The 54,347-nt window shown below is 43.7% G+C and overlaps 1 protein-coding gene across 1 annotated transcript; it reads left to right on the top strand.

Moving 5' to 3' along the window:
* The first annotated feature begins 1,555 nt into the window (after nucleotides 1-1,555).
* Nucleotides 1,556-54,065, top strand: nfatc3a (nuclear factor of activated T cells 3a). The gene is made up of 10 exons (XM_076109882.1): nucleotides 1,556-2,073; nucleotides 17,133-18,315; nucleotides 21,561-21,723; nucleotides 33,165-33,364; nucleotides 33,827-33,999; nucleotides 34,351-34,491; nucleotides 38,003-38,058; nucleotides 38,233-38,359; nucleotides 40,288-41,382; nucleotides 51,016-54,065. The coding sequence occupies exons 1-10, from the start codon at nucleotides 1,983-1,985 to the stop codon at nucleotides 51,090-51,092; spliced, it is 3,306 nt and encodes a 1,101-aa protein (XP_075965997.1). The 5' UTR covers nucleotides 1,556-1,982; the 3' UTR covers nucleotides 51,093-54,065.
* The last annotated feature ends 282 nt before the right edge of the window (nucleotides 54,066-54,347 follow it).

The following is a 54,347-nucleotide window of genomic DNA, read 5'->3' as shown; positions in this document are numbered from 1 at the left end:
CCCCATACATGCTGCAAATAATGCAAGTATATTTTGTTATACATCAATAGATTAAAAAAAGAGCGTGCATATGTTATACTCTGGACTAATATCTCCAACAGGGTGAAAGCAGATAATAATTTATTAGGCTACTAAAACAAATGTTGTCAGGCAAGAATATCATCAAAGCAGCAACACATTAAAGCTTTAGAGTGCATCAACTTCAGTGTTGCTTACCCAATAAAGATTAACCTGAGTAGATTGATGCTTTGGTTAGGGCCACAGAGATTAAAGGGGGTGGAACAGCCCATATACAGATGGATTTACCACTGCTATATTCTAACCACAGTTTTACGCTTGCTGCCTTTACTCTGGTAATCAATTGTAATAAATTGCATTGTGATATGAATAAACCAATGGCAGAAAGGAATCCCTCAGAGCAGAAACATACAATGTGAGTGCAAGCATAGCTACTCAATAGTTTGTCAGAGTTACATTTAAAAAAAAAGTGACAATTGCAGGTCTAAGGATCAGCCTAAAAACATCTCTTTGACTGGCCATACAGATTTACTATAGACATTTTAGAAATGGTTGGATCACAACATGTTCATCTCCTCAACTTGTTGCACCTTTGGCCAATATTTTAGTGTAGTATCCTGGTGAGAAATACCCACTCAGTCCCACCAAGTCCAGAACCCTGTGCAAAATGAGCATTTGAGGAGGCAGTAAGTGTATGTTTCTAACTGAGTGTGAATCACCCCTCGAAAGCCTGTAGCATCAGGGATAAAAGTGGCAAATAACTACAGGATTTTAAACTCCGTGCTCTCAGAACACAAACAGCATTTTTTTAATTTTCTATGGCCATAATTTATGTGCTATTTAGGCTGCATCATAACCTAAATAATCCAAAAAGCTATGTTCAAAATGTCTGTTCTTCCCTACAGTACAGTAGTACAAGCCCAAATTGGCTGATTAGAAATGAATGGGCTGACGGGCTGGAGGGATCTAAAGGTAGAAAGTGCATCATGTCATTAGATTTACCAATCCTGGTTTGGATTGGAACCACACAGAGAGGCAACGGTGAGAGCCAGGCGCAGTCGGATGTAGCCTAATGAGTGGTTGGAAGAAAATGGAGGGCCAATTAAATAGAGCAAAGTGGCTGTAAGACCTAGTTGTTGCAAGATTAAAAGGTTCACTATACGCAATTTGAAATGTTAGTGCACTTTGTGTTGCCAAAACAGCTTATTAACACAGTGATAAGACATTATCAAAGGTATTACAATATATATATGTGTATTATTTAGCTTCACGCTGGACAACACCTTCAAAAAACCACAAAGGCTATTTCAGGCCTGTAAGTTGTCTTTCATACACTGATTATTAACTCCATAGCGGAGGAGCTGTGTGTGTGTGTGTGTGTGTGTGTGTGTGTGTTTGCATGTGTGTGCGTGCCCGTGTTGTGTCTGCTGACGTCACCACTGGAACAGCCTTGTCACGCGGGGTTAGTAAAAGTTGGGATAGAAGCTCCGGAGAGAGCGATAGAGAAACAGACCGGAGGAGAGATAGAGAGAAAGGGGGGGGGGGGGCGGGACAATTAAACGGATAATTCATCAGCTTTATAGCGGACATTAAACACGGGCAGAGAAAGCCACTTCTTTGTTGTTTACACGCTCGGCTGTCAGAGAGAAACAGAAGAAGAAGAAGAAGAAGAAGAGACGGAGGAGGCAGACGACTTTCTCTGAAGTTGAAGCCACAAATTTCGCCAGTGCACTAACTGCCAGAGGAAGAGGAGCTGACGACCTGTATTTTGGATTTGTCCAAACCGGGGGGGGGGGGGGGACACGGGAGCTCGTGCATGAACGCGTATGAGTTACAATAACTAAAAGTTTGAAGTTCGGCGTCGTGGCAGTCGGTAAATGTTGTGACATTTTAGGGGAGAGCATACATTGCTCCAGCGGTCGACGGTCCAGTAGCGGGGTGAAAAACCCGAGCTGTCAAACCCGATGACGACCGCGAACTGCCCCGGGAATGAGGAGCTGGACTTCCGACTGATCTTCGGAGAGGACGGGCAGCAGCAGCCGCTAGGCCCCGCAGGTCAGTGAGTTTCCCCCCGTTCATTGGTGGTAAACTTGCGGCACAGTAGCGTTGAAGTTCACCTAACCTAAGCTAATATTACTACTGGCTTAATTTAGCCCCGGCCGGCAGCCTCGGTACTGTGTGTGTGTGCTCTTCCTGTAAAAGAGGAACCGACCCTAATAAGAGTGTTTCTTTTCTTCTTTTTTTCTTTGGAGAATCGGAGATATTAAAATATCACGCTCTCTATCGCGGTCGCCCAGCTACTGTCCACAACACCAGCTGTCATTAGCTCGGCATGCTAGCACGTTAGCACAAGTGCAGTGTATTGTAATATTCTAATTAACAGTGAATAGCTTTGTCGACTGTAAACGTGGACGCCGTGTGGCGGGACTGCAACCGTTAGTTAGTTTGACTTGGTGGAAGGAAGAGTCTCTTTTCAATGTCACTGTGATAGTCAAAGTATCACATGATAATATTGTCAAAACCTTTATTCACAAATAAATAGGACCGATGCAACGTTTTAATAACCTTTTTAACTGTAATTTCACTGTAAACAGTCTTTCCAGTTGATATTTGTAGCTATGTGTAACGTTACTTTACACTAACATGGATTCATTTAGCAAAAAAAGTTGTTTATGTTGATATTTGTGAATTTAAAGACATGTCTAAGAGTTATGCACAACAAAAACAACACATTGTCCTATGCTGTGTTTATGTACAATTAATTACAGGTTGACAGCTTTTTCTTATTCAGCTTGTTTCTACAGGGTCCAGAAATCAATTAATCCAAAGAAAATATAAATATTCCAAGAATATAAGTGTAAATACACTTTTAAATATATATATTTATTACATTTGTGTATATTTATTATTATGGGTGCCATCATAAACACAACACAAGACCTTAAATAAACATTTTAAGAGGAGTGGGCCTTACAATGCAGGTGAGATGGCCCTGAATTGTACCCTGTTTCGTATTAGGAACAAATCTGATTCCCTAATTGGCGTGATATCTGGCGTGATATCTGGGAGTAAAACGTTTTGACATTGCTCTAGCTAGTTAAAGCAAACGTCTATTAAAGTTTGTCAACTTTGTCACTATTGAACAGTCAATCAAGTCTTTTAACTCTAAAAACTACAACAAACCTTGACATTTAAATAGTTGGCTTGTCATTCAAATTATGTGTTGTTCACTGTGACTGCTAGATGTCAAATGTTAGGGGACACAAACAAAAGAGGGATGTGTAAAATCATCAGGTAATTGTGCTTATGCATAACACCTTTAGTAGTGAGGAACTTTCACTCTAAAAAACTTTGAATTAGTCATTGAACCTGTTGTAAACCATCTTTTCTCACCCTCAGGATATGTTATCCTTGACGTGCCTCAAGTTCAAACAATAAGTCGTACATTGCTGTGATTCAAAGTACACCAAAACCTTAAAACGTTCTTCGTCCTGGTGGGTCAGTGATCTCAGGCCATGCTAAATGAGATGCCTTGGGTTTGAATCTATGAGGATCTTTGCCGCATGGCACTGCCCTCTCTCTCCTCCAAGCTAAACTATCCCACTGAGATGACAACGCCTAACAAAAAGGAGATTAATAACCAATGCCTGGGTTTAGTAAGTATTAATGACAGACAATCATAATTGTATTAGTTTATCCATAGAAATAAAGTAAGCAATCAGCAGAAGCTTGATTGTGAATAGGGCTGGGCAATCAAAATCAAAATTTCATATGTTGATAACGATATATATCACAATGTCTGTATGAAGGAACCACATGATTTTGTGTACTCTTGTGTGAATGAAATACTTAACAAATTGTGTTTATAATAATGAATAATAATTATACAAATTGAATTATAATTATATTATAATTATTAAATTAATTAAGAAATTTATTGCAAAGTATTAACATTTGAAGTACTTAAGTGCAAAATAATATGATTTTCTGAGAAATTTGCATTAGTATGTGTTTGTTATTATCAATTCAGACGACATAACTGTGTATCATGATATCTCAATATGATTCCATTGAAAGACGATAAATCATCTTATTGAATTATCGTCCAGCCACCCTTATTTGTGAAGAACTGGTTATGAAGTGAATTCACGTTTTTATTTGTTCGGACTGTTTCATAAACTGACTGATTATTAAGTTCTCAAGAACAAAAACATCCCAACCATAAAAAGGGTTGGCATGGATTTGAATAAATATTACTCATTATATAGATGCAGGGAAGTGATGGAACAAGCAGGTATAAATATGACAAGTTAAAGTTGTCAAAGAACATAACTTAACGGTAAAAAAGTTTTTTGCCTCAGAGAAACATTTCCAGTCAACAAAGAGAAAAGAAACGTATGTTTTTGTTTTGGAGATAATAAACTGCCAAGCTGCTTTTAGTTTCTGGCAGTATAGAACATCACCGTTATTGTTGGACATACAAACGGTCACATACCGTTAAAATAAGTTAATACGTGTAGGGATGCATTATATATGATATAAAACCAGCTTGAAATGGCTTCAGATATAGGTTATTGATCATATTTGGTATGTGGATAACTTGTTTTGTACAGGTTCATAAGTGTGTGTTGTCATTTAGGCCATACTTTTTAAGCATAATGTCTCTAATGAAATGCAAATGGTTTAAGTTGATATGCGTTATGATTGAGAGGGGCAGATTTTCCCTTTAGTCACTTGAGGCCACAGAATGACGAATGAATGGCTGATCATTTATGCTTGTTTCCTAAAGCATGACAGACACTTGTTTTGGGTTGTTCATTCAGTTAAATTGTGATAATAGGTGTGAAAGAGTCTTTTAGAGGCTGAGTGACATGTGATGTAACAAAGGTCATGAGCTGATTGAAACCCACTAATTAATTGATTCAGATCATCGGTGTTCGTATTTGCATATAAGCTGAATTCAGCTCCTTCACTGGTTTCGTCACTGGTCTGTGGGCCGTGACCGTCGGAACATTCTTCAGCTCAGTGTCCTTTTCATGGAGCTCTGGGAAAGTAGTGACTGCATCAAGGTTTGGCTTGTGCAATCTTAAATCAATTTTTCCTTCGACTAAAGAGAAGTTTGATTTGGAAATGGGACGAGGGGGAAAAAAGCTGCAGCTGGAAGAAGTGTCGGAATATAAGCAGCACCACTGTGCAAGTGGTTTTTAATCTGGTCCGGACTGTATAAATGGGCCTGTCCAAATTAATTACGGGAGTGTAATACAGGATCACACAGCCGGAGTAACAGGGAGTTACTCTCACTCTCCTGAGGTTGGTCTCCTTCTCTGGAGGCAGGGATCAAGTCGGGGCTTGTTTTTGTAACAACCTCCGCTGAGATTATTATTGTTGAATGCTGCTTGAACTGAGCTGTGAGGTTGTGAAAAAGTGGAGGGAAAGTCTCAAAATAAAAACAAAACATCGACGCCACATTTCTATAATAATATATCGCCATTGGGATTTAAACATTTTAAATATCTATATCGGTATTGGTCGCATAAATCGGTTCAGCTCTAGTTTGCCATTTGCTACATGGTGTGATGAGAACATCGGATGAAGTCCATTAGTTAGCCTGTAGCTAAAGGCATCAATAATTCATTATGTTAATGGTGGCAACTCTCCGCCATGTGGTTAGCTGAGTTGCTAACACTGAATGTTATTTTCCACATTTTGGCAGGTTTATGCTCCAGATAAAGGTAGTTCCTGTTACCCAATTATCTTTTTTTTAAGTTAGAGAATAGGTGGTGCTGTCTTCTTCTTCTTAGCAACTTCTCAGTGCTTTTGACCCATCTGCCATGTTGTAATCCTAGTAGCAACATAAGAAAAGGTTTGCTTCTTTGTCCTGGAAGTGTGAGGATTGCCCCGAAAAGATTCTGCAGCTTCTAACCAATTCACTTCTTAAAATGAATGCAGCAATAAGTGGTTTTAAAAAATGGTTAAACTGTTAGCTTTAAGCTAAGATCTAACCCTAGTCCAAGCCTAAATAACCCAAGCAAAGCTCTAGACAGTAACTATGAATCAAGACAAGAGGAGTAGCAAAATATCGTGGGGAGTGGAAAAATGAAACAAGTACAGTGAACTGATTCTCATCAGTTTTAATCACCGTGCAGTGCTTTTTTTTAGCCCTCGTCTTTTGGCCACAAACAGCCAAAGAACAAGTTCCCCGACTCATGTGTACTGTGACAACAAGTAGCAACTCAGGAAAACAGATACAGACTAACCAGGAAGTCCAGTTTCTCTGCAGTCCTTTTTATTAAGCTTCAGCTAAACTCTCTTCTCTACCCACAATGATTGTCTCACGAGCGGCCGACAGGTACTGTGCATGTGCAACTCGCAACAGAGACGAGAAGGAGCGAGAAGGCTCAGGTTTCAGATTGAGTTTATTTATAGAGAACATTTAAAAACAACAAAGTGCTGTGCAGTGGTTGGACAGCACTACAATATATTATAAGACTCGTCCAGTTGGGCGGTTGTGAGTTATGTCTTTGCATTGACTTAGTTTGTTTGTACCACGAAACAATCAATTTGAAAATGTCAGTCTGGGCCCTGAGAACTTGTTACAGTCACTTTTCACTATTTTCTGACATTTTGTTGATTCATTAAATTTGTGTCAACCCACCCAACTAACAAACTAACTAATTCATGAGCTAACTACGAAGGTACGCTTCTAGACAGACGACTACCACACGGCCATTTAATAATAATATCGATTCAAAATTCCCTGTGCGAAAAAATGTTCACCATTGAAGCAGCGACGTTTACTGTGTTCTGTCTCCATTTTGCTTTAATAACATGTCACTATTGCTCGGTCTCTTGTGTTTCTGCAGCAGTTCTGATCGTTGAGCTCAGTGCTGTTTTCTTCTTTTAATTAGTCATTTCAGGCAGTTGTAAAGAAAAAAACCGGCCTCCCAGAGATTAACATAGCCAGGGGAAACCACCTGTTAAGAGGTATGCAAGTCATGTATTTAATAACTTTATGGATAACGTCCATCGACCTTTTCCGGTTTGTAGCTTACAGCTAACTCTCATTGTGAAACAAACAGCAATGAAAGTGGTATTAGACACTCGTGTGTGATGGTTCTGCTCGCTGCAGACAGTGGCCTCCCACTTGCTGTCATATAGTATCGAACGGGCTCAGCTTGGTTGTACATACTAATTATAGAACATATATCCACTTCACTGTTTTAAACTCTAGTTTCCATCTTACAATATGTTGCAACGTGTATTTAAAGTACCACTTACTCCATTTGTGATCGAGTGTCTCATGTGAAGTGGTAGAAATGAGGCGTGAGGGGTGGGGGGGGGGGGGGGGGGGTTGTGCAGGTGGCCGAAGCCGTAGCCTCACTGGGCGTTAGAGGTGGTATGAGGCGGGGGGGTAGAAGTGCCCTTTATGGGTGGCAGAGTAGCAGATCCACAGTGGAGGTGTGTGGCTGTCTGCCCAGACATGCCATGTGGGGTTCAGATGGCCGGGTGGAACCAAAGGAGAGGGGGCACACCGCTCTCCAGCTGCTGGTGAGGGGGAAGATGAACAGCTCTGTTTGGCGAGACCTTTCTTTTTTCTCTTTGTATGTAATCCATATATATATTTACTTTGTAGTCCTTGCTTTTTGTTGTTTTCTTTTGTGGTTTTTCGGTTTCCACCGTACCAGCACAGACTCATTGTAGACCCACCACCAGGACGACGGAGGCTCCTCTCTCCTCTCAATGCTTTCTCAGGATGTGAAAGAGACCACCAGTGACATCAGAGAGACTGATCTAGGCTAATGAAATCTCCAGATGCCGACAGTCACCACAGCCACTTAGTGACTAGTCAGGTCTGATTGTGTTCCGTTGACAGGCATCGACAGTTCTTGTGCCTGTGGGATTGTCTTTGTCGTGTTTAGAAAGGAAGACATGTCAAGGCCCATTTCTTTTTCATGAGAGCAGCTAGCGGAGAAAGAAATGTTGCCCTTGTCTATGTTGTTGTCATTGCTCTGCTGCTCTGAACCAAGAGTCCTCTCAGTCCTTGTCGTGGGAAAGACTGAAATTACATCGCTCTCATGGTGGACTATTTTGAGCTCCCAGAGAGAGTGGCAGAGGGCAGGCGGCAGGTTCTAGTGACTTGTTTGTACTTAGCTCAGGAGAACCCCTCTTGTCCCAGCACGTCTGCAGCCTTCAACTTTTTACTGCTCGAGCACTTTGCGATCTCACCGGGGAGAGGAGTGGAAGAATGCTGTGCGCTACATCGCCAGGTGAGTGTGTGTCGGCGCTCCCGGACTCTAGCCAGGTGTGTTTGTGTGCGTGTGTGTGTTTGTTTGGGCTTTTTTATGCTGAGGAGTTGGAGCCGCTACTCATACAAGCAGCTGTCATTCAGAGTACAGGCTGTCCTGTTTTATTTTACATTACATCTGCCCTAAAATAACTACATACACACATATGGGCAATTTGGTAAGCGGTCTCCAGTCTAAAGTTTAAATTTCGTTTTTTTTTCATCTCAAATACTATTATTATTATTAAAATATAATTTCATGTTGTATTCACTGCACTTGACTCCCGATGTGCCAGTATTTTGTATCAGGAACAAGCGAGTGTATGGACCCACGGGTTCTAATACCTTCATGAAAAGGTAAAAGACAGAGAGGTGAAAGGTCAGACGGTCATGCACGAGGTCCACATGTGGGGCCGGATCCCCATGCGGGTGCCCCCTAACCCGGCTGACCCGAAGGGGTCACAGTACCCAGTGTGATGAATGAGACGTTTGTTTCCCGGGGCGAGGCATGAGTAACTATGTGTGGCATCTGTCTAGTTTAAATTTAGTGTAACTGAAGCTACCGCTGGCTGCGCTGTATCAACATGTCAGAGGCTGCATTACACCAGAGAGAAAGCTGTTCAACTCCTGCATCTGGTTTTCTTTCTTTTTTTCGTTCTTACTATAAGGCATGGCTTGCTACGCAGGGATTAGCTTGGTTTTGAATCCTATTTTAATTTCGGCTACCTCTCAATGCGGCTAATGCTTAGGATTGGCACCTCTACCCCATGCTGTTTTTTTCTTGTCCCGAATTATCAAGAAACAGCGACTGTTGCGATGCCCGGCGCGGGGGAAATTCAGAGGGGATACACAAAAAAAGATTGAAATTAAGTAACCCCAGTTGCGAGGCGTTGGTTAGATTTTCAAGGGGATGATGGGACACACTTCAGTCGGGGCCCCTGTGTTTGAGTGGACCCTACTACATGGGTCAACAGTGGAATGTGGACCATGTGGACTTTGACAGCTGGGCGGAAAGGGCACACTAATTGTGGATAGAGGTTGTAACAATATGAACTGCTGATCACTTCATGCACTACACAAGAGTGTAAAACATGAATTGGGCCTCGATGGTAAAGATAGTGAAGTCATCTTGTTGGAGTCAACATGTATGAACTTGCAGAGCTGTGAACAAGATGTAAAGGAAGGGTTTTCCTACTTCCATTTATGCTTTTGGAGGGGAAATTGCTGTCTTCCTGTTCTTTTTCCTTTATTGTTTCCTGTTAGTTTGTTTCTGTTGTGGTCGCCTGATTACAAGCATGATAAAGAGCAGCAGGACTGTTACAAGCGCAGCAGATGGACCCTTTTACTTGAGGACACTGCGTTTCCTTTTTCACCGCCTCACCACATCGTCACCATCCGTCCCCCCTGCTGCTCAAGCCACACAGAGGATGTGAAGTGGTTCTGCTGGTACAGTTGTTTAATCAATCTTTGTGAAGGTGGGTCAAGGCCAGGAGGTCCGGGGGTGGCCATTGTTGACATGCGGAGATTAGGAAAGGTGTACAGGTACATTTAAAACAATCTGTTCTATACACACTTATTTGTTGATGCTGGGATATTCCGGGGACATAGTATATACAGTATATAGTATAATAATCTGTATGATTTGTTATGGGCTCGGTTGGAGGATATTGGTTGACACACTTGTGCATTTATCAGCTGTGTGTATATACTGTAGTCTCACTACTAAGTCCTCTCTCTCTCTCTCGTCTCTCACCGCTCTGTCTCTCTGTTTCCCTGTATGTCCCTCTCCCTCGCTCCGTCTCTCCCTCCCCCAGTCCTGACTTTCTTTTCAGGCACATGCACAGTCAGCCCTGACAGATTGTTCAAATGTCACCCCTGCTAGCAGGAGCCTCTGATGTTATCTGCTCCGGGTTATTGCAGGCCATCAAGCAGCTCGTGTTCGTCGTCAAGCCAATATCATAATGCACTGTAGCTCTGAGACGTTGTTGTTTAAATGCACAGATGAAACCAGGTTATTAAGAGAAGCTTGGGGGGGGGGGGTTACAGCGTGCATTTAGACCTAGTTACTCCAAAATCTGTGTTTAAATGGCAACTGTGGCTCAGTGAAAGAGTGGGTCATCCTTTCGGTGCGGTTCTATTCCCGGCTCTGCTGGTCCATGTCGATGTAGAACTATGGCGATGGCGAACTAGAAGCATATCGGGTTCAAGTAAGAATCCTTGTCCCGGGCTTTATCATGTAAATGCATGCGCGAAAAAACGTACACGTTGAAAACCTCAGCAGAAATTGATCTGTGTTCACTGGGTTTCCCATATTGTTTTATCCCGGACCAGGTTTGTTGACGTTTAAGAAACGGGATTTAGTCAACTTAACACTCATACAATTCTGTCGACTAATCGATCAGTTAATTTAATCGACAGATCCTTACGACTGAGTTTCTCTACAAAGTATCACACAAAAGCACCGCTTTAAAACTTGTGTTTACCAGAGATGTGCTCCTAAGTTTCTTGGAAATAAGTCATTCTCCATGAAAAGCTTTAAAAAATGACTAATCGACTAAATAACTCTTAGTCGACTAAGAGGGGGCAGCCCTACTTCTGATCAAGCTTATGGAAAGCTTTGCTGCCGTCAGGGATGTGGCTCTAGTTTGGTTTTGGACATATCTGTCAAATACGTGTCGTGTGATCCTTACATATAATCTAAAGACACATTGAGTTTCATTTCTGTCGACATTTAGCTGTACGCCACGTTCTGCATTATCTCGTGTTTGTCTTATATTAAGTGCTGGATGTCTGAGAACTTTCTTTAGTCTAATGGTTCCAGTTTGAATTACTAGTCCTAGCTCTTAGCAATTATAGCTTTGTTACTTCAGACTTGCCCTGACAGGAAGTTTCCTAACCGCAATGTTCATTCATCTTTGGTGTTCAGACCCCCGGGCAGTGAACTCCTTGTGTGAGGATCAGGGTCCTCTTCTAAATCTGTGCTGAAATATATTAATATTAATTTCACTATTTGTAAAGTATAAATTCCATTTAAATATAGCTCATTTTTAGGATCAAAATATAAGTACTAATCTTTCCTGATATATTTTTAAGAGTACCACATTTGATGTACTCTAATGGCAATTAGTGAAGTGTTTGAAAGGGATCTTCGTGCGTTGGTGGGTATTTAGTTCAGGTGGCTACTTGGCACTCTATGTTTATCCCATAATGTTATCTCGGCATGAGATTGTTAATTAGGAGCTTAATTTAGCTGCCGGCATATGTTAACATTGGCTTAGGCTGCCATTGTTAAGCCTCTGCTGGCTGCTGAGTCTGCTGTGACGGCACAGGAAGGCTTTTTGATGTAACCCGAACATAACATTAGGATAAGACAGGCACAAAGCTGTGGAGATGTCGGGTTAGACCCAGACCCGTACCTCAGGATTCTCCTCTATATGTTCTATGTCCAGCCTGCCTCATTTGGATTTCTCTCTAGCTCACTCTCACTTTTTTGTGCACTGACCCAAACCACCTACACATAGTGTACAGGGATCATTAGGAGGTTTGGCACAGACCCAGTCAGCAAGGTTTACAGCCACAGGTGTAGTCCTTACGATACGGGTGTGCATGTGCGTCACAGGCTCTGTGTTTAGAAGCGTAGGCAACGAGCCAGCCGCGGTTCTTGGAAAACTCAAGGGGGAAGGAATTAAATTTGCTTTTGTGAGCTCTGCTGGGAATCACTGCAAATATCTATAACAACCGCAATAAAAAAGATTTAAAGAGGTTTTTAAAAGGGGTTATTGTTGAATTATAAATTATTGAATGTATCAAGGTATACACCCTTCATCAATGATTTCTCTTACAGTTTCATAAAGTCACAGCGGCCCACTGACTCAGCAATCCTTGCTGTGGTTTTAAGGTACATACAAATTAGCCCAAATGAGTTAAATCAAGATGGAAAAAAAAGATCTACATCTACAAGATGAATCTCCCCGTGGAGTCCAGGTGATGAGGCTCGTAGAATGATGAGTTGATGAAGGCGAGGTGGAGGGGCGCGCAGCAGCAACATGAACCTACTAGAGGTGGAGAGACAATCGTATTTAACAGGAGACGGCAGCAAGGTGAAAGGCTAACGATGTATTTGTATTGAATAGAAGAGACCAGCTGATCAGAACAGCTGATATCATGATTGACAGCCCCCCAAAACGAGGACAGCAAGGAAATAGTGAGTGAGCATGCGTGAGAGGAGTCAGAGATGTACGAGAAACAGGCGACGGGCCGAGGCATGCAACACGTGTAATCTTCCTCACTGAACTTACGGTAGAGCTTCATCTCCACACGGTGAAGAATGCGTGATTTAAATGTGAAAGAAAGAGTTGGATCGGTGCGTCCCGTTAGCTGATTATTTATCTGAGGTGTATACATTTTATCCCGTACTGTACATGACGTGTTGGCACACTTTGTGCTCTGGTCTGTTGGTCGGCAGCTGAAAGAGGAGACCGGGCTGAACAACAAAGCCCTCTGTGCCGGGGATGTAAGCAGAGCCGGCTCTAATCAACCTGCTCGCCCACCACAAAGGGAACCCTGACTAAGGTTACCCTCCAGCTCCAGCAACACATGCTGTTGGGGCTAGCGGGTAACCTAAAACAGTAATATGTGTTGGGGTGTGCGCACGTACATATGCACACAAACACTCACACACACAAGGGTACACTCACATATACCCAAACAGCAAAATGCGAAAAGACACAGGAAGGCACAGAGGCACAACCACAGGTACAGAGGAGCATACGCACATTCAAACACCACCCACACTTTTATACCCATACGCATGCACATGTTCACATGAAGAGAGGTAGACAGAATGAAGAGAGGTAGACAGAATGAAGAGAGGTAGACAGAAAGATCGTAACCGATGAGCTCGTCATCTTCTCTGGGAGAGATAAATCCTTCTCTCCCTCAGTGGTACTTTCTCAGAATGTGGGCCTTTGTGCCACCGCCGGTCACAGGACCCTGACACACTCTGTGTGCAGTAAGAGTAGGAGGAGGGAGGAAACAAAAGTCTCTGCGGATTATCCCCCGAAACGAGAATCCCCGGGGAGTGTGACGGTCACCCAGAGGCTTGTTGTGTCAAGGAGCCAACGTGGACGCCACCGTCACCAGTGGGTCCCGGCACGTTCCCGTGGCTAGCGCGAGAACACGGCGTTCTTTTGTGGAGCCTCACAAACATCCACAAAGATGCGGACTCCACTGAAACGTCTCCCAGTGAGGTGGAGCTATTATTATCTTCGCTACAGCAAAGCCTCTTACAGATCTTTATTTAACCAGATTGGCTGTCTGATGTATGGATACCTGAGGAGGCTTATAGGAACATTGTAGGGGCTTTAGATAAAAAGGCCGTTGATAAAAAACACACAATACCACTACTCCTCTCTGACCTTCTGTCCTAAGGTGACTGGTGTTTGGCTCTGACGGGGGGGGGAGGGGGAGGTTTCCCCACCACCCACCCCGTTCCTCTCACTGGAAGGTTTTAGGTAGCAGGCTAATCTTATCTCAGGGAAAGGAGAGGGCTGTGAGCCAGGTAACATGGTCGTCCCCCGTCTGGCCCGTATCTGTGCAACACTGCTACTTACCTCTCTTCATAGTGTGTATAGGATTCAAAAATAGAAAAGCAGATGGATCCTTTCTGCACTCAGTATGTTAAATGAACTCAGCAGAGGGATTTCTAATCTGTTATCTGAGGAGACAGAGAAGCAGACAGCCCAGAGACAAGTTACTGCTCTCATTACAATCACTGGGCCAACTCGGATAACTCCTACAAAGACCAAGACTCTCCCACCGTGATGTGTTTATTAACATGTATCATACATTTTATCCAAACATAGTTATCACATGATACTATATACTTGATGATTGCCATTGCTACTAGTAGTACACAACAGACACGGCAGCAACAACGGTGGCTTCTTCGCAGTAGTTTACTCTAAACAGGTTGTTTTCTGTGACCACAGGCTACAAAATACAAAGCACAGTGTCGGAACATGAACCATCAATGCCCAGGTGTGAGGTTAGTTTCTAGTGATTGCTGCTCTTTGTCGCACATTTCATAACTTACCTGATCCAGCAACTGTAGCTTCTCGTTTAGTTTCTTCTTCGTCCAGTAAGGAGTTCTAAATAGCTCGTTGGTCGGTTGGTTGGTGCAGCCCTAATGAAACGTGCATCAGTCGATGAAGCGCTTGTCAGCTTGGGTTGGCATCAGGAGGCTCTGCGTGAAGTTTAAATTGCCAAAGCTTATGAATTGAATATGTCATTACTTGTGCAGGGATTTGTAGATGAAGCAAATTGTGACTGTTTAGTCTTATCTTTTAAATGTGACAATATTTTAACATAATATTCAGTTGTAATGAACAAACTTACCCTCCGAGTAAGCTTCACTAACAAAACAATGCATAAATAAAAACACAGTTCCAGATTTATCAAGATAAAAGTTCAGGGGAAAAGCTGTTGCAACTTTAATGGTTTAATTGGCTTGTAATTAGTCTGTAATTAGTACCTAATCAACAGCACCTGGTGCTGACCTGCCCTGAATTATCTGTATTCAATTTCTTTTGAATGTGTTTCAATGTGATGTGAGCTAAAACAAGCGTGTTAAGTTGTGTTTTAGCTCAGCAGCAACCCAGAAAAGCCTATTCAGAATTCAGATTTTTTTTAGCAAATGACAATTCATGTCTTATCTCTCCTTTATTGCAGAGATATTCATGTCTTTGTAATCCAAAATGTTGTGATAATGTTTGTCTGAATAAGTTTCTAGGATAGAGGCTTTTAGAAGGGAGAATGAATACAATGTGTTTATTGTTGTCCTCTTTGACAAATTGTTTCAAAAATGCTTTTAATCGAGATTTATCTTTACTGCAATTCTATGTTTTTTATATGTTGTATAAAAAGAAGCAGGGACACTCTCCTCGTGTTATTTCCCATTTCAGGCTGTCACACTTCTTTCTCTTCCTATCGACTCGGTCGTCCTCCTCTTGCTGCTCGTCAGTCAGTCAGATGTTGTGGTCAGAGGATCCGTTGCCGGGTCTTGTGACAGGCAGGCAGCGCCAGTTCCAAACTGAGCAGCTATAAATAAAGCTCGCTGCCACTGCCTCTGTTGCTGCTGTTGGAAAGAGAGGAGAGGAGGACAGAAAGCAAAAACCTTTTTACAAGCGTCTTTGAGGCCACCTGTGATATCAGATTTAACAAAGCTTTCATATTACTGGTATGTGGTTATCATTTACAGTCGGAGGAAACAAATATGGGAACTTAAATGAACTTACTACCAAGCTATAGCCTGTTTATCTTACTCTATTTTAGTTTTCAAATGTAAAAAATGGTCTTTTGAGGCAGGTAGATACATTTAAGGAATAAAGGGAAGTGTGATGATTTCACAACCATCTCCTGTGCCGGCCACAGTGTGGTTTCAGCTTAGCTCATCGTTTAATGAATGCTCAATCTCATTGGCCTATATTTTTTAACTTCGTCATTTTGTAATTTTCTGAAGGATATTAATCATTTCTTCTTCTTTTTTTTTGTTAAGCAGAAGTTGTATTCATCATGGTTTAAAGGCCAAAGACGGGACATGACAGGAAGCCTGATGTTACATGATGCTTTTTATTTTCAAGCTTTGTTTCTATTCAAAATGGGTTACATGTTGTGGGTTATATATGTATGTTATATATGTTGTATATATAATTCCCGAAGCGTTTCTATTGTGCAAGTGCAATGAAGTTTCCCATGTCGAACATTGGGTTACTCCCAGTGAGAGCAGCAGAGCGTATCCAGTGTAGGTTTATCGATAACCTCTAACAGAGTAGTGCCAATGCGGACACTGGGCTCTTGTCTATTTGTTTGTGTGTGTGTTGACCTTTGGTATAAATAGCCTGCCGGCGCTAGCTGTGATGACAGCGGACAGCACGCACCGTTGTGTGAATTTGTTTCCTGAGTAGTGCTGTTCATTGGTTATCCCTCTTGGAACAATGCCTGTATGACTGCCTGCTACCCAGCAACACTCTGGCCTCTACTTTCCTGAAACTGGGCTCATTCGCAAACTCAGCGCGCAACCGTATATGGGTCTGCGATCATATAATTTGGACTCAAGCGCGGTCCCGGTGAAGATGAATACATTACTCGTAGGTGGAATGTAGTATCAGCAGGTTGGCTTTATAATAATGACCAATTACATCTTCTAGTCTTATCCCTTTTTAAGACAGAGTTTAACAGGCCTGGAGGAGATTTCAGACCACTGTGTTCATGCTTAAGGAGTCCCGAGGCACAAATATACAGCAACCCAAACAGTAATATACAAATATGCTCAAATACGCTTTCATTGTCTTGGCTGAAGTAGAAGCTCTAATTCTGGTTGAAAATGACCTCGTTATTATATGTTTTTACACTATTCCTCTCTGCCAGACTGATTTAAACTGTGATCAGGATGATTAAAGGGTTGGTTAGATGCAAATGTATCAACTCTATGCCTACTAGTGCTTTTGTGTGATAAACACAACCGTAGCTGTGCTCCTACAACCCGAGGTAGCTATCCCAACAATGTGGCTTTAGAAGCTGTGACACAACTAAGGTGTAGTCTTTGAACTCTAAACACTATTTTATTTTAATCCAAAGTATGTGTTACCAACATACGCTTTTGAACGTCTTGATGAGAGTTGCTCTGGATGTTGCTGCCTAGAGGAATTTGTATTCTTTTTCATTAACACAATGAAGTCAAACTAAGAACATTAAGGGAAAAGTAACAGCAATAAGAAAATAACCTCCAGATTGCTGTTTCTTAATCTCTCCTTTTGTTTTCTTCTCCTAGACCTGGAGCCCGATGACAACACGTCCTTTTACATCCTAAATGTGGGTCAGCCCCAGTCTATGGTCACCAACCACCAGTCTATCGGCCTGCCTCGCCATGGCATGCAGTCCCACTCCCAAATCATCAGCAACTCCCAACGCCTTTACTCGCACAAACCAGGACCCGAGCCTCCGAGCTATGGGGCGCAGGCCTCCAAGTACGGCGCCTCCCCTCTGCTGCCCTCTGCTCCCCTGGAGGCACCGAAGGCCTTTGAGTGCCCCAGTATCCAGATCACTTCCATCTCCCCCAGCTGCCAGCAGGAGATGGACGGCAATGAGGAGGATCTGAGGGCCAATTGTCCCGATGGGGACTACCACGGCGACAGGCCCCTGTCCAGAGACCACCTTTACTTGCCCCTGGACCACGCGTACCGGGACTCTTCGCTCAGCCCCAGTCCGTGCAGCAGCCTCTCCTCCAGGAGCTGGTTCTCTGACGCCTCCTCCTGTGAGTCCTTCTCACACGTCTACGACGACGTTGACTCCGAGCTGAATGAAGCGGCCGCGCGCTTCACATTGGGCTCCCCTCTCACCTCCCCGGGCTGTGTCTCCCCTCAAACCGGCGGTGGGGTTCTGGAGGAGCAGCCCCACTGGCAGCACCACCACCCCGCCTTTGTGCACCACTCTCACTCCGTCAGCCTGTCGCCCCGACAGTCCCCCTGTCACTCGCCACGCACCAGTGTCACCGACGAAAATTGGCTGAGCCCGCGGCCGCCTTCCAGGCCTTCCTCGCGTCCCACCTCGCCCTGCGGCAAGAGGCGCCACTCCAGCGCCGACATCTGCTACCCCGGCTCGCTGTCTCCCCATCACTCACCCACGCCCACACCGGGACCGTCACCCAGGGGCAGCGTGACAGAGGACACCTGGGTCGGCAGTCCTTCTGTGGGCATGTCACCCTTCCAGTGTTGCCCGTCCGAGGCAGACATCCCATCCAAGACGAGGAAGACCTCACAAGACAGAACGTCTATGCAAACGGGGAAAGGGGAGCTGGGGCTGGATGACCAAGGAAATATGTCTCCTAATCTGGACTCTCCTTCAGACGACGGCTTGCACAGCCTGAAGAAAGATGGGCCCGGGGAACAGTTCCTCTCGGTGCCCTCTCACTTCTCATGGAATAAACCCAAACCCGGTCATACACCTATATTCAGGTAAATTTGCTGATGTTGAGCAGAATAACAGTGGAAGATTTTGACTCTAATCTCGTAGATGCAGTCACCTAATCTAGTTTCAGCAAAAATATTCATGCAGATGTAGAGGAGTCGATGGAGAGGAAGTGACTGGAAAACGTTTGTATCTGTTCAAATGTCAGCGAGGACTTTCTCAACTGGTTAAAAAGAACTTTCTGTTGCAATCCATTTGTTCTTTTCTACTTCCTGTTTGTATCCGAGAAAGACTTGGCGACAGTAGTGACAGCAGTAGCAGTGTGGAATAGATTCTTGACGCATTACATCCTTAAACTCGAAAGCATTTTTAACTTAAAGTCAAAAACAGAAGGTGGTGTGGCGATAACTGCCTCTGTGTCCGTCATTTTTGTGAAATATTGATGCAATCACCGCTCGGCAAGACAGCAATTGTCGTCAATCTTAAAAGCAATTACTAGTGCAAGGCTAAACAATAGACCTCAGTGGTAAATGTTTTTATGGAGTGTTGTGAGGTGTCATAAAGATTGGAAAGCCTTTTTGATGTGGGAGAGAAGTGAAAACATTGCAGGGCAGTAAAGGAGCATTAAATAGCACGTTAGATGAATAAAAGGCTTGTTGATGGATCAATGTTCAATAACAAGGGAACTTTGAGCTTTGTATCAGCAGTATAAATCTGACTTAGAAACATTGTATAGTAATACAAGTTTATTAGTATATTATATCATATTGGAGTTTTTTTAGGACAGGAGTCTGCTGTCTGTTCTCCAATGTGTGCAGCAGATGAAGACATGGCCTTGTTTGTGTGCACTGGCCCCTAGCACTGTAAATCAGCACAGGGCACATATGGCAAGGGGGCCACGACACACACACACACACACACACACATACATACTTACACAAACACGTGCATAGACATAACAGAAATGCTTGCTCACATAGACCTAACACTCTCCAGACAATAACAGGCCAGGGTAACAGGGTCAGCTTTATGACGAGTCACTGTTTGATATTTGCATCCTTGTCCTTGTTAGTGACATTTCTAAGACAGCGACAGAATAACGTCATTGCATTATTATGCATGACATATTTATGGTTTTTATTTTTATTTATGGTATCTAATGCAAGATAATCTATTTAAATGGTGTCATTTTAATGACTTTATATGTGTAGACACAAGATTCCCTAATTCATCAGATGGAAAGGATGCTATTAGGATGCTATGAAGAAGACAGGATGAGTTGTGGGACTGTGATCAGGCCGGGAGCCCCGACACCACGCCGTAGTCATTTGAGAGAGGTTACGCTCTGTGTGAGGACATAAGGCCGCCGCTTCTGCTCCGCTCCGTCACAAAGCTCACATTTCCTCTGTCCTCCCTCTACTCCTGTTACCGTGGCAGCCATGCAAACCCGCACTTCCTGGGCGGTTATGTCGTGGCTGTCGGGAGGAAAACACGAGGGTTAGGATGCCTCTGTTACACCGTGTTAGATCTGAGATGGAGCCGCTGTCAGTAGGAAACAGACGATACATTCAGAATAGTTAACCATACGGCGGTTTTAAAGGAGATGATCATGTCGACAATCATGACAACTATTGGTGGTATGTTGTGTAGATATAATCTCATGTGATTTGCTCAACCTGGCCAGTTAGTCTTTATGCAACAAGTTACAACCTGAAGTGGTTTTAGCTGACATTTCCATGTCATTCGTGTGTCACATCTGTAGAATGGAGCTCAGTTACATTTTCAACCACAAGGCCGCATTTAGCTGCTCAAAAACCTCCACAAAATGTCTGACACATGCCCCTTTCATTCCAAAATGCAGTCTCTCCTTTGGATCCGGTGCCAGTCTGTAAGGCGGTTTATGAAGTGAAATGGCTCCACTGGAAGCCTGACTCACATGTCTTTAATTCACTCTGATCAGATCGGCCTGCATGTAGCCAGCTCTTGACGGACGTTTGGAAAGGGAAGAATTAAGGGAGAAACTTTACAATCTTTCCCCGAAGAATTATATGTACTGTCAGAAGATCTAACATGCAGTTTAGACTCGTTTGCATGCTAGGAACCTGTATCGTCCTGGGTAGAGCCGAATAACAGCTTATGCCACCGTGTGACCGTCTGAACAAAGAGCCTAAACTGAGGTAGAGATCAGTGTGTAGCGTAGCTGGTCTTCTTTTTAGCCCAGGAGACAGCACATACTCGCAGCTGCAGTCGATTCACTGACTCAGGCCTAACATACACAGCTATTGAAATGGAGACACACGCGCATGGACGCAGTTTGATTTATGATTGTGTGTACTGCTGTGCTAAAAGAAAACAGTGTGACTTTGTAACCGCTACCCGACAGAACACCTGGACGATACACATACAGTCTAGCTCGTGCTGCCTCTTGTATCATGAATAATTAATCGTGTACACAGTAAAGATGCGACAAATGTTGACTGCTTGGTTGTTGTTAATGGTTGTTTGTGTTTACAAAAAAGCTTTGGAGATAAACTCCTGCAATGCACACAGATGGAGAGACCCAGTTTCTCTGTGGAGGCCATTGAGTGTTTTGTTTGTGAGTGCAGCTGTTCAAATATGATTGTGACCTACACAGAGGCAGCACACAATACCAGCCCCTGTGATGCATTACACATACAATATACACTTGTACAGTATGCACACACACACACACACACACACACACACACACACACACACACACACAGAGTAATTTACTCACTATCTGACACACACTCTCTTCCTACCACCCGTTCACTGACCCACACAGAACACTCACAAAGAAAAACCCCCTTAGAAGATGATTCAACCTTAAAGTCTTAACCTGACCTATAACAAGTGTTATGTTTAAGAACAGGACTAATGCATGTGGGCATTCCAGTGATTCACCGTCTGGTGGGGCTAAGACAACTGCCTGTTATGCCCCCTATTTTACACCTATTATGCTGTCTCACACCATGAAAGGGAAATGCTTCTTTTTCAGCTTTTGGAGGTCTTCAGACAGCCTTTTAAGATCGTCTTCACCCATCACGTAGAAAGACTTTTTGGACAGAGAGGTTGTCTTGCTTGACCCTACTCTGTGATGTCACAGACATTACCATACGTACAGAACATTTTGAAATATGATAAATGTGAAGGAAAGCAGATTTTCTGAGGGGAATTCATCTTTTATACAACACTCTATGTTAGAATTATTTCATACCAAAGCTCTAATCTACTGTGTGTGTGTGTGTGTGTGGTTTTCTCTCATCAGGACCTCTTCACTGCCTCCACTCGATTGGCCACTGCCGAGCCAGTTTGGCCAGTACGACCTGAAGATAGAGGTCCAGCCCAAAGCCCACCACCGAGCGCACTATGAGACGGAGGGCAGCCGAGGAGCCATCAAAGCAGCGTCCGGAGGCCACCCGATAGTCAAGGTAAGACCAATTACCCAAATGCTAACAAGGTTAGCGGTGAGAAACATTTGTCCTGACATCTTACGCATTAAAAATGACTAAAAGCTGTTTTACTGGATATTAACTTTGGTTTTTCTGCTCCATTAAACAAAATACGACCACCGGTGTCTCTGCCATACTGAGGTCAGGACTGACTTACTGTTTGTGTTGACGTGATGCTGGCCATGCATTAGTCAAGGGAGACCCTGTGCACTGAGCGCTTATCATTCAGCAACCTACCTGTCATCTAGCGATAGCTGCTACTAAGCCTAATGCTACATCATTGGACTCTCGATAGATAGGCCTTATTACTGGTTGTTGTGATGTGCGTTGCATTCAGGGTCTCGTCTTACAGATTTGCATGTGTGGACGGTCACATGGATCCTCTCCCACAGCAAGACTGTCAGTCAAGCTGTTGAGGCAGATAGACAAGCAGGCAGCTAAAGAGAGCTGCCACTATAGCCGAGTCAGCTGCTTTGTAATTTGATAGCACCTGTGAGAGAGAGAGATTTCAGTCCCATTAATATTTCAAGAAGACCGTGACGAGCTTCCTTTGTGCGTATGATTAGGATGGGGCCTTAGAGCCGGACCGTGACCACATTGTGGAAGCCAACAATGGCTGACTTCAACCCGCCCAATAGGATTGCCACATATCGAAAATGCAATTCATTCTTACACAGTAAGACATGTACAACGCTTTGGAAACACAGCCCAATAATTTGTGTATAATTAATTATGATTAATAATTGTTTTGTTATTATTGGTTGTGGGGAACATGTGTTGTCATTGCTTGGGACTACAGATGGGAAGGTTTGTCCTTTAGGCTAACTCAGTCAACAGCACAATATACACAAGATTATATAACCATTTTTAAAAACCGCAACATTCGAACAGCTGTGGACACTTCCTGAAAGAACCACGGAGCCCAAATGACTGCCATTTGTTGCTTTAGGAACAGCCTATGTCCTCATGCATTTAGTCATGCAGGCTCCCTCCAGGCCAATCATTAACCATCTCAACCTCAGTTAGACCAACACTCCATCCTGCCATATGTGACGATGCATAATTTAGCCGTCAAATGTTTTCAACCGAGCGTTTGCCACGCTTGCCCTCATTCATCATCCCCAGAGGGGGTTGTTTGTTGTTATAGCAGTGCATTGTGTTTATACTGTAGTGTGAAGACAGCAGACTCTGGTTTGTTTACTCCAAACATTTTATTTTTTTTAAATTGTTTTATTTGATCAAGTTATTAGTTTTCGTTGGGATAAATCTTGACAAAGATTATAATCTATCGCAACTCCGAAGGCAAAGAGATGATAAGCCACAAGAGAAGATAAGTTTACTTCCGCTCATCTACTTGTTTTAATCATGTTGTTCTGTTAATAAATTGCCGTACAATGAATCCCACGTAAAATGTTTTATAGACTTTGACTGCTTAGACTTGCACAGTATAGTTGCAAAAAGTGAAAGAAGTCACTCAGTGTTTCTTCCTTAGACGTTCTGTAGCAGAGTGCTGCCACTACCAGTGCTGAAAGTGAAAATGTAATTTATTTCTGCTGAAACGCACTTTCATGAACCAACTGCAATCGTGTTGTCGCGGACAGAGCGGGAGAAGCACACAAACAGCTTTTGCTTGTCATGAGCGGCGGTTTGTGGAGCCCTGCGAGAGAAAATACGAGGCTCAATGAGTTCTGTGTGGGAGGGAAGAGAGAGAGCAAGAGAGCTTTATTACCTTTATTTTATATGACATAGAACAAAATAAATCGGTACACCATTCTGTGATCAGCTAATATACGTATCACTCCACTGTTTTCGGTAAAGTGGCAGTTAATCACTTTAATACCTCAATATTGATAAAGTAATGTCCAATTGTAAATTGTTAACCCAGATTTCCTCTGTATTGAACTCGCAACAGCACACAACCTGCTTTCAGGTCCTTTTATAGAGTAGACAATGTCACAAGATGATGCAAGTGGTCTGGTACACACACACACACACACACACACACACACACACACACACACCAGCTTGTTGTAGTATAACAATAAACATTTTAAACTAGATCTATGTGATTCTGACTTGAGCTCCACAGTTGTAGGATCTCCTCAGTGGCTCATTTGCCTCTTATTTTCTGCGGCTACACTTCTTAACAGCTCCTACATCCTGTGTCTGGGGCCCAGAACCACAAGTTAGAAATCACTGACCCCAAAACGGCTCCTCAACTCAGCCATTAAATTCTACACAGACACGCTGAAGAATTCCCAAGACACTAAAAAAAACTATCAACACCAAATGAGCAGCCGGTTTATGCTATGTGATAGTATCAGCACTTGTCCGGCAGGTCTAACAGTCAGTCTTTGTTTACTAAACACACAGTCCTCTATTGTTGGTCTTCTGAGCCTTTTTGTGATGCACTGTGCATAAAAACTACCACATCGAAAGGTCATTTCTTCACCCCTGTGATGTCATTATTGTTTTTACAGAAACACAAAAACCAACACACACATTGTGCTTTGGGTTATTGTTTGAGGATATCAGAATAACACAATTTAACATGCTGGATAGAAGATCACAGCTGTTGTTGACATTAAAGAAACACAAAACAACATGGAATATTATTGGAGGCAGCCACTGTCTTGACTCAGCATTTATTGGACGTAAGGGGGTCAGACCTCTTGAAGCCGTTGACAAGCTCGCACGTATCCTGTTTCCCAGGTGAGCTGAAGGTGTGATGCGAGCGATTCCCTGGAGGCCTGTGTGACTGCAGCTTCTCTGCTGCACAGTTTGAACTCATAGATTGTGACATATTCGACTATATTTTTCTTTGTTATGATGTTAAACACTGGTAGATAGTCAGATCAGGGGCCAATACCACAGCAACTGCCATTGTTATTATGACGTCTTCTCCATGTAGTGTTAATCCTAAATTCCTCTGGCCTGACAATATTTATTGTCAGACAGAATCAGGGCCGTGTGTGTTGTTGTTGTGGATACATTTGAATCCATCATCTGACCTTTTTGAAGTATGCAAAGTAGGATTTCTTGGCACAGACATTTGTGTTTTGGTACAGTAGCCTATAAGTACACATTGAGTGCAGGTGGAGCCCTCAGTAACAGTTTGCATACAGTTGTGTGTGCATCTTTACATCACACAGGTGGTTAGAAAGATCGAGGGCACTTCTATGACATGTGTCCGGGTTTCCTCCCGTGCTGACTTCCCCTCCTGAAAGGGCTCTGGTAGCGGCAATGCTCAAAGTTTTTTTTCACAAGTTGACTTTGTTTGGGAAAGTTCACCTGCTGGACAGACGCATCAACTCTGTGCTGTTACTGTTGCATTGTTTGTCAAAGAAGGCAGCTTCTTGGTTCCCTTGCTTCTGCCTGAGGAGTATTCATGGATTTGATTGATCTAAGTAGTTCTCTGTCAAGGTAACCTTCGGTTGCAGTTTTGAGAGGTCTGTAATGCTCTACTTTGAAGTTCACGCTAATCTCCTGTAGCAGATGGAGTACTGGCTTCAAGTACTATCTCACAGTAACACAGTACCCGGCAAGGCATCGACAAACTCTCGCAAACAAGCCCTGGCTTCGTTTACAAACTCAAGGATGTCTCTTTCCCGCCATGTTAGGCTCCAATGCCTGCTTCTCCGGTGTTCGGCCAACTGCTGACTCGCTCCATCCCCTTTAGGTGGGAGTCCCAACAGGTGTTCCTCTGATCAGATTGTGACTGTGAGGCTACTGGCTGTTTGTGGCCACGTTTTAAAATCTGATTTCTGGCCAAAGTTACTTTCAGAATGTTTAATTTTTGGGCTGTAAAGAGGAAAAACTAAATAGCTGGGCTGTAAGCATAAAAAAAGGATTTACTTTAACTTTAAACTCAGTATTTTTGACAGAATTGTAGATTTCTTTCTTTTTGAATTGACTCTTTCTGGGAGAAGGACGTATTGATGTTTGGGCTTCTACTACTAGCTCCAGTATCACAGCAGTGAGTTACTCATACCTCTCACCCAGTGGCTCTCATCCACATCTCTCAGAGAGAACGGTTTTGTGAATTCTTCAGCGTGTCTGTGTCGAATTTAATGGCTGAGTTGAGGAGCCGTTTTGGGGTCAGTGATTTCTAACTTGTGGTTCTGGGCCCCAGACACAGGATGTAGGAGCTGTTAATTAATGTAGCCGCAGAAAATAAGAGGCAAATGAGCCACTGAGGAGATCCTCTTGTGGAGGTCAAGTCAGAATCACATAGATCTAGTTTATAATGTTTATTGTTATACTTGTATCATTTTGTGCCTTTGAATTCTACGTCACTGTAACTTGTACTAAGCTGAGTCTGCATAGTGTCGAGAGTTTTATCTGCTAATACCAATAAGTGAGACGTGAGGGTGTTGAGCAGCGGTTGGTCGGCGGTCTGAAGAGAGACGTGTGTCATAGCAGCCAGCTCCTCTTCTGTCTGTATGTACAGTAGCCAGACAAACGAAGGCCAGAAAGCGTGACAGTGTTTACATTGAACTGTATCGACAGACGTGATTAATAACTCGGGGTTCTGTGAGGAATGCTGTGTATTCCTATGCATTCTTTCCATAATTTGTTGCAATATCGATGGACCACCGGACCCCTTTTGAAGTAATCGTACATTGTTCCGGCCACGTCTGAGCCCGGCTGACGAGTTGTTTCAGCCGTTCCTCCGGGGCTAGCTGCAGACCATAATCGGTACACCTGTTGCTAGGAGACATATAAGTCCAAAGCCTCTCTGGCTTGCTGAGGTAGTATCCTTGTGCGTATTTAAACAGCTTAATTGAGTGCTGCTGCACCCACACAAATATAAGGAGCCCCTCTGGTATTACCTGCTGCTGCACAGTGAGGCAGACACAACAGAAAAAAAGGTTGCGTACATGCAGAACACAACATTGCACAGGGCTGTGCTTTTCTTTTTAACACAAGTCTTCAAAAAACAGACGGTTGTATTATAATATGTCCATCTCCACCTCCGTCCTATCTGCTTTTGTCCTCTTGTCTTGTGTCAGAGTGAAGCTTTTTGCCTCGACATGTCTCTATTTCACTCCGGCTGACTCTCTCAGTAGACTGGCGGCCATAATGGGGGAGACACACAGACAACAATGCAGATTGCATGCGGTTTGCACTGTGTGAACTGGCTGCAGCTAGTGCTGCTTTGCCCTGGAGCTGTATTTCATATAAACATGTTGGAAGCTTGGCTCTCATTTGTTGTAATCAGGCTTAGCGCACAGCGAGGCGCACTGAGAGAGGGGAGGAGAGAGACAGAGGTGTGTGAGAGAGACAGAGAGAGAGAGACAGAGAGAGAGAGAGAGAGAGAGAGAGAGAAATTGGAATACGAGGAATTGAGTTTGGACCAGTCTAGCAAGGCCATATACAGCCCTCATGCAGTATACAGTAAACGCTCCTGTGTGTGTGTGTGTGTGTGTGTGTGTGTGTGTGTGTGTGTGTGTGTGTGTGTGTGTGTATGTATGTGTGTGTGTGTGTGTGTGTGTGCGCGCGCACACGCATATGCGTGCACATGTATTGACCTTGTTTAAACAAACAGTCAACCGGCCCCCCCTGGCTCTCTCTGCCCTCCCCAGTGTGCTGGGCAAACAGTGTGTGTGTGTGTGTGTGTGTGTGTGTGTGTGTGTGTGTGTGTGTGTGTGTGTGTGTGTGTGTGTGTGTGTGTGTGTGTGTGTGTGTGTGTGTGTGTGTGTGTGTGTCCATAGATCCCAGGTCGAGGTGCCACAGTGCTACAGAGGGAAACCACTGCCAGATAAAATGGGCCCACTGGTGACCTTGACCACCATTGCGCCTGTTTTTTCATCTGTTGCACACACATGCTACTCTCTCTCTCTCTCTCTCTCTCTCTCTCTCTCTCTCTGTCTCTCTCTCTCTCTGTCTCTCTCTCTCTGTCGCTCTCTGTCTCTGTCTCTCTCTCTCTCTCACACACACACACACACACATCAAAAACCTAAAGTTAGTGTCCTTAAATCCACACATTCTATCACACGAGCTTCAGGGCTGTAGTTTACCTCAATGTGATTGTACGTAGATGCTCGCTCATTACACACACACACACACACACACACACATGTACGCAGACTCCTGCATACGCACAGAGGGTCTCGCCATGGCAACAGTGGAGCAACACAGGGAAACAACTTGGCAGAGTCAGGCGCTCGCTGTGAGAAAGTGTCGAGTTACGGCAGAGAGCTGCAGCTGAGGTAGGTGAGAGGAGAGGACAGGGACGGAGAGGAGAGAGGGACAAAGGGGAGAAGCAGTGGGAGGAGAGGAAAAAAGGAAGGAAGGAAGGTCAGGATAGGAAGGGTAGGAGAAGGAGTGAAGAGGAAAGGAGCAGGGAGCAGGTGATGTGCTCCCTCGTGTAAATACCCCATTATCAAAAGTCGTAAAAAGCCCAGATCAGCTCTCAATACCGCTGTCATTTTTCTACTTTATTTGTCAAGTTAAGTTAAAACACTTGTGTGTGTGTGTGTGTGTGTGTGTGTGTGTGTGTGTGTGTGTGTGTGTGTGTGTGTGTGTGTGTGTGTATGTGCATGGTTGCCTGTTTATGTGTGTATGCAGTGATGGGAGATATCCCCCCCCCCCCCCCCCCCCCTCGCTTTGCTAGCCTTATTACTGGATCAGTGGAACAGATGGAGGCCAAAAATAGGTGGGAACTTTATTTAGCGGGAGCTGAGCATGTAACCGTATCCAGTGGTTTTATTTTAAGGGACGGAGTTCATCCTAAATTTCGATCCACAGTCCGAAGCGGCAACCGTAAGACAGTGACAGGCTTCAACGAGGCCCGGGGACATGTGACCGGCTTTAATGTCAGCGTGGTTTAATATAAGAACTGATCTCTTATCAGGCCTCAGTTACTTGCTGACTGACCAGCTGGGCTGAACTCTGGTCCGGCAGAAAGGTGAGGAGTTAAAAGTGCAGAGACCAGCCTCCTATGGTATTTCACACTCGAGCACAGATTTAGGGGGCGGCGGAGGGGGTGAGTCAGGAATGTGAAACGAGTCAAGGGTGTGTGTGTGCCGGGTGCATTTCACTGCCCGACATGCCTCCTCCGCCAGAACCAATGTACTATCCATGTGTGTTTGTTTACATGTGCTGCCGTTTGCAGGTGGTGCTTCACCCATTTTCTGGACTGACGGTGCAAATAGGCCCCTGCAGTGTGCTCGGACTGCCGCTTGAGGAGCGTGTGGCATCATTTGGGACACTGTTTTGATCTAGTCTCAGGGGTGTAAAGTGTAGTGTTCGGGCTAGAAAGCTAATGACATTGATTTTAAAAATCTGGGATGAATTGAGATCAATGAATGTCGTACTATGGTGTTGGAGAAACGGCTACTAGCAGCTTCCCACCTGCTGTGTCGTATTTCTTTTCCAGTTCAACTTCCACCCCTCATGCACCAGGACCATGTGTTGAGCCCTTGTTGCTAAAGTAAATGTTATTCTTTGAACCAGCCACGTGTTGTAAGGCTTACACGTGTTTAGTTATTGTTTTGTTACTTTTTACAGTTTACATTTGTAAGCTGCTTTATTTTTTTCCCCTCCAATTATCTAAATGAATCAAATTGAACTGAATGGAGGGAACACCAAATGGAAAACATTTGTGTTTTTAGTAACAGCAGTGAATGAATTAGACCGGCTGTGTGCTATGTTTCTATTGAGACTGTTGATTCACTGGGACTGCTAAAGTGAGCTCTTTCTTTCTGGTGCTCTAATCCGGTTTTCCTGGTTGATTATTTGATTTGGAAAGAGCTCCTGGCCTGCTAAGTGTGTGTTTGTCAACACTCTGGCTCCGCACTAAAATCCCTTATGTGCAGAGAGTCGAGAGAAACAGAGAGAACACAGGAGGGCACAGAAAGAGTCAGAGATGAAAGGGGAAAAAAGGCCTGGTTTAGACTCGCCGCAGTGAAGTCGGTGCGAGGGGTGCACACCAGAAAACAACGTCATCGTGCCGTGCGCGTCGTGTGTAAAGGCTCCGCAAGTGGTTGTGCACCTCTGACTTTTCGTAAAAAGGTGCTCGCTGGGCTTTTCAGATGTGACTGTCACAGATAGTTCTCTGAAAACACTAATAACATGTCCAATGATTTTAAAAAGATGGCCAATTTGTTTTCAAATGCTTTAGAAACCGGAGGTCTAAAAACACATGTACATTTGACTATATGATTTGCTATACAGGATATTCCACCTTGGTTTCATTCTGATGCATTTAATACTTGGATTTCTTTCTTTACAGGGCATGTATAAGTATAAGTAGCCCATGAATATGAGATGTATACGTTTACAGTTAATTACAATACATTATTTTGTGTCGTCACTGCTTTTTCACAGTACATTTAAAGGTTTTTTCTTATTATTTTCAGTCCCAGTTTTTCCGTGCTTTTCATCGTGTTCTAAGCTACACCCGTTAAGGCTTCTCCGTTTTTTTACGTCCGTACTTTCCTCTCTTACGGATACATTCCTCCAGACACTGTTAACTCATTTTATGCTGTCTGGAACACACATGGTGCTGTGAATAAACATGCCCTGATTTATTGACACACACACACATACAGGCATGCAATGCACACAGCCACATGCGCACACATGCATACGCGCACTCTGCGTGATGACTTCCACAGTGTGCAGACATGATCATAAAACAAGCAACACAAACCACAAGAGCGTTGATTCCTGTGACTCCATGTTTCTTTGAATCCAGAATGATGAATAATGTAATTTACAGCCATGGATCCATTCAGACTATAATAATCACCTGTTACTAGCAAGATTTGTACTTTCATGTGGCTCTTAAGATCTAATGCGGTTGTCAAAGATGAACCCATTACTGCTTGTTATACTCATGCTGTTCCTTGGTGCAACTTCCTTACGAAATACATTTCATGTGCCACATACAGCAGTTTTGACAAAGTCGGGAATTATCTCACTATGCCGTAGCTGTCAGTTCAAGTTAAGAAGTTACATTTCAGAAACATACGCTGTCTACGTAGGTTCGTGTGTACTTTTGTGGGAAGAGGAAGCGTCCTTCTTTGCTCATGATCTTTGGGGTTAGTGTCAGAGATTTCATTCTGCCTCCTCACAGCAACCTCTGCACCACAAGAACTAACAGCAGTGTACAAAGACACACACACACACACACCCAAAAACATAGTGGATTACCGATCTGTTTAGTCATTCATTCTAATTCAGACATGTCTCCATCACTGATCAGGTAAAATAGAATAGAATAGAAGAATAGAATAGTACTTTATTCATCCCCAAGGGGAAATTTGTCTGTGGCAGCAGCAAACAGGGTTACACAATAAAATAAAAATATTAAGTGTGGAAAATGCACAATATATACAATATAATAAAATAAAATAACCGAGCAGGACCTATTAGATTTAAGAAGATAAAGTAATAAAAATGTACAGTATAAACACTAAATAGAATCGTATTAAATTAACTAAGTGGGAAAAAATAAACAAAACAGTAGTGCACAAGATCACCAACAGCAGCAACAACAGCGTAGCATTGTTATAGTCTTGTGTTTGACTTGGCCAGAGGTGATTTATTATACAGTGATATTGCAGAGGGCAGGAATGTTTTCCTGTATCGGTCCTTGTGACAGCGGAGCTGAATCAGTCTATTGGAGAAAATACATGGAGGATGTCCTGGAAGAGTATCAACATATCATGTGGGGAGGGGAGTTTTTGCATCAAAACAAAGCCTGGGGGTTGGAAATAAAATTAAAAAAATAAAAACTCAACTGTTGGCACAGTAATTGATTTATAGGTACAGATAAACAAACCTTTCCCAATGTAATTACACATGATTATAAATGCCACTTCCTTATGGAAACATAACAATGCTTTCCACAGAGATTTGGTGAAGCAGAAGTTGGAGAGATGTTTTAAAACTCAACACTTTTAAAACCCTAGAAAACCACAGTGGAGAGGAACATGTCCTCTCTGTCCATAACCATTCGTCTTCAATCTGGCAAAAGTCATCGGCTCCATGATAAATGAGTTATGTTCAGATAACCACTTAACTAACTTGGTGTTAAGTGGTAACAACAAAGTGTGAGTTTGTTTACTTGCCAGTCATTTTATTTTCAAGGAAGTAGCAAGTAAAGAGAGAAAGACAGTGAGATACGATCATGACCACAGGCTGCCAATAAATCCAATGACAGATGTTCCCGTGAACACCAACTCCACCGTTGATTCCAGTACACCTTTTACCAAATGCTGGAAATAAGTTTCATTCAATAATCCCGCTGCAAACCAGGAGAGTTTAGACACTGGCTTCCGAGAAAGTCAGTGTTTTGAAACCAAGCACACATTTATTCGGTAGTACTGGCTCACTGTTTTTCTCAGGTGCACATGTTTCCAGGGCCCGATTCTGACCAATTTAATCCTTCTTTTTTTTAAAAATTTTAGCTGGTTTTGGAACGGCACATGACAAAGCTACACCCACTTTCTCACCCACCACAGTTTCGTACCAAACATTGACACAGCGGCGTGTGACGCAAACCTGCTGGGAGGAAAGGCTCAGCAGGCAGCTGTGGTGGGGCTGAGGCTTGAAGCAGCAATGAATGGCCTTGTTCTCTCCTGTTAAACTCAACGGGCTGCCCTCCATTTGAGCCGGAGGTGTGGGCTGCGAGGGCAATATGGAGGGAGCGGGGGGAGGGCGAAAGGGAGGGGGGGTGGGGGGGGCAGTCTGCCAACTACAACATTACAACAGTGGTGGGATTGTGAGGCCTGTGTTTTCTGTCCCTCTGAGGAGGAAAAGGTTCTGCTCTCCTTTCCATCGTTCTCTTGTCTCTGACTGACACGGAGCACTTTTCCTCCGTCCAACATCTCACCTGTCTGAGGGGGAAGCCGGGGTGCCGGCACTCAGGGGCCAGTGGAGAGAGCAGCTGCTCGTCCAGGTGTCGTCCGCACGAACCGCTGGATTTCAAAAGACTGTTGACATTTTTACATCTTTGTGTTACTGACCTCACAGAATTCGTTGAAGATCGTGTGAATTATACTTTTGTACTGTAGATGAAGTACAACTTTTATTTGGCCTCGGACCGGTTGACCAGAACAGGTTTAAGGCTATGGTGAGGTTTATTGGGGGGGTAACAGTGTCCTGCAAAGAATCCTGTTAAGGGGCAGGCGTGCAATGGGAAAACAGGATAAATCTATTAGTTGAAAACATCAGTGGCGAACTGGTCGGAGGCCAAAGCTCTAGATGAATCTCCAGTGGTCCTGCCAGAAATATCACAACACCCTCAACCTGACATTTAGATTCCCTCCAAAAAAAAGGTGGCCTTCTGAAGGCAGTGGAAACGAAGAGAGTAGTCCTTTGTTCACACCTCTCATCTGGACCCCGAGAACTCACATCTGTTTTTTGTTTTTGTTTTTTTCCATCTCTCTCTCTCCTCTGTCGTGTCTCAGCTCATTGGCTACAGTGAGAAGCCCATCAACCTGCAGATGTTCATCGGAACAGCAGACGACCGTTACTTGAGGCCGCACGCCTTCTACCAGGTGCACCGGATCACCGGGAAAACCGTAGCCACAGCCAGCCAAGAAATTGTAGTCTCCAGCACCAAAGTTCTCGAAATTCCTCTCCTGCCTGAAAACAACATGTCAGCCGGGTAAGTTATGAGCTTACCACCATGAAGGAAGCCCTGGCTAATGAAAAATAAGCACGTTTATGATCATAAAGGGTTGTTACATCCTCCAAAGGAGATGTAATAGATTTAAACAAACAGGAAAAGCTTACTAATGGAGCAGAGAAGCAACCTTTATTCAAATATTTAAGATTACAAATCATCTGGATGATTATATTTCAGTAAGATCTGGTTACATTTATCTCTTTATTCATAGGAAGGGATCCGGTAGGGATTTTCTCATTTATAGCTGTAATAAATCATATTCACAGGCATCTTTATTTTGTGAATTCAACACTTAATTTGCCCCTCATTGCCAATCCCCTGCTGGGCTTGTGGTTGGTTTCTATCACTCCAAGGTCCTTCACGACCTTGTCCATGTCTTAGCGATTGCCCTCCCAGTGGTGCCGTATGGGGGCCAACTATTTTTTCCCTCTTACCTTGCAGTATCGACTGTGCTGGCATCCTCAAGCTGCGGAATTCGGACATCGAGCTGCGGAAGGGGGAGACGGATATCGGGAGGAAGAACACACGAGTCCGCGTGGTGTTCAGAGTGCACATCCCTCAGCCCAACGGGAAGGTGCTGTCGCTGCAGGCAGCCTCTATTCCTGTGGAGTGCTGTGAGTGTCAAGTCTCGCACGCACGCAATCACAACAAAACACATTCATTCAGAAAACCACTCACTCAAAACACACACACACATAAGCAAACCTTACCACACACGTCTTTACTAGCAAGCTTTCAGTCTGGCGATTTGATACGTTGTTTTAATCTACCATTTGCGCTCATTGAAAGTCACTTCAGATATTTTGTTGACAACTTTGTATCATAAAGTGCTCCTGTTAACGTGCCTGCTTATATTATAGTACATCCGTAGTCCAGCCTAAAAGATACACTGCCGTGTGAATGAACACAGCTCGGCAAATGATCATCCTCCTTTTCTCCCGAACCCCCCGCTGCGTCTCTCCCAGCCCAGCGCTCGGCTCAAGAGCTGCCCCAAGTTGACAAAACCAGCCTGACCAGCTGTCTGGTCAGCGGGGGAGAAGACATGGTCATCAGCGGCTCCAACTTCTTCCCAGAGTCCAAGGTCATCTTCCTGGAGAAAGGCCCTGGTAAGTGTTGTGTCTGCACAGTAGCTTACCCTCCGACCACCTCTGCAGAAACAGCTTGGGCCAATTAAGCGTGTAAAATGTGTAAAAAAAATCAGGTTTCGTGTTTGTTTTTTCACATGACACGTGACGTTAATGTGGTTCATTGGGATAGTCGTGTTCTTTTGTGGCAAATATAAAAATAAAAACTTTGGGTTGATGCGGATTTACACGCACTTGAGGTTGGAATCAGATCTGGAATCAGATCTTGCAAAATGTTGCCGAGATCTGCAGAAGGTTATGAAGATTTTTATAGTCGTCATGGCGGATGCATGTCTGCAGGGATATAAAAGAGACATGAATCATTATCTTAGCCTCAACAAGTCTCCTTGTCCCACAGGGCATTTATTTAAATGCAGAACAGATTCATGTCTGCTAGTAATACTGTCTAACAAGCAGGCTTTAGGCAGCAACAGGCACGTATTGTATAGTGAGGACAAAAATAAAAGAAAGTTCACATTTTCACATCATCATCCACACTTAGTTTACTAACTCAAATAATGTCATTAAGAAAATTAAAATGTTTTTGTTTGAATTAGTTTATGGGACAAAAGAACGTAATAATTTACAGATACATATGTATGTAGAGAATCCAATACAAGAAGGCAATGCTTTTTTAATGTCATTGATATCCAAAAAAACAAAATCACAGACACAAAAATACACAAAACAGACGCATCCTCTAAACTAAATTGAGTATTTGTGACTTTAAAAGACGCTGAAGCGATTACTTAGTTAAACTCCCCGTGCTAGTCGTCGCTTGTCTTTCTCTGCCTTATCTTTTTTTTCTCTTTTGTACATCACTCCGTAATCAAAACACAGAGATTCCCAGAGATGGAAATTTTAAATGAAACATTCATAGAGCCAGTCTCTGCCTGCCTGAGGTACCTTTGTGACGTAGAGCAACAGAATCAAGTTGACACACGGCAGAACGTTGAGTGGAGTAGTTTTTGTGAGTGAGAGCCATTCTCTGGGACTCTGTCAGGAATGTCTTCAGCTCATTCATGTGAAGCGCGGCATAGAAAAGTAGCAACGGGTGAAACAAACTCACTGATGGTCTTTACAGCACAGCGGCAAGTGGAAAGCTTAGAGAGGTGCATCTTGGGTAGGGAGGAAAGCTGGGCCTCTGTGGGAGGAGACAGCAGGAATATTACAGGAGAGGGGAAGAGGATGGGCTTGTGTAAATGATCCCCCTCATCAGGACTAATCCGCCGGCTTTAGTGCAATGAAGCACTGATTGGAGTAAGTGCAGGAACGGAAGAAAAGGAAGAAAGAGAGGCAGTGACAGACATTTTTCCACCATCTCTCATAATTGAAAGACAACAGTAGACTCACAAAGGGACCGGAGAGACTGGCCGATTGTTGCTAGTACACAGAGATTATTGGATGGCTCTATAAATGACGTTACTATATACAGAAACAGAGGTCCTGGCGTTTGTTTGTGCGAGGTCCTATTTTAAAGCACATCAATGTCAAACTGTGATGCAGTAGTTTAGCTTTGCTATCTCTTGGTGTGCAGAGCATTGGTGTGATTTCTGTTTTTTGTTACCTTAATGTAACCTTTACTTGGGTCTTCAGGATCAAGTGGACAATATTCTGAAAGCTTACTAACTGAAAGGCCTTTAAACTAAATAAATACTGTTTTAACATCAGTGATAGATGTCTGTTTGTCTCACAGAACATAGTCTCTATTTACAACCAGGATTAGGGTTTCACAGTTACTAGACTGCATCAAACATTAAAATGTACAATAGGTCCATAATTGGTATAAGTATTTCAACTTTACAAGGATGATTGTTGATATAAAAGCAATAACACCGACTGCCCTGAATCGTGACTAACGCAGCACGTGTACTCTGTACTGCCGTTGGTTTTTACAAAGACGTCTCAACATAAACAGTGATCACCGTTCTGTTACCCTCTGACGGGGCGCGCAGGGCATCTCGATGATCCGAGTCATTGTCCTCTCTGAGGTATGAGGTTCCTGTCGGTGCTTGTTGTCTGACGGAGCATGTGGGGCCCTTGTGCCTGCCTGTTGAATGTCAACACGCACTGCACTGCAATAATGCGCCGCTGTCAGCTGCAAAGACGTTCAAGGTCCTTCTCCGTCATCTTCCCAGTAGAGAGTGTCTCTGTATGGTTAATGTGCCGGTGGATTACTACGACTAAGGATAATGTTCGGGTGAGATTAGCGCAGGTACATCACCTACTTAAAGCGACAGTAGAGTGTGGATTTTGGTAGAACGCTTAATAGCCTAAATGTTACAAGGCTTACAGTTGAGTGCTTGTTAGAATCTACTCATATAGGCTGGTCCCTCTCTGCAGACATGTTGAACGTGCCTGACGTGACGGTGGTATTTGGGGGAATCCTTTTGGCTTTTGAGGAAGAGGCCGTGCAGGTGAAGAGAGTATACTTGCACCGTGTGCACACCATGATACAGGCAACTGCAAATGAATTCGACTCCACTGAGAGACTATACAGCACTAAGATGCTGAGAGGATTTCTTCCAACCACACGGCAGTCCTGTCAGTGTTTTCAGCCCGACGTCTTCCCTCCAAGCAGCTGCCCCTAAGATGTCTGGCCAAATAATTTGATCCCTCATAGGAAAACTGGAAGGGATGTTTATAGCCAGAAACCTGGTAGTGTGTAGAGGCATTTTAAAATAAATACAATTATTCCATTGCTCTCTCCATAATTTTAACCAGGCAAGACAAACAGCAGGATATTTGGACATTTGATTACTATTTAATAGCTGCAAGGATTTTCTAGTCCTTTAAAAACGACATCATTTGGACGTCTGAAGCTTTGTGTGGTTCTTGAGCCCTGTCTGTTAAAGCTGAGAAAGCACTGCACACTGACGTCATCTTTAGGAAAATAGGGAAAGAGAGCTACTCCAGATGAGGAAAGTTACTTTGAAAAAATAGCACACTATAATTCAAAAGGGGTCTAAATTATGAAACCGTATTCATCAGTGATCCTGTGTGGCCTGGGTTCATAACTGCCTCTGTGTTAGTCATTCATTTCAATTTTCACTCCATTTTGTGGTTTTATTGCCTATTTTAACGGTGTTTTTTGAAGTTGCTAGTATGAGTGATGACAGCAGGTTTTGTATTTGTCCAAAAACTGGCTAGTACATTATGTGAGGATGTGGTACAATGGTCCTGTATTCTGCTTCATCACCCACTGAGCCCTCGGTTCATTCTTCCTTCTTCAGCCAGACCCGCACTCAAGATTTGTGAAGTCTTTTCTGATATCCTCGTCTGTCAAATGTGGCGCTTTTCTCATGATTTTAATGTTTAATGTTGAATGTAAAGAAACAGAGTTGAGAGTGACTGGAAAGTATTTCCTGAAGTATGACCAGTAAACATTTCAACTTGTAATATGTTGTGCAATATATGTTCCTGCTTGTTTATGGCAGTAGGATTATCATTGGCTTATGCATTTAGCTTTTTTATTCTTTACCATTCCCTCTAGATGGACGACCACAATGGGAGGTTGAGGCAAAAATAATGCACGAGAAAACTCAAGGAGTAAGTTGTCAGTTATTCTACATCATTGTGTCTGTATTACAGGTATTTGCGCCTTAATAAACATGTCTATTGTACATTTCTTTGTGCTAGTACTTGCATTTTATTCTATTGCAAATGGTGTTGTATGTTGTTGGCAATAAGTGTATGTTAATAACGTTCTATGTGTCTTTGTAGTCGTGCATCGTGGTGGAGGTCCCTCCCTACCACAGTAAGTCTGTGGGCTCAGCTGTGCAGGTGCAGTTCTATGTCTGCAATGGCAAGCGGAAAAGGAGCCAATCCCAGCGCTTCACTTACCTTTCAGGTGAGATGAGAGGGTGTCATGAGGAGGCGGGGTGTTAGACTTACAACTGCTATATTACAAAAGGGTACAAAACAGGTAAGGCAAGGGAGCACAGTGTTGCTAATCGTACGCTGTTTTTAAGGTGCTAGTATTATGATCCTAAGTCATTTTCCTGCAACTCATTTTTACAGATATCTTACACAAAGAGATCCTCTCGAGCTTTACTCTGCATTCCTCTGAGTGTACTGCTTCCTGCTGTAGTTAATCCCCCCCAAGGGACAGGAGTTTGAGTGACACCAGAGGCGGTTGTAACGCGTTCTTCATGTCGCACACTTCTCCACAGGGGTTTCACTAACCCCGTTTCTCTCTTTCTCTCTCCAGAGAGAGCATCGCTGTGGTTTAGAGGGGGCTCTTCCACTAACAATAACTCTAACACCTGCAAACTGTTTATTTTGTGAAGCCTACACCTTTTCTCTCTCACATGTACTGTGCTTGCATGGGGTTTTATGATGCAAATCTTTTGCTATCCAAGAAACGTTTGCTGTACATAGACCTCGAGTTGTGGTTTGATATGATTATTTTAGCAGTCGTGATATTTTGAAAGTTTCCTTAATGTTTTTCATTAAAGTCACATTCCTGCTATTTGATATTGTTTCTCTTGAAGCCAGTCAAACTGAAAAACGCCGTTGGCAGAATATAATGAAACGTGAGCATTTTGTGCGACATATCCAAACCCCTGAGTCTCACCACAACAGTTTGTGTGTGTGTGTTTATGTGTGTGTGTTTATGTGTGTGTGTATGCACATAAGCGACCTCGCCCCTCCACCCACCCAGCCGTTCTGTTTGCAAGCACGCCCACTCGGCACTGACAGTTCCTGTTTTCGGCGTTGACAGATTGGGGCAGCCAATCGGAGCAGAGCAGAGTAACACGGCTCTGTCAGTCAGGCTGGGTTGCTGACACCGCTAGTGTCACCACGGACACCGCCTGCTTTATTGTGGCAAACTAAAAAAAAAGGTTTCACCGTGGGCTGGGCTGCAGAGGCCCTGGCCCCATTTAAGGATGAGTTCTGAGAAAATTGGGTGACGAAACGTCTTTTTCAAACATTGAAGGCATATGTAGGTTAATGTTGGGTCAATAAAATGAAAACACCCATTCTTTAATTATGATCTATGTTTTAATATTCATTACAATACCCTTCTCTTACCCTTGATATCCCTCTGGCTCCATTTTTACCAGAATGGACTTGACTTAAACGCTGTTTGACCTCTTCGTGCCCCCTTCCCTCTCACTCCCAGAGGCATGATGGGGTGAGGAGAGGGCATGAGCAGTGAACTCGTTTGCTTTCCATCTGATCTGGGCTGCGGGGCATTCGGCTCCTCTTCCCATACAACATTTCACATGATGGCACCCGGACCGACAACATATGCTCTCCCTCTAATTCAGAGCTGGATAAAAATAAAACTCACTGTCACAAGGCACCAGATTGGGAAATAGGTTACCGATCGGCATAGCAGTGCTGTGAGCCTTCACAGTAAAAGGGAATGGCCCCATTTACCATTACAATGTCACTAGTTGTTTGTTTGTGTTCTGGAAGGAGACCCATTTCACAATACATAGGCTTCAGGCACTATTTTTACTGCTTTGAGATTCTCATGGTCTAGCTTTTCAGGTTTTACTGAAACATATTTCAACTTCAAAGCCACAGATTCATTCAGGGACTTACTGGGGGTTGAGAATGAGGAAAAACTGATGCCTTTTATTTAGCTGGTTGAAGTCACTGGACTTCTGTACCTGAAGCAAAAATAGTTTCTTTTTGTTTTTCCTCTTCAGTATTTTAGTGATAGACGTAACTGACAATGTGTTTTTTTTCTCTCCCATCCTCTTTGTCTTTCCTGTTTTGTCACATCTCCCTTCCTCCCTCTCTATGTGCAAACCTCTCTCCTTTTAGTCATGGTGAAACAGGAGCACAGAGAAGAGCTGGACCTCTCTGCAGTACCCCCTATGTCCATGCCCCTGGCACACGCTGCCAGTCTGGTGCGCACCCAGCTGCCTTCTCCTGAGCAGTGCCACCCATCGGACAGCCTTCTGTCCAGCTCCCCTCGTGGCCTGGCCGCCGGCTCCGGACCTGGCCTGCTACCCCTGCAGGCCCCCTGCTCCTCCCTGGGCTCCCCATCTTTCCAGCACCTGCCTCACCTTCAGGGTCGCAGCTTGCACCACCCTCCCGCTGACTGCCACATGACGTTCCACCCGAGCTCTGCCCCCGATCCTCTTCCTGCTCCTCCCCGGCCCTCCTACCAGTCTATGCAGCACAGCCACAGTCATAGTCATAGCCTTCCCTTCAATGGCCAGTCCAGCCTTCCTCCTCAGGGCTACGAGCGGATGCCCTATCAGCACAGCCCCAGTGCGGCATCGCACCCAATAAGCATGGGAATGGTGTACCCTTCCTCCCCTTGCTCCTCACCATCAGCTCCCTCCTCTTCAACCACCAACCCCATCGCTGGGTCTCCCCAGAGCCAGCAGCCCCTGCTCGCCCCCTCATCCCCACACCTGCACACACTCGGAGGCTATCACTGCTCCCCAAATCCCACCCGGGTGCCCTCTCCCAGTGGCCACCCTCTTGTAGGGCAGCACTCCTCCCAACTGCAGAGGGCTATGGGCTACCACCCGGTAAGTCAAAGGTCGTCCTCGTGTCCCACACCGTCCAGCGCCCCTGCTCCACGCATGATCCCCTCTCCCCACTCTGGGCCTTCCTCCCCTCAGCTCCACTCGCTGCCCTACCAGTCTCCCACCTCCTCCTCCCCCACCTCTGGCGGCAGTCCTCTGGGGCCCATGCACCAGCAGCATTCAGGACAGCCCTCTCCCCAGGCTACAAGCCCGGTCATGGCCAGCCTGTCCCCGGTGGCAGCGGGGCCCCTGGTTCACCCTCTAAGCCCTCAGGGGCCGTTCCCCTCGGATGGAGAGAGGCTGGACATCAAAGAGGAGCCCGAAGAGAGGGAGCCCACCTTCCGCTCCATCGGCCTACAGGACATCACGCTGGACGATGGTAAGATACTTATCTAGGATGTTAACCTCTGTGACTGCAAAATCATTTTGTGTCCAATTAATGTCTTTAACAAGCAGAAAAGCTCTGACAGTCATTGAGAGCAATGACATCAACCTGCCGTTTTACTCACTCATTCTCCAGTTTTCTGTCACTCCAGTCTCTCTGCTCTCATTATCACGTGTTCCGTCCTCGCCGTGTCCTTTTACACAAGATATTTACACATCACACCCATCTGTGAACAATCTCATTTTCAGTCTAAAACAGTGGACCACTGAGGGATCACATTTACCCAAACCAAATGTCACGTGCAAGATACATTTGTGTCTGATGATGTAAAACTAAACCAGTAGCTTTCAAGTGGCTGAAGCCTTAATGCCTGATTATGGTGATAGCCTTTCAACAGGTTCATTACTGAGGGGTCCTGTGACTTAGTACTGGGTAACATAGACACAATAGGACTGATAACTATAGTAGCATAAGGCATGATGGTAAAACTGCTGAGCTTATCTATCTCTGGCAGCAGTTTCTTGGCTTCTTGGAGCTGGGGAGGGGGAGAGGATTGCATCATTTTGTGCTACTTGCAAAGACTGTAGCTGAAACACAGAAACTACAGCTGTGTGCTGCTGCATCCTGTGTGCGCCTGTGTGTATGTGAGCGTGTGTGTACATGCATTAACAACTGTAATTAGCACGCTCAGGAGAACTTGTTGACCTAACAATTGGCCATGAAGCCAGCACATGCATTTAGCAGCTTTTGTCTCTCTTACATGATCTCTTACTTATTTTCTTAAAATGTGTGTGCCCGAGCTGTTCCCAATCATCTACGTCCTTATCTGCCGTTCAGAGCCTTGCTTTGGTTTTATTAACCCCGGTGTCATATTCAAATGAGGGTCCTGAAGGTTTAGGGTTAATGAATAGCCTGGCGAGGCTGTCAGCGAGGTGTGATATTGTGTGCTAGCAAGGGTCAGCCTAATTATCACAGGGCCATTGTCAATAAGTCATGTGTGAAAGGCCGACAACCGCTGAGGTTTACCAGTGCGTAATACTTAAGCATACACACGCTAACACACACATTTAAACACATGTCCTGAAAACAAACTGTTTCATCGTCTCTTTTCTGTCTTTCTTTATTACAGACAATGTGCTGCACCATAGAACGTGTTCGCGCACAGAACTGAAACTCCGATTTAGTCGTGCCTCTCCCGATCACACGCGCAGAGACAGACACACTCTGAAAGTAGCTGGCTGTGCTCTCGCAAAAAAAAAGAAAGTGTGAGAAAAGTTTGTAAATGACACGGTTCAACTGGGAATGTAAGCTCTCCCTTTGAGCCGGTGGCTAAAAATAGCTTTCTGTGCCAGACCAGCTCTGTAGGCCATGTTTTGAAGTAGCAGAGGGAAGCTTACACCCGGCTCCCAGTTTTAGGAGGTCACACTCTTTTTTTTTTAAGTAGACCATATTCACCCCAGTTTGACAGACAGAACAGATCAGGATGGGCATTAATGCATCCATAACATCCATAACACACAAATAAAATCCAGAGCTATTATGCATAATTCACTTTTCAAGGCAGTGTATATAATCACAACACTTCAGACATTTGAGAACAATGTTGCATCAACTTCACTCCCTTCAGCTCATGATTTGTACTCACTCGGTATTATTTCTACTGTCATCCACTCTTAAAATACATCTTTTATTCAAACGTCCATGTGTTTGGGTAAAACGTGTCTTTGAACCGTTTTCTGACCTGTAGAAAGCTGAGACTGAATTATTGTTTCATCGCACGGTCGTTATGCATGAAAACGAACTCCTGCAGTAGAATCACAGACGTCTGTCAGTGGCATGAGAGGGAATACGAGCAGAAAAGTGCTCTGGTTAGCAAGCAGATGGCCCTCGTGACGCACACCAGAGCATGCTTGAGATGTGTGTGTGTGTGTGTGTGTGTGTGTGTGTGTGTGTGTGTGTGTGTGTGTGTGTGTGTGTGTGTGTGTGTGTGTGTGCGTTGGACGGGGTATTGTGTTTGTGTCTGTCTGTTTGATGTTTGTGGAGGTGTGAGTATGCTGCATGTGTGCGCCGTGCAAAGCAGGAGACACAGGAGGTGAGAAGACAGACTGACAGACAGATGGACAGACGAGGTCAGAATCCAACCCCACTGCAGGGTCACTCAGCCGACACATCCAATCTGACATTAAAGGAAAGTCTGTACTTCATCATTTCATTCTTTAAAAAAAAAGTATCTACTTTATATTTTGATATTCTCCATTTAGATTAAATTATGTTACCGTAAAATGTCCCCGTTTACAAATGTAAAAATTATGTAGAATATATATTTAATGTTAAAGAGTCTCTTTGAGATCACAGGAGACAGACGGCTAGGCTTTGTTTGTATTAGGTTTTGCGGGGAACATAAGAAAAAGAAGATGTTAAAGGCAATGAACTGGAAAAAAGAAGAGAAGGAACGTTTCAACAAAGCAGCACGGGACATCACTGAATGTTGTTAAGATGTGCAGCTTTGTGTATTTCTACTGCTTTGATGTCCGAATCAAAACAGAAGAGTAAAGGTATTCCTTAAATATTATTAAAGAGCATTTTTCATGGTCAATGTTCGACACATTCAGTGAAGAGACCATGATAAAATAAAATAAGTACAGGTTCTTTTCTCTTTTTTTATTACAGGACTTAAGAATGAACAGCTAGAGATGATTGATGGACTTATAGAATATTATTACTGTTTTTATATGAATTAATATCAATCCCCTGCGAGATTTTCAACCAGGTTTTCCAAAGCCCTGAAAACGTTGTGTGTTTGGCTTCTACGTAAACACAGGAGCTGAAGAATAGGCCGTCCTGTAACGATGATTACAGCCGTCGTGGTGACAGAATATGAAGCCTCTGTGCTGCCGAACCGTGCATGTAAGCAATTAATCAGCATGTGACGATCTCCATGTTTACAGAGCATGAATGGGAAGGAATAGCCCGTGAGTGTGTGTGTGTGTGTGTGTGTGTGTGTGTGTGTGTGTGGTGAGAGCAGTTACTAGGGTGTCAGTAGTGTGTGCGGTGTGTTCACAACAAAAGCTGCTCTTTTCTCGGCCCGGCCCTGCCCAAATCCACAGCTGCCTCAAACTGCGAGCACGGCATGGAGGCTTAATATTAGTCCGAGCCCTGCCGCCAGTACTCCTCATGAGAGACACGGACTCAGTAATAATGACACAAATGAACACACACAGATACACACATCCTGTATTGAAGATGTAATCAAATATACGAGGAACGATGCAGTGAACACATCTTTTCAATACATGTTTTTACTGTTCCGTTGCACACATGTCCTCTGCTCTTTCTAAATTTAAAGATCAATTAAGCACCATTGTTCTATCAAAATGATGACTTCTACGTATCGATTAGCTGCTGCATTGCCCAGAGTTAGATGAGAAGATCAAGACTACTCTTCTCCGTATGTGAAAGTCCCGTCTGTAGCTTCTGTACTGTGACGGATTCCCCAGTGAAACCAAACATTTGAGCCGTGTGCAGTTACAAGAGGGATTTAAATCAGATACTTCCCATTGGATTGGACCGCAAAAAAAAGTGGGCGGGCTAGAATGTAGCCCGCCCGGGTACAGAGAAAAGGATTTATTTTTGGTATTTTTTTGCATATATTATTAAATAGGTGCACAATATGAACGTCGCTGTGATCTGAAAGGGTTAAAAAGTAATTTTTCAATTCATCTCGACATAAGATATCAGGCTGCAGCCACCAATCAGCTCAATGAAATTAGCATAAACACTGAAAATGGGAAAACTAGCTCGTCTGGCTCCGACTAAAGGTAACAAAATCTGCCCACCAGCACCTGTAATGCTCACTCATTAACATGGTTTGTTTAAATCATACTCATGTAAAAACAACATGTTGTAATTCTACAATGGTTATGTGTACACTACATGTCAGCTAGTGGACTTTAGAGGTGCAGGTGGATTTTGTTAGAGAGTCACGCTAGCTGTTGGTCAGTCTCACCGGCTTCTGACTGCAGCCTTATATTTATCAGAGCGATACGAGAGCGGTAATGATCTCTGACTATTGTATAACATCAAAGAAGTAGCTCTTTGTAAAGACGAAGGCTCGTCAGCGCTGCCAATCCCACTGAGAATCCTCCAGCTCATGGGCTGACTATGTTGCAAAATGGCAGAGAGCCGTAAATGAGGAAAACAAGTGAGCGCTGAAGAAGCCAACGTCTAGCAATCCCAAAAAAAAAAAGACTTGGATGTACTTCTCAGGAGTTGGCCGGCTGAAACCGGGGCAAACGCCAGTGAATATTGGATTTACTTTTGACAGGTGTTGAGAAATACGACTCCAGATGTATCCTAAATGGAATTATACATTAAATTAAACTTGGAAGTGACCTTTGGTTTTGGGCTACCGTTGTAAATGATCCTTGTTCACAATCTTTCTTTGGAAAGGCCTGAACAGTTTATTTGAACTTCTTCTTGTACTGTAAAGGTGTAACTGCCTCATTTATAATAACTTACACTAAAAGCATTGGATGGTTGGAAACTCTGAACTCATCACATCAGGAGAGATATTGACAAATATAGACAAACTACTTTTTCCATAATCATAACTTCTGATATTGTTATGTGTGTGTGTGTGTGTGTGTGTGTGTGTGTGTGTGTGTGTGTGTGTGCAGTGCCAGGAAGAAATGTAAACATGTCTGTAGTTCATTTAACTTTGATTATTTGTCTGAAACAACCAGATATAAATCATATTTGTGTTGTTTATGGACACAGACATGTGTATATGGGACCATCTCATTCAGAGGCTTCATGCTGCCATTAACCAACCATAACAGAGTCATAGCACAGAGCTCTTGATTCGATGGCATGAGAAAAACAACAGTGGAAGGAAAATACGTTTCCATCAAATGCTGCCGCCGCCGCCGCTCGTTAAAAACAATGGCAAACGTTTGCTGCTCTTTTCCCCTGGAACGAGTGGAAACGGACTCTCTGTGTCATCTTTCCGTACAATTAAGGTCTTAGAGAGTGAAATGCAGAGGCCTTGGCAGCCTGCTGCCTTTCTCTGTGGACGGAAGGAGGGGAAGCCTGGAAATCCCTCAGCGTGGGATGAGAGCAACATATCGACTTGAAGTTCATGAGTCTGATTATCAAATTATTATGAACATTGAACAGCGCCGTCTTCAATTTAGCCCAGATTTTTGTTTGTTACATCGTGTCAGAGTTGATTTTGTGCTCGTCAGCCAAAACCATCGAGCGCCAGCGTTTGACTGGAAAATGAATAGCAGTCACATCTCTCATCCCGGTGCAGTGAAGTAGATTTCACTCCCTCTACTGAACATATATGAATATATATTATACGAAGTTTACATGGATGAGTATACGAATATGTATACGAGTATATGAGTATACGAGTATATGAGTATACGAAGTTTACATGGATGAGTCGCCTCAGCTGCTCTGCAGAAGATACTATTCTTTAAACTCTACTCTTAAGCCAATGATTAGTTGATCGACGGATATTTATTTTTCATGTATCTTAGGAGTTTGGACTGACAGAACAAGCTATTATGAAGACACCTTGGGCTTTAGGGTGTTTTTCACTATTTTCTGACATTTTATTGACCAAACAATTATTTCAATAATGAAAATGATGGTTGGTTGCAGCTCTCCTGCTGTATATTGTCCTCATGGAACAGGAGTAAAGGAAAGATTAACCAAAAGGAAGAGAACAAATCTATTAACTTCCATGGGTAAGTGGATCCTGACCACCACCCAGTAAATGACTGGAAGAGCGTCATGCCCTCTGCTGATAAGACCTACAGCATGGACCACTATTAACCATCGTAATGAGCTTTGCCCATCTCCCCGGGCGGCCGTTTGGGCTCCAGTGGTTTCCTCCCTAAAAGTCTGCTGAGTGGAGCCGCTATGCTGTGTCCCTCGATCCAAAGGCGGGAGGCGAGGCGAGTCTTTTCAATCGCTTACCGTCAGATCAAAAATGGGAAATCCAGCGATGACTCACAGAAACGAGGGACTTTGAGAAACTGACTTTCTAAAGATCTATGTGCCGTCACCCACTCACACACTCACACACTCACACACTCACTCACTTACTCCAAAAGTGAATTGAAAATAACTCAGATCACAGAGCAGCAGCAGAGTTGAACGAGTAAACCAGAGAGAGCTTTACTGAGCCGACCTGGGAGATTTCAAGACAAGTTACATCAAATGACCATTTCTTTCCACTGTGTGTGTGTGTGTGTGTGTGATTTTCTCTTCACGTTTCCTCTCATACCTGGGGCTCTGTGAAGACGTGGACTGTGCATGTCATTACAGGGACCTGCGAGTGGAAACTGTGTGCTTTGATATTCCCTCTTGCAGGCAGAACGTCTTGCCTCTTTTTCTTCCCTTTGTTTTTTTTCCGTTGTGCCATGTTGTCTTCATTTACTGGACTTGTTTGCTTAATCTGCTCTGCCAGAGTAATGTTTTCAAAGCCCGGGTCAGGGAACTTTTTTCAATGTGTCACAGAGGGTTATGATAATCACCCAGTTTCCATTTCGACAGGAGACATGTTTATCGTATCTGCTTCTGTTTTGCATTATGGAAATATTTTTCATATACCTCCCTTTGACATGCACTTTAAAAATGGAGGCGTGAGATTACCCAATCACAGTGGCGAGACGTTAAAGATTAAAGAATCTCCCGACGTTAATTCGTTCATATGTAGATCTGACAATACGTTTGTTTCTCGAGCAGCGATTTCTTTTTTTAAAAGCTGCACAGACTGTGACCTTGTGACGTATTCTAGCCACATTGTGGGAGGTGTTTTTTGGGCATACATTGGGCATTAAAAGCCATCAGCGCAGAAGAGACGGATCCATCTGATGTAAGCTTGCGTGAGAGCAGCAGCACTAGTAGTAGTATTTGTAATAGCAGATGTGTATTTTGATGAGGGAGCCCCCCCTCCCAGTCATATGCAGAGGATCTCCCTTCAGAGCCACACTAACGATGGCAGGCAGCGCTGAATCACCGGCTTTCTGTTGCACTGTCATCACCAATACCAGTAAACCTGAGAAGAGACTATCAGCATGTGAAACTGCTCATCGGCCGGGCTCCACTCAAACCTTTCACTTCTGGGTTATTGATGTGTGAAGCATAGATTACTGCTCTCTGATATGGGAAAATGAAGCCTTGTTTTATGTAAAATAATTGTAAAATATCGCTTGTGTGAAATCAAGTGTACTTTGTGTTTTATATTTTTTGTCTTTCGTCCACACGCTTATTTTTCTCGTAAGGAAAACAAGAGAAAAATACGGTCCTCCTACTTTCCATTGACTGTTTTGAGACTGAGATGGAAATTCACTTCCAAATCAGGTCGTCCAGGTTTACATCGAGCGCAGCTGTAATATCCAGAGTGAAGCCTAACGAAAAGTGTTTGTGACAGAATGTGTGGGGAAACCTTTTTTAAATACGAAAAACCGAGTGAATCAAATTGAGAGTAATTAGAGCAACGATGCACTTGATAAATGATGACGTCATGGGTTTTCAGATTGTTTCATGCAAACTGATTTATCAGCCCATAGGTTGATGTTTGGCCTCTGCAGCGATCTAAACGGTACAGCGGAAAGTGATGTGCTTTCTGCAGACGCCCACTTGATGTCGGTCTGTCGCGCTTCGCACCACGCTGTTCATATTGCTGTGGTGTTAGATTCACGCCCATCAATCAACACAGCTAGCAACAGAGTTCACCACAGAACATTTCAGCTGTGAGCGAGTCCAAGACATCGCTATTAATGATATTTTATACATTTGTTCTGCGTTAAAATGAGTCAAATATAGAATATAAGAGTGAAATATAAAACCTTTCTCAGCTACATTTCACTACATCGGTCTGGAGCTCGGACAGAAGAAGCCCAGCTTTCATCTGTATGTATGTGTACAGCTGCTCTGATGCTCCTGTGACAGCACTGAGATGCTCTTTATTTCGAGCACAGTTGCACCGCTTGTCTTTTGAAAGGTCGCGACCTTTAAAGGAAATCTGTAGCCCTCCATCACAGTTTTATTTCAACGATGGAATAGTCTGACAAAAATCAATAAACTGCCCGACTTGTTGTATATTGTACCTCCAGTGTTATATACACACAAAGGTGTTTTGATAGTCACCGTGTAGTCTTATAAGTGCGTGGTGGTGCTGCGAGTGTGTGTGTGTGTGTGTGTGTGTGTGTGTGTGAACATGGTTAACATGGGAAAGGAAGAGCCTCCCACGCTAACAGGATGATGTGAGTGATGGTGGCCAGACACAAAAGCAAGCAGCAGAAAACACAAATACAACAGAATGTACACCAAGGCACGAAATTCAACCTGCTGGTCCCGTGACAGAGGCCGTAAAAAAGAAACGAGGTGTTTAATGGACATGTGTGCAGTTAATACACAAGAGAAACACACCGCAAGGGAACACCACAATATGAGGATCATTATTTATTTGTTTTATAGACAAGCATTCATGTCACTTTGTGTGTCATTAAATTTAAAATATGGTTTCTTCATGAAACGCTTGGCTTGGTTCAGTTTCTCATCATTGACTGAGTCATCCCCGGCCCCCTTGATTTTAAATCAAGTTACAGTAATGTGGTTATTATGGGCTGGGCATGGTGTGCGTTGTGTGGAAGAGAAGAGCTGTCATGTACAGACAAGTCGACATTCTAACTCTTCCAGTGCCAGACTTGGCCAGAGGTCTCTGATGCACACCCTCCCAAACCAGTTTGCCACGCCTTCTGTTTCTGACCCGTCAACGTCACCTTAAGAACACCCGAGAGAGGAATCACACGGAGGACTCAACGGGACAAAAACACTTTTATTACAGTGGAAAGAAAGAGTGTTCGCTTCACATTTTCCATGGGTTTCACCAGAACACTTCTCTGTCTGTCCTTGTGTCTTTCCTCACCACTAAGTATTTGAAGATGATTTACTTCACGGCTGCACTTTGTTTTTTTGCTGGCTCCCTGCTGTGGTCCCAGTGTGAATACTGAATGGAGGCAGCAGATGTAAAACAATCACAAAATCAGGCTTTAACTGAGTCAGTGGATTAATAAACCACCCCCGGGCTCCACAGTGCGTTGGTTTTACTCAGCCCCCTTTGCACCTAGCTCTAATGAAATACCAGACAGCACAGGACCGTGTCTATATGTGGTAACTGGTGACATTTCTTAGACTCAGACTATGGTCAGAAATGGCACATTTATTAAACGGAATAGTTTCTCTCTTTTGTTGTTGTGAGGAGTGATTATATCTCGCGTCAGAGCTGTGACTTTGGGACCTTTGGGTCTTCCAGTTTGTTTGAGTTTTCCCACTTTGAGCTCTTTGCTGGTCAAGTTTGACGTCTCAGAACTCAGCGTGGAACAACACCGCCCTCTGCTGGCAAGGAACGTGTACTTCAACTGAGCTTCCACCAGTGATGGGCAGATGAAGCCAGCGGAAAGATTCAGATTTTTTTAAATCGTCCTCATCTGTCATTTTCCCACCAATGTGTGTCTCACTTGAATGTAAGTTTTAGCTTCAAAACTGTTGAATCCAGTGCTTTGATATTTTGACTCACGTATAAAAGATGTTTTATTTTTCTCTCCACAGTGAATGAAATCATCGGCAGAGACATGTCCCAGTCCCCCAGCAGTCACGGTCCCCCATCAGCACACAACCAGTCATAGCCCAGCCCACACTTAGGCCCTGACGTAGCCTTTTGGGTCATGAACCGCCTCCTCAAGCTCTCGAACCCCAACCCCGGGTCCTGGTCCTGGTGCTGGTCTCTGGTCCTGTTTGTGATGGGACAAGAGTGCAGGAAGAGATGAGAAAGGCCGCGGTCGAAGACAGAATACGGTTGCACATTCTTGTTGAAGCCTCGTGGACCTGCTACACCACCAGCCTCACAGGAAGACACTTTGATTTCTCTTATTTAGAGATATAGATACAAACCCACACAGATTAAAGAGAACATGGCCATGTCAAGTTACAGCGAGGTTGAGATGGTTGGAGAATAAGATGTGACCCGCCCCTGACCTGACCCGACCAATCAGCTCTCCAGGACTATGGAGCAGTCGCTCTTTCAATAACTCTCTCTGCAGTGGAGGCGATGCAGCCGTGTCTGTTGTCGTCCCTCTCTCACCAGTGCACCGTGCACCGTGCTCTCACAGCAAGCCTGGAGCTGGGGATCCAAAACATCTGGACACTAAAACTCTACAAAACATCAGCAAAAGTGTGGTGCGGCAAAACCAATTGAAACATGAGAAATTTATTATTATTTGTAAAATTGTGTTCCCACATTCAGATCAAACAACATTGAAGGATCAGAATCTCAATTATGATCAATTAAACATTTGAATTTGAATATCTGGCTGAACTTTCCAATCAAATCCCAGTTTGTTTTCGCTCTTGGCTCTTTGATGACGACATTGTCCGCTCCTCGATCTTTTCCCTTTTTAGATGATAACATCATTCAGGTCTTGGAGTGCAGGGACCCGGAAGGGGAGGTCGTGCTCCTCCGACGCTGGTCTGGGATCTGCAACTTGCAACATTCCACAACTTTTAGTAACCTTGCAGCTGTGTAGATATCTGTACATGAATCGACTCCTCTCTCTCTCTCTCTCTCTCTCTCTCTCTCTCTCTCTCTCTCTTCCTTCCTCTGTCTATTCTGTTTCATCCGTTGCTTCTTCCCTCTCCTGTATCTCTTTATCTTCAAGTTGAACAAATGCCTTATTAACACTTAGCAGCTTTGAATGGTAGCTTAAGCTTTTTTGTTGTTGATTTGCACAGCTGGCTTTGAGTGTGATGATGATATTGTTTCAGAAAGATGATTTTATGAATCCCGATGAGTGATGAGCGGGTTTCAGGACTGAGTTAGCCCTCTAATTTCTCTTCAAAGATATTTGAAGATGCTCCTCACGTTACAAGGAAGTGTTTTTATTCATCCACAGACGTCCCTGCCTCTGAAATGGATTTTCATGCAATAACTCCCCAAATCTCCCAGAGGCCCTAGTGTGCCTTCGACTTCCTAACAGCCACCATACCTGTGATGGTATGACAGAAAATGATCTGACTAAAGTTTTCAAAGTATTTTGTACCTGAAGATGTTTATATACTGCATATATGTATCGTTGCCCCCTCTTTAATGAACAAGGTCAAATCCTAAAGTCTAGCGAAGAACATCTGGATGCACTTTCCCTGTTTGCAACAATCAACTGTTTGCTGTCCACAATCAAAATCCTTAATAGTGTCCAGAACGGTGTCTATTCACAATGATGCATTCAGATATGCAGTGCCTGTACGGCAGCAATAACAAGGAAAGAGCGTCTCCGGGCAGGTTTCAGGCGTGTGTGTGAACAGACAGACTTCCATTCGGCTTTTCCATTTTGTTTGCCTTAAGCTTGACAATGATGCTCCTGCATGTGAGAGCTGAGGAGTGTTGCTCGTGACGGTTTTGAAGTCAGTTTCCAGGTGACAATGATTCTGCTATGCATTATAATTCTGCCTAATGCCTTTAAAAATGAGGAAGAAAAAAAAAATACAAAAAAACCCCAAACCCTTGATGCCTCTAGAAGTAGACTGTAGACTTGTTGTAGATGCTTTGGTCCGTTCTGTTAGCATCCTGGAGCTGTCCGTCAGCCAATCGGCCTTGTCGAGGACGCAGTGTGAGCATCTTAATAGGTTCAGGTGTGTGTGTGTGTGTGCGTGCGTGTGGATGTATGGTTGGTGTTTGTACCAAATATGCTGTACAGAAGACAGGAATTTCAAGAGTCCTATTTTCAACAACAGAAACACACACACACACACGTATCGAGGCTATGCAAACGATAACAGCAGCAGATGTGAGATGACGAAATGAAAAAAGCAGATTATAAACTATTAGTAATGTTGCTTATGAACTTCACAGACAACATGCAGATGAGAGTATCATGTCACCATGTAAACTGTTAGGATGCCTTAACTCTTGTTTGAAAACCAGTTTGTCAGTGTGTCTGTATGCTGTTCTGGGTTGATTTTTTTTTTCCATGACTAAAGACATAAGTCGGTAACTATTATTATTATTATTTTCCCGTTTGTATTTTTTTTTGGGGGGTGGGGGGGGGGGGGGGGGGGGGCACAGAGTGGATATTGAGGGTTGTGTGGGAGGAGGGGGATGGCTTTTTTTTTTTTGCATATAAAGCTGGTGCTGCAGCTTGAAAGACTTGAGTCAACGAAAAACTAAAACAAAACCAGCAGCGGCAGTAAACTCTGGCTGCCGTCCTCGTCTGTCACAACCAAAGAGCGAACAATACGTTCCCATTTTACATTATGGTAAAGCAAACAGAGACTGTACAACTCTATTTTTGATACTTTGAAATGGATGTCATTCCTAAAAGGTTGGGGACATGTATGAGTGTTGATAATATATATATGTATATATATGTATATATATATATACATATATATATACATATACATATATATATGTTTTGTAAAATAAAAGGGAAATACAGGTTTAGCTGATGTTTACCGAGCCTTGTATTGTCATTTCTTGTATATTTTGTATGTTAAAATTTTTGTAATTTTTAAGACTGCAGTGCTTTTTGAAATTATTCAAAGGGAATACCTTGCATCATACTGTAGGCTCTAAAGTAGTGTATATCAATAAAACAGAAAACTCAGCTATGGCCTCGTGTCACTTTCTTCCATATCTTTGATTTCATATCGCTACAGTTTGTGCAAAGTTGGGTCAATAAAAGGTGTTGGATCATCTTCAGTAGTTGGTTTCTATGAAACGGATATAATGCACATATAGAATATAGAAATGTCTGATTTGGCGCCCTCTAGTGGTACTATCAAAAGACAAGTAGCTGCAGACAGCAATGCAAATGTCTTTAAATTCTATTATGTGTCTCTGTCAATGATAACTTTGTTTCCTTTACAATTAGATTACTGTAATCCCT

Source organism: Anarhichas minor, unplaced genomic scaffold (genome assembly GCF_050575085.1).
Source record: "Anarhichas minor isolate MPS153535 unplaced genomic scaffold, ASM5057508v1 ptg000042l, whole genome shotgun sequence".
NCBI classification, from domain to species: Eukaryota; Metazoa; Chordata; class Actinopteri; order Perciformes; family Anarhichadidae; genus Anarhichas; species Anarhichas minor.
This window is presented reverse-complemented; position numbering and strand designations above follow the sequence as displayed.

Bases quoted from the DNA above. Each gene is read 5' to 3' on its own strand.
- nfatc3a (XM_076109882.1), top strand. From the start codon at position 1,983: ATGACGACCGCGAACTGCCCCGGGAATGAGGAGCTGGACTTCCGACTG. The intron at 18,316-21,560 runs GTAAATTTGCTG...TTCTCTCATCAG, and splicing joins GGTCATACACCTATATTCAG to GACCTCTTCACTGCCTCCAC. The intron at 38,059-38,232 runs GTAAGTTGTCAG...GTGTCTTTGTAG, and splicing joins TGCACGAGAAAACTCAAGGA to TCGTGCATCGTGGTGGAGGT.